At 37.8% G+C, this 72089-nt stretch overlaps 1 protein-coding gene across 1 annotated transcript; it reads left to right on the top strand.

Moving 5' to 3' along the window:
• Positions 1-45220: 45220 nt before the first annotated feature.
• LOC110715254 (ISWI chromatin-remodeling complex ATPase CHR17-like) lies at positions 45221-55840 on the top strand. Its single transcript, XM_021893819.1, has 25 exons — positions 45221-45652; positions 45899-46027; positions 46125-46228; positions 47415-47518; positions 48044-48141; positions 48284-48463; positions 48564-48785; positions 51370-51504; positions 51593-51875; positions 51963-52036; positions 52174-52394; positions 52505-52592; positions 52683-52776; positions 52856-53044; positions 53145-53176; positions 53269-53345; positions 53430-53519; positions 53628-53697; positions 53777-53831; positions 53905-53966; positions 54071-54236; positions 54744-54922; positions 55008-55223; positions 55345-55452; positions 55550-55840. Exons 1-25 carry the CDS (start codon positions 45467-45469, stop codon positions 55565-55567), a joined length of 3180 nt encoding a protein of 1059 aa, XP_021749511.1. The 5' UTR covers positions 45221-45466; the 3' UTR covers positions 55568-55840.
• The last annotated feature ends 16249 nt before the right edge of the window (positions 55841-72089 follow it).

Below are 72089 nucleotides of genomic sequence, written 5' to 3'. Positions count from 1 at the left end.
TCTTAGCTTTCCTCTTACGAGCTATGGGTTTGTCGAAAAGTTGGACTTGTACGAAAAGGTTGTCTTTGATTAACCGTCCTTCCTTTCTTGACCACGCGCTGTAAATTAAACCATTTTGCGTTTTAATTACTTGACTCGAATCAACTTGACTTTACGGTTTATTTTAAGGAGGGAAAAAATAAAAAATTGATGCATATTTTTGGCAAAAATAATGTACATATTTTAGGGAACTAAGTATAGTTTTTTAAATTGGAGGATTAATATCCGACTTACCCCCCTAAAAAAAATGACGGAAAAAACGCGCACGCAAGACTCTCTTAGACATGGTCAAAGTATGTGTATTGGTGTGTGCGTTGAGTGTAAGTGACATGCTTGGACTCATGTGTAAGACCATGGGACTTAGTGCCTAAACTCGATTAACGACTCAAACAAGTACTATTGACAGCAAAACTTAACCGAATTAATTAGCAAACTGATTAACTAGACCCTAGGTGATGACTCGACCAATAATTCGAACTAACGGCCAAACGACAAGACTGGCGTCACACTGTGTAGCTTGGCACCAGACGACAAAGCTGTCGCCAAGCGCCATACTCCATAGTGTGGCGCTACAGCCCAGATTTTGGCGCCAATACTGGAGCTTCAATCTGGGACTGTTTTCGGTGTTATTAATCAACTGGGGTATGTCTAAAGTCGTACTAGGTCAATTCCGATTAAAATATTATACTTTATTTACTAAAATTAATTAATAAATTAATAAATTAGGCAAAGTTCTTTAAGTCATTAATTTATTTAATCTCAACACAAGTCAACAAACGGTTAAGAGAAACATAGAATATATGCACAACAAATAATGCACAATTAGTCAAGTAGACACAATATGATGCAATGAGTTCACAACCTAACCATGGCTCTAGTTCTCTAAAGTTCGGGATATGGTTTAGTCAATAGAGGATCCATGGTTAATTGTCCGGATGCACCGCGCGGAAGCCTAACCGTGAAGGGTTGGCGCGAGTGGATGGGACAACGCGAGTTTTAGAAAAAACTCGCTTCCATGGTTTGGTGAATTCAACATCTCGGATGTACCCTTTGTTGCACATAGCGTTCAATCGGGTAGATGGAGCATGAATTCCCAGAGGGTTATGTCCATATGTAGAACATACATGGGTTTCAGAAAAGTGAGAAAAAAATTCAATCAGGAAGTAGGATCGAGCAAACAATACGAAAAACCGGTCGAAATTAGAACGCATATTTCTGGCTCGGTATGGGGGGAAATTGGCGCCAGCAATCAGAGACTGGCGCCAGTTTTTAACTGTAGCGTCTGGCGCCAATGCTGGCGTCTAGCGCTACGGCTAAAAGTCTGGCGCCAAGCTCTGGCCCCTGGCGCTACTTCCCACATGCCTCAGCGGCTTTCTGTGCTCAATAAAATTTTCCAGTTTTGCGCGGTGTTATTTCGGTCCTAGTTGTGAAAGATATTTCTCAAATTTCCTACGTGTAAAATCCTATGTTTTTAATTCATTACGGATGGTCTTTCCAATGATATCTTTTTTATGCATATGACAATAATGTTAATCAAAATTACGCACATGAAATACTTAGAATGTTTCGAGTCTCATCCACTCATTCTAAATCATTGCCGAAATAAATTTCAGGAATTAAAATAGAAATCCTCCCCAGCGGAGTCGCCAAAAACTGTGGGGAATAAATTTCAAGCGTTAACCCCTAGCTTGAACCACACTGTGATCATACACTTAAGTACGGTGGCGTCCAAAAGGGAAGAAGATAGAGCAAAAGAGTCGCCAACAAGTTTTAGGAACTTGTAAACCGTTCACAAGGTGAAGGTTACACCCCTTAACGATCCAAGAGATCGTCAACTCCATAAGGTCTAGAACCAAATAAGGGTTCGGGGATGAAGGTACAAATCCACTACAAGAAAATAACCTTTTCGTAGCGATTATTTTAATCTTTAGTATCGATTGTAATTGCAACAAAAAGCTTTCCCAACGAATGGTCATTCGATACAATATCCCCCGTTGCCTTAGTCTTTATTAGTGGTTTTCAATATCGCTGGGGTTGGCCTCAATAATCGATACGAAAAACTACATCCAATCGTGGTGATTATTGTAGCAATTACAATCGCTATAAATGATTAACTCATTTTCTTCAAAAAAAAAAAAAAAACATGCGTATGATCTTTACAAGATTCGAACATGCAACCTCAAACTCTTATATTAAATGTTTCACCAATAAGCTATGACATATTTTATGTATTATTTGTCAAACAATATTTATATATCTACTGTTGATAAGGCTTTTCATATCAATTTTTATGATTTAGTGGCGATTGTAAATGATACGATTTCTCAAAATTATATAAATGTGTAAAATAGTGTTGATATGTATTATTATATTTTCCGTATCGATTTTATATGGGAAAACCATGGCGAATGTAAAAAAGATACGACATCCTTAATTATTTCACAAACATACTTGCATATTGTAGCGAATGTACAATCGCTACGAAATAATCGCTACGAAAAGAGATTTTTCTTGTAGTGATCCAACCTAAAAGAGATTGAACTTGCCCTAATAATAGGCCTCTACTTTATTCTGATCGTATTCATGTGCGCTTTCTAATTAACATACAATCAATAGGATTAACCCTAAACCTGTTTATCTATGTCGGTCGAATATTAATGCACAAATAAATCTATTATTGGCGATCACTTGAATTATAATCAAATTAACCCTGACAAGATTATTAATTATCTTATTATGCGTGATTGCAAGTACAAATTCCCTTTAAACATGCATAAAAGGTGTGATCAAGCAATAAAAATAAATAATCAAGCAACATAATAATAAACACAATAATTATAGCAATAATTATAATAACAACAATTATAATCATAATAAAAATAAATTATAATTAAAACAATCATAATAATCGTAATAATAATCATCATAAATAAAATAATCATCATCATCAAAATAATAATAATAATATTCATAATAACAATTATAATCATAATCATGTTCATGTTAATATTAAAGCATAATAATAGCAAGATCCTAGGCATGATACTAACAAGATTAATAACAAATCCTAGCATGTCACTAAGCAATAAAAATCAAATCTTTAGCCCTAACATGATACTAACAATCGTAAATATTAGGAAGAACATAGGAAGCATCGTAACAATCATATTTAATATTAAAGCTACCCTAGATATGATACTAGGAATATCATAATAACAATATAAACATGATTTCTACATCATAACATTAATAAAAACCATTAAAGCAATTACTTTTATGCCTCGTACCTCTTTCTAATAACAAAATACACACGTTAGTAACTTCAAGGAAAATAATAAATAAACAATTAAATTAAATAATTGAAATAGAGATATGGAACCAAACCCTCAGAAATTAAACCTTTCACGTCTAGGGCGAAGGCAACTTCGAATATGGCTAGGTGTTTCTAGATCTTGTGAATGCGGAATTTTGTATGTAAAAAGCAAGTTTAGAAAATAGAAAAAGAGAGATGGAGAGATGGATTAGAGAATGCGAGAATTGATGATTGCGAATGAAAACTGGTTGTAGGTGAATGAAAACGGAGTTTTTAATACGTTGTTTATAGAGAAAATCATCCAAAAAGATAAAATTAACAAAACAGAGCATTGGCGCAACTGAAAAAGAGTTAGCGCCAACGCCAGCTGATTGGCGCCAGCCGCCAGGCGCCAATGCCTGGCGTTTGGCGCTAACACTGTTTTAGACGCGTTTTCTCAAATCAGATAAATTTTTCCGTACAGGAGGATAAAATCGTATCTTTTCCTCAAAAATATTCTTTGATTTTAATTAAAACTCTAGAAAGTCGACAAAAGTCAATTTATCAATGCTAATTGAATTAGGAATGAAAAGAACCTTCTAGAAGATTCTAGAAGACTAAATTCATTCCTAATTGCATTAGGAATGATAAATCATATTAGGCCCTCCCCTAGATCATTGGGCCGCACATAAGGCTCGAACCGGGCCCAGTTTAGTAAATTGGCCATAACTTCCTCAATATTCATCGGAATTGGGCTTATAATATATCGTTGGAAATCTCTTGTCAAGCCCTATCCAACTACACTACTATTGGACCCATATCATGGACCAACCAAACTGGATTGGCTGTTTTCTTAAAATAAGTTTTCAAAAACAGAGAGAAGAGAAAAGAAATTAAAACTATCCGCAACACTAAAATTTCCACACTTTCGCTTCATTCGATTATGATTCGACATGAAAGGTACTCATCACTGGGTTTGGTTTTTGGGGAGACACAAATGGGTGTCTACAAAACCAAATTATTATTCTAAAAAAAACTGAAATATTGTCTCATCAGAACTGGAAATTGTTCTAAAATCATGATAAACTAATCAAAATTTAAAAACTATGAAGCTATCTCTAGCCACTCAAATACTTATAGTTCACCTTCAAGCTCCATTTCGTTGCTAGCTTCACTTGTTTGCAGTCCTGCGCAACATCCCAATGTTAAGCACTGCAACTTGGTATCACATACCTAAGTGAAAGTTAAAATGTTTATAACATAATACCTGAGGTTGATGCTCCATTCTTCTTGAGGAAGTCTAGGTACTTCTGGCAATTTTGCTTCCAATGCCCCTTCTTCTTGCAGTAAAATTAAAGCATTCACTTTCACTTGCAGCTTGGGCTTTGGAGTCGTCTAAGGCTTTTCAGGAGCCTTGGCAACTTGCTTGCCCTTGCTCTTGGAACTAGCCTTTTGCCCCTTCTTCTTGAACCCCTTTCCCTTTTGAATCATAAGAACTTCTTTCTTAGGTTCCTTAAGGATTTGTTTCTCAGCACTAACCAGCATTGCATGCAATTGATTCATAGTCTTTGCAGTGGCAGTCATGTTAAAATTCATGATAAACTGGTTGAAACTTTCTGGTAGTGAATGGAGAATGATGTTTGTTGCCAAATCATCATTATATGCATGGGTGCCCCATTTCTCCATACTTTGAATTAGGCCGATCATTTTGAAAACATGATCATGAACTGTGGCACCCTTCACCATCCTACAATCTAGAATCTCATGATGGAGCTCATACCTTTCAACTCTGGCTTGTTTCTTAAACAAAGCTTTGAGTTCTTGCATGATTGAGTAGGCATCCTGGTCCTCAAAATGCTTTTGAAGACTAGGCTCCATGATAGTAATCATTAAGCAAGTGATAGGTATAACTCTGTCATGAGCTTCCTTGTGCTTCTTGATCTCTGGCGCAGTTGGATTTTCTGGCAGAGGTCCTGGCAATGGGGTGTCAATGACATCCTCTCTACCTTCAGATTTCAGAATAAGCCTTAGCATTCTTTCCGAGTTGGAAAAGTTATACCCTGTCAACCTATCCTTCTCAAGGAATGGTCAAAGATTGTAAACGTTGTTGTCATTATGATTACGGCTACCCATCTATGTCAAAATAAGGCAAAGTTTAATAATTATGTTTAATTAAAATTAAAGTACCATAAACGCATTCATTTGGTAACTTTAAAACACTTTATTCAATAATTAATTGATCCCAATTGAATTTTAAGTGATTCCAAGATCCTTTATTTGTGCAATAATTGACCGGAATGAGGCCCTACCATCAACCATTACATTTTCAAGGTGGGTAAACTCTTTACAGATTACAACTCTTGTAACTCTTGGTTGAATAATTAATCATCACATGTTTAATTATTATCCTTAGCTTCAAGGTTCTAAACCCTTTAGGTAACCTTGTTGAGTATAACCAATTAAAAGTGTAGAACGTGATCTACCCCAACTCCCCATAGATATAATATGACACCTAGCTGAGGCATGACCCATCATAAATATCAAAGGTTTCATCAGGTATTTAATTGGAAAAACTACCTCAATATTACCAGGACCTAGATTTATTATGTTGTGATTATTTAGTGAACTCTAGCGCATCATCAATCAACATAAATAAAATCTAACATGCATAATCTAATAATGCAATAAAATAAAGCATGACATAATATGGCCCCTTAGTCCTAATAAAACTAGAAATGAAAATGCTCCCACTTGATTCATCATGGATCTCCATGCACCTTGCTCCTTTGGGCCTTCACTTCATGGGCTTATTTGGACTAACACTACTTAAATAACTATTCTATTTACTTTAAATAAAAGTTACAAAAATATTTAACTGTACGCAGACCATATTTAGATTACAAAAATACTTCACGATGCGCATTTCGTATTTTAAATCTATGGACCATACTAGTCTATATATAGCAACATAATATCATATATTATAAAAGTGTCATATAATAAATCACTCAACATGCTTGTCTACACTACAACATCGAATGTTCATAATAAAATCAACGCATTTCCTAAAATATCTTATATTTTAATCATAATTAGATAATATCGTATATTATTCATGACCGTTTATAAAATATCATATATTTAATTTAGTCATGAGAAAGAATCAAATCATATTTTAATCTAGAAAGATAAATCATATTTAATATTCCATGATTATCCTAACAAATTTAAGAGATTCTATCTTAATTACTAGCCAATCAAATAATTTTCAAATCAATTATATCCTAATCTAATTATGGGATAATCACATTATTTAAATCAATTATTATCCTTTTGGAATATGCTCAGAATATCCTAATCAATCTTATCCAAAATTTACCACTTTAATTAGGATAATTACCAATTTAACAACTTTAAATATGGATAATATCAAATATAACAACTTATGAATATTTGATTTTATCCTAAAATAAAATATTTTATCCAAATAAAACCGGTTTTATCTTTTAAAATAAAAGATCATATTTTCAAAATATTTTATCTTATCCAAAATATAACACTTGCACGCTGCTGCCCACAGCCACCATCGACCGCCTGCCCTCCCTCCTTCTCGGGCAGCCGCCGTGGCTGCCCCACCTAGCCGCGATTGCCAACCTTAATTAATTTTTTTTTGTGTTTTAAATTTAATTAAAATAACTTTTATCAAAATTAAATTAAATCAGTCCAAAAATTAAAATTAAATCAACATTCAATCTTAAAATTAGGGTTCATCATCAAATTAATCCCAATTTAATTCTAACTTTTAAAATTAAATCGATAATCATACACAAAACACTTTTATGCATAAATTGATCCAATTAAAATTATGAATTTTAAAATAAATCGAATTAAATCAAAATCAAGCACAAAAATCATATTTTAGGGTTAGGATTTTCGAAAGATTCGAAATTAAGGTTAGGGTGTTCGAAAATTTCGAACATATTAGGGCTAAATTTGGTCATCTTCATGGCTATTTTGAGCATAATTAAGTCACATTTAATCGATTCCAAAATTTTAATCACATTAAATATAATAATTGAACCATAATTAAATTAATTTCTCCCTCTTAATTGATTATAAAATTAACATGGACATTAAATAATCATATTATTATGATCAAGCGCGTTCATGCAAGAGGCTAACTGATACCACTGTAGCAGTTTATAGGTACTACGCAGCGGAAATAACACGAATCATATTCATAAAGCACCTAATCCCAAGAATCGCATGCATAACACACAAGACACATAATCATACCTTTGATGCGTGAATTCCACGAAGCTATTCGACAGGCAAATCAGGGAGAGAATAGAGCCCCAAGCGTTGCTTCTCTACTTAGTCCACGAGATTCGAACGAGCCATCCACCAATACTAGAATGGTCGAGTGATTGAGGAAAACTGCGATCACCACCTTTACGGACAACCGACCACCGCACGAACCACCACCACCACGAGACACCACTGGCGCCGAGGAGAAGGAGAGAGCCGTAACAGAGAGGACTTTGAGAGGGGTTGGGTTTCGTGTTTGCTAATTAGGAATTGATCAATCTGATCAGTTAATTGCTTACTTGCAAACCTAGGCACCTAGTCTATTTATAATCCTATTATAATTAGACTAGGGTACGAAGCCCAAAACCCATTCTAATCCTCTACATGGCCGACCACCTAGAGTAATGAGGCCCATGATGGGCCTCGTCCTCTAATTCTCAATCTAGCCCCTTTGTCTGACCTTATTGGATCCGTCTAATTGAGTTTTGGCCTATTTTACTAGTCCAAAGATCGTTAGTACCTCTAGCTATGGTAAAACGACGATCAAAATGTACGAACTTAATTATAACCATAATTTGATCCATTTATATATCTATTAATTGCACACGACAAAGACATAACTCCTTCAGCTACCACATCTTTTGAGGTTGAAAGTTGGATCACCCATAATGCTATTGCAAAATATTGATACAAGCAGCGGCCTATGCAAGGGACAAGGTTAATATGTTGTCAATTAATGAATCATATTATAGAGGTTGAAATCATGACCGGACATTGCAAAGGTACACGAGTATTCATTCTACGCATTCCTTTAAAACAGGCAAAGATGCGAAGTTGCCATTTGAAATGATTGAAAAAGAATTTCCAGTGAAATTGTGCTTTGCCTTGACCATTAATAAATTCTCAAGGTCAAACAATTCCTCATGTTAATGTTTATCTTCCGAAACATGTTTTTAGTCATGGCCAGTTGTATATTTGCACTATCAAGAGGGACTTCCCAACAAACGACCAAGATCTTGGTTACTAATGGCAGCATTCAAGGAAAAGACGGCGTGTTCACTATAAACGTTGTTTAAAATGAAGTTCTTCTACCTCATTTTACCTAGCACTTTGGAAACACGACGGTAATTAATATTATGTTCCACGATATTTTCATTTCAAGTATTATCTTTTGCAATTGTTATATACATTTTATAACTAGATTCTAATATCTTTATAACATGGTGCAGGAAAGACAAATTGTGACAAGCATATTTTACGAACGGAATTATTGCGCCCGGTGTTTCTAATGAATAATGTTTGTAAAGTTAATTTCATGTAGTAATTTCTGTTTTTCCAATCATGTATGTATTGCTACTACTAATTGTAATAATTTCAACCTTTTATTTTATAACATTCACTACAATAATGTTACATACATATTTCTTATATTATGCATGTATGGCGTGCAATATCTTAGCTTATATAAATAGTAAAAAAAGTCAATTATAACACAAAATGGTCAAGTAAAAGTATTCCTAGTACACACTTTTTTTTTTTGAAACATTTTTACTAGCACCAACATTTTTACTAGTACAAACATTTTAAAAACAAAAAAAGTACTAAAAAAATTAGAGGAAGTACAAAATATCCGCATAAAAATTAGCAAATCATATTATGCAAACATCAATCCACGAGAAAGTATTGCCCACTACCAGGTAGGGACTAGGAAAGTCCATACCACCGTTGAAAAAAAAAATTTCGCTAAGTGTTGGAAAAAAGTTATTTCCTATTTTAATACTGTTATTTTATGTTCTAGCCTGTTAAAATAAAATTTAATACTGTTATATGTTTCTTTAATATTGTTTTTGAGGTGTTATTTTGATCTTTTCAGCAGTACTTATATATTAAAAGAATAAGTATTTGTGTTAAAAATTAAGTATTATATTTAAATACAGTTATTATATAAGTGAAATCTGTTATTAAGAAAGACAATACAGTTATTCTAAATAAGAAACTGTTAAGCTGCGTGATTCGTGATTTGGTATCAGAGCCATAACGGTTAAAAGCTAAATTAAGTTATAAATAATTAAGTAAAACTGGAGAATACTAGGCCCTCTACAGAGTGTAAGAAACCTGATTTTAAGCATTATTATCATATTCCTGAAAATACTAATAATTTTGGCCCAGTCCTTAATTATATAGTAGATCAAATTGGCGAATTAAGATCGGAAGTTGATAACATACATGCTCGTTGTATTAATATCGAAAATAAGATATCAATAACCACAACCGATATTAATAAAAAAAGTAAGTGATCTAAACGAACAGGTTAAACAGGTTCAACTTGCTTTAACAAACGAAGTTAGGCATCAACTTGGAAAAGAAGTATCACCTAATAAAGATAAAATCGTCTCATATAAATATAAATATCCTTTTCAAAACCTACATAAAAATAAAAAGTTTACTGTAACACTCCCTAAAAGACCAACTAGTAACCAAGAAAAGAATAAAGAAACTAAACATGAGCCCTCGTCTTCAGGAGAAAACACTAAATGAATTACAAGGCCTATTCGACAAAGAAGAAGACCCTAATAAGCTTAACGAAATCATGAATTTAATTTCTAAAAAAGGGATTGCTTCTGATAATGAAATAAAGGAAAATAATTATGCTACTTTAGAGGAAAATTTATATCAACAAATGGGGTTAATGAAGTTAAATAATCTTGACTTTCTACCCATAGAAGTTGTTCAACGAAAGATCGAAAACAAACTAGGAAAAAGAGTAATGGATAATAATGATGTTGGAGAAGAAATTATTAATGAAAACAATGTTATCCAAAGACCTAGGTACCAAGGAGAAGGAAGTTGCACACGACCAAGATACATACCATGGAAGACTACCCGGTTTAGTGTCAAGGTTATGCCTACTCATATACCTAAACAAGAAGAAGTGACGCTTGAACCCATTAGTCAAACTGGTTATAAACTTAAATTAGACGGTGTAAGAGATAGACAAGATGTTTTTTAGATCAATGGAAGAAGAGTATGAGTAGTGTACTTAATTTAAATACTGAATGGACTTCAGAAAATTTCTTAAATTATATTGAACATAGTCTCTACGGTTGTGTAGAAGATTGGTACGATGGAATAGATGAAGAAGTAAAGACTGCATTAAGAGCTAGTGAATCACCTACAAGAATGTTTAGGCAGTTATGTCAATATATTGAGTTAGAGTTCATTGGTCCTAGAGCCGATCTTAATGAGAAACGAATGGAATATCAAAGAAAGTTAAGTAATTTATCCGTCTGTAATATGAAATATGTTGATGATTATATTATGGAATTTAAAACATATTATTATAAAAATTGTGAAAATGAAACAAATCTTGGAATGTTCTACGACAAATTACCCAGTCCTCTTAATGAAGAGATTAGTGAAAAATATCAAGCATGGAGAGAGAAATTTTTAGCTAGGGATGCCCTAGGTAATATAATTGCTTTCCTTAGAAAGTGGATTGAAAAGAAGTGTAGAGAGGTTGCAGGAACTCAACAAATAAAGAGACAATTTCTCACTTGTTGGGATTTCCCAAATAATTATGGATGCGAAAGAAAATACTATATGATGAGTGGCATTTATGCCACTCTTTTATCCTTTTTCTCTAAGGATTCTCCCCTCATTTGCACTTGTTTGGCCCTTTTTCTAAGAATTTTTACTTAGTTTTTCTTCCTCTTTTCTTTCTCCTTTATCTTCCCTTTTCTTAGTCTTCTCGCTTTGTTTTTATTGTGATTTTCATGCTTATGCTTTGTAGGAACCATCGGGATTTTCAAGAGGAGGAAGCTAAGCTCAAGGGAAGCTAGAGGAAGTATGATTCAGAAGAGGTTCGGCCGAACCTCCTGAAGGTGTGGCCGAACCAAGGTGTGGCCGAACTTGCTCAATGGCTCGACCAAACGTCGAGGTAGGGACAAGATGCAATTTGGCGATTTTGCAGGAGTGGCCGAACCAAAAAAGTTCGACCAGATAAGGATCAGGGAGGCTCGACCAAACCTACCCATGGTTTGGCCGAACCTACCCTGTAGTCCAGCCGAACCTTCCCATTGTTCGGTCGGACCTCTCCTTTTATCAGCTGGCTCTGTACGGACTATATAAGTCCCATCTTAGAACGTTTGGAGAGATTAGATTAACTTAGTTTTAATTTTTCTACATTTTAGCTTAATCTAGAGAGAGAAACACTATTAATCTTCATTGGTAGAGAGAGAAAGTGTGGTTTTCTTCATTGATGAACTTGGATTTTGAAGAAGGAGTTTGTTCAATCCTTTGTAGACCTTCATCTTCAATTAATTAGCAATATCTTACTCTTTCTCTTTACCTTTGTTTTTTATTTTGCTTATTTGCTTTGATTTTTCTTCTTTGCTTATTAATCATGTTGATGCTTATTGATTTGATGATTGATATTGTTTTCAATATGATTTGTGAGTAGTCACCTAGCCAAGGGTGTGCGGATGGTGTAGTTGCTAATTGTTCATGCTTATAATGTTGGGGTTATGTTAATGGTGATTAAAGTCTTTGCATGCTTGATATTCTTTGGTCTTCTTGCAAGTGCACATTGTTAGTTGATCAAAGATGAGTCTTTGCTAACAAGTAACGGAAGTTGACTTAGTTGAGATTCATTACTATCGATAATTCTTTGTTTGCACCTTCTAATATATGGTTCTAGTGTGGAAACATAGAGGCTATGTTAGGAGAAACCAATTAACCCCGGAAGGCGGTTAGATTGGGCCTTACTTCGGTATTCAAGCATGTTTAGTTTTCCATTGATTTGCTACTTTGTTATTGCATGATCAAGCGTCATCTTCACCTACCCATTTCCATTGGTGCCTAGTTATATTAATTTTAACCATTTCGTTCTTAGTTTAATCTCTTAGTTATTCACACTTCTTGTTCCGAGATAGCTTAGACCCTAGGTAATGAATACGGTGCTTAAGCATTTCTCCATGTGGTTCGACCCCTCTATTTACCCTATACTTGTATTAGGTCAGTAGAGCATTATAAATTCATTTGATTTAGGTGTAGTCGCTCAACGACACGATTATTTCCTTGTCAAATTGGCGTCGTTGCCGGGGAGACGGCTTCCATTGCTATTTCATTGCTTGTTTGAGGCTATCTCATCTTTTATTTGTTAGTGTTTGCTACTTTTGTTACTTGTCAGTGCTTATGTTCTTCTTAGCTTTGTTGTATGAACAGAGGACGAACCCGCTCAAGATCTTTGATTCCCATCGATCCAGAGCTAGAGAGGTCTTTGTCCCTACTTCGAAGAGAAGCAAGAGCAAGGAGTAGAAATTCCCACACTCCAACGAGAGGAGTAAGAGACTTAGAAGATACTCCACCCTCTTCACCCTCAAGTGAAGAATTAGATAGCCCTAACTCATCTTCGAGCTCGGATATCAACCCTTTCTCAACCTATAAGTTCGAGAGTGAAGAAGGTTCTAAAATGGGAGAGAATACGCCTTTGAGTCGTCTTAGGGCCCCCGAAGCTTTTAGAGCGCAAAGTGGGATCCTAACTCCTACTACTCAAGCCAACAATTTCGAGATCAAGCCTAATTTGATTGCTTTGATTGAGAGGAAACAATTCTCGGGTGGAAAGTTTGAGAGTCCTCATGAGCACCTAAAAGAGTATGAGAAATATTGTGACACAATAAAGGCCAATGGAGTGACTCAAGAATATATTCGCCTCAAAATGTTTCCATTTTCGCTAATTGGGAGAGGTCTAGAATGGATAGAGAAGGAGGTGCCCCCTAATTCTCTCACAACATGGGACCAAGTGACTACGGCTTTCTTGAGGAGGTTTTATAACCATAGGAAGACCTCCGAGGCTCGGTCTTTGATTTAAGGTTTTCACCAAAAGAGTGGTGAGTCTCTAAGTGCGGCATGGGAACGATACAAAGAGCTTCAACTTCAATGCCCACACCATGGGATACTCAAGTATCAAATCATTCACACTTTCTATGGAGGTCTCACACCTCAAGGAAGGACAATCCTAGACGCCGCGGCCGGTGGTCCAATCATGAACAAAGGAGAGCATGAAGTGGAGTGTATTATAGAGGAGGCCGTAAAGCACTATGATGATTGGTACGAAGGAGAAAGAGATTCTACTTCTAGTAAGGGTGTTTATGCATTGGAGCAAGCCAACGCAATCAACAACCTTTCTACCCAAATCTCCAAAATGACCAAGCAAATGGATGAATTGATGAAAGAAAGGTCTAACCCTCATGGTAATACCTCCCCTTCAACCAAGGGAGGCAATGGTATGGGTACTTCCTCCTCCTCTTCTTACGATACAATGCCCCAAGGATGCATGTTTTTCTCTAATTGTGAAACCTATGATCATGATACCTCTCATTGTGTATATGCTTGTGAAGTTCAACCCCCTTCCCATGAACATGATGATAATATGGAAAATGTCAATGCTATGAATTTTGCTCCTAGAATGGGAAATTTAGGAAACTTGAGGCCAAACTCCAATCAAATGGGGAATTGGAATCAAGGTGGAAACCGTGGTTGGAACCAAAGTGGTGGTGGTTATGATAACCAATACCATGGTGGGGGAGGCCCTTCTAATTTCAATGGAAGAGGCTACTCTAACTAAAGGGGGGTATGGTAATCAAAACCAACAACCTAATTCCCGATACCATGACCATCAAAATCAAAATTTTGGTGACCAAGGTAACATGGGAAATAATCAAAAAAGCAATGTTCCTAACCAAGGCACCGGAGGCAATAGGGGCCAATTTATTTCTAACTATGCCCAAACTAATAGGCCTCCGGGTTTCCATCAACCCCAACTTCCTCCACCTCAACAACCTCTTCAACTTGAAGCCCCTGCAATTGATCCCGTGATGGCTAAATTAGATGCTCTTTTGAAAATGCGTGAGGAGGATCAAAAGAAACATGAAGAGGCCCAAAAACGAACCAATGCTCATATGAAAATGCTTGAGACCCAAATTGCTCAAATTGCATCTAATTCATCCCCTTCTTCTTCTTCTTCTTCTTCTTCTTCTCACATCCCAAGTCAAGGAGTCAACCCAAAACCTTTGTATGCCGTGACAACTAGGAGTGGGAAGGTAGTAGGGAGTGACCCTTTAATTGAGGAAGAACCCCAAGAAGAGGTGGAGTTAGAGAATGAGGGTGAAAAACCCAATGAGCCATTGAGTGTTGAAAAGGAAAAAAATGTTGAGGTGCCCAAGGAAAAAGAAGCCACTCCCTTGCCCCTAAATCGCCAACCTAGAGAGGAGAAGCTACCCTTTCCACAACGATTTGTGAGAGCTAAACTTGATGCCCAATTTGGGAAGTTTTTGGAAGTCATTAAGAATTTGCATATTTCCGTCCCTTTTGTTGATGCTATGAAGCAAATGCCCCACTATTCCAAATTTTTGAAAGACCTTTTGAGTGGGAGAAGGGAGTGTGAGACAGTGAGTTTGACCGCCAATTGTAGCGCAATTCTTTCCAACAAACTTCCTACCAAATTGAAAGATCCGGGTAACTTTTCCATCCCTTGTTCTATCAATGGCATTGAATTTGATAAAGCCTTGTGTGATTTAGGAGCAAGTGTGAGTCTCATGCCCTATTTCGTCTACCAAAAGCTTAGTGTAGGAACCCTCTCCCCCACTAACATTACTCTCCAACTAGCGGACCGTTCCGTTAAGTTCCCCGTGGGAAAAGGTGAGGACATTCCCCTTAGGGTAGGAAAGTTCACATTCCCCGTGGATTTCTATGTGCTAGAGATGGATGAGCATGAGAGGATTTCTATAATTTTGGGTAGGCCATTTCTAGCTACTTCTAGAGCTATCATCGATGTGAAGGAGGGGAAGATATCCTTGAAGATTGACAATGATTCTATTGAGTTTGATTTGAATAATGTCATGCAACAACCCTCCTCAAGTGGTGAATGCTTTAGGGTAGATGTTCTTGATACCGTTCTTAATGAATTTTCTCGCTCCCACTTGCATGCTACTAATGATCCTCTTGAAAGTGTGCTGTTGAATGAATCAAAGATAGGTACTCACAAAGAAGACATACAATTCTATGAGGATTTGCTTGAGGAAAGTAAGAAGGAGTGCAAGGGCGCGAGCATGGAAGAAGAGGCTCCTTACATTCATGACCTCTTTCAAGTTGAAGAAAGAGAAGAGAGCCCCAATGGTAAGGGAGCACCAAAGGTAGACTTGAAACCTCTACCTTTGGGCTTGAGGTATGCATTTCTTGGTCCCGATGATTCTTTCCCCGTGATTGTAAATTCTAACCTAACGGAGGAGCAAACCTCCCTCTTGATCAATGTTTTGAGAAAACACAAGAAAGCTTTGGGTTATACCATTGATGATATCAAAGGTATTAGTCCATCTTTATGTATGCACAAAATTGATCTAGAGGGAGATGCCAAACCCGTTAGGCAAAGGCAAAGAAAGCTTAACCCTTCCATGCAAGAGGTTGTGCGGAAGGAAGTGGCTAAGCTTCTTGATGCGGGAATTATTTACCCAATTGCTCATAGTGATTGGGTATCTCCCGTGCAAGTTGTGCCTAAGAAAGGGGGAATGACGGTAGTGAAAAATGATCATGATCAACTAGTACCCACTAGACTTGTTACCGGTTGGCACATGTGTATTGACTATCGCCAACTTAACACAAGTACATGCAAAGATCATTTTCCACTACCGTTCATTGATCAAATGTTGGAAAGGCTTACAAAGCATTCCTTCTATTGTTTCCTTGATGGTTACTCGGGATTTTTCCAAATCCCGATTGACCCCAAGGATCAAGAGAAGACGACTTTCACATGCCCCTACGGTACTTATGCGTACCACAGGATGCCATTCGGGCTTTGTACAGTAATGCCCCCGCAACATTCCAACGTTGCATGATGTCCATTTTTAGTGATATGATTGAGGATGAGATAGAAGTCTTCATGGATGACTTCTCCGCTGGAGGATCCACCTATGAAGATTGTCTATCTAATTTATCTCGTTGCTTAGAAAGGTGTGAGAGGGCTAACCTCGTGTTGAATTGGGAAAAGTGCCACTTTATGGTGGAAAGTGGGATTGTTCTTGGGCACAAAATTTCCCATGCCGGCATTGAGGTTGATAGAGCCAAGGTTGAGGTCATCGAAAAACTTCCTCCCCCCACCAACGTGAGGGAAGTGAGGTCTTTTCTTGGCCATCCCGGGTTCTATCGGCACTTTATAAAAGATTTTTCAATGATCGCTAAGCCTCTCACATCCCTACTGCAACAAGATAAGGAGTTTGTGTTTGATGATGCTTGTCATAAGTCCTTTTGTAGGTTGAAAGAAGCCCTTTGCACCGCTTCTATTTTCCAAGGTCCGGATTGGTCTCTTCCATTTGAGCTCATATGCGATGCAAGCGACGAGGCCATTGGATCGGTTCTTGGACAACGAAAGGATGGGAAACTTCATGTCATACATTATTGATGTGGATCAAGAGGGAAATTCTTTTGAAGAGCCAATCATATTGGTTTTAAGGCCAATAGGGTTCGAGCTTGGAGTAAAGAATCAAGAATGGCTAACATGCGCAGCCATTGAAGAAGAAGTCAAGGTCCAGTTGGGTTCCGACGACGGCAGCGGCGGCGACGCGCCGATCTGGGTGCCACGCGCCGGCTCCCTAGCTCCGGCCTGAGTCCAGCTACACGGCGGTGGGGCGCGTGTCGATGATGGCGGCGCGTGAGACGGTGGTTCGGCGGCAGTACGAAAAGAAAGATTTTCTATACTTAGTTTTTTCTAGAGTTTTTGCTTGCAAGTTTTTACCTTTCACTTGAAAGGGTTTTTCTTGGTCTAAGCAATTAGGAATCTTCTTAATTTCTGTTATTTTAGTTTAAAATAATTTCTAAGTCAATTAGGAATTGTTTTAAGAAGTTTTAGTTTAATTAGAACTAGTCTTATTACTAGTTTCCTAGTTCCATTAGAATTGGGTTTCCTATTCTATCTAGGATACTTGGGGATCAAGGCTAGGGTTTTTTTTTCCTAGTTCGAATAGACTTAGGAATAGTTAGTTTAGGCTATAAATAAGGGATTTTTCGTGGCTTGGTATACACAACCAAAACCAGAAAATTCAATACAAGTTTATTGTTTGTTTTGCTTAATTGCTTACAAATTCTTTTGCTAGTTTTCAATTCAAGGAGTTGTTTTGATAATTAGAACGTTCAATTCTTAGTTCTAGGAGTAGTCTAAGTTTTGTTCATCAGAGTACTTAGTTCCAGGAGTGGTCTAGGTAATTTGAGAGACGTTGAATTCGTTCCAGGAGTGGTCGTTTTCAAAGTCATATCCGGTTCGTTATTCTTAAGTTGTTCGATTTTCTTAGGAAATTCGAAGGGCTTGTGTTACTTGTGTGATTTTAGATTCTTTATTAAGTTAAGGGGTTTAAATCCACATCAAATTGGTATCAGATTTCAGGGGTTTTTGATCGTTCAACAACTCGTTCATCAAATCGCACTTGTTCTCGGATAACCAGTTTTTCTGTCAACTTCAGAAGGCTCGTTCTCCTTCGTTACAAAGTCTTTTCAGGTGATTCTTTTTTTGATTTTGGGTGAAATTTTGTCTACTTTCTGCCTGTGAAATTTCAGAATTTTTCGCGTTCGTTTGCTATTAAACTGGACTGTTTTCCGCAACTGTGTCAGTTTTGGTCCGATTTAATACTTACTGCTCTTTGTGTGCGATTTTGTTCCAAGTTGTGTTGCGATTTTTGTGGGATATACCTGTGTGGATAAGGGTTCTTTTAAGTCTTTTTTTTTTGTCTTATAATTATGGAGGAAGCTTTGAGCAAACTCATGGATGAATTTGCAAGATTGCAAGATAATACGGAGGCACGTTTTAATGCTTTTTCACAATTATTGCTTGATAAAAAGAAAAAGAAGAAAAAACGGCATGATAGTGATAGTGATGCTTCTAACAGTGATGATGATACCCATTATAATAAAAAGTTCGATGATAAAGGTATCAAGCTTGATGATTTTACGGGTCTAGGAAGCCCCGAAGATTTTCTTGAGTGGGCGAGACAATTAGAGAAAATTTCAGATTATAAGGGTTTTGATGATTCCCAACGATTCAAGATTGCTTATATTAGACTCACTAAGAATGCGGGAATTTGGTTCGATAATTTGAAAGCACGACGTGCTAGAGCAGGAAAAGAAAAAATCAAGACTTGGACGGTTTTGAAAAGGAAGATGCGTTCTAAATATCTTCCACATGATTTCGAACAAATTCTATATGTGAAACTCACTATGTTGACACAAGATACTAAGAGTGTTAATGAATATATTGCTGAATTTGATAAACTAACCTCTCTTTGTGATTTGGAGGAGAAAGAACCATTGCGGATTGCTCGATTCCTTAAGGGTCTTAATCGACCTATTGCTAAGAAGATTGATTTGAGTACTTATGAGTCATTCAATGATGTGTGCAAATTAGCTTTGAAGATTGAAAGTCATTGGCTCGAAGATAAGAAGAGCACAAGTACAAAGAGTTTTGGTACCAAGTCCTCACAAGGGACCGAAACAAGCAAAACTTTCAAACCTTCTAAACCGAGTTCCAACGAGTCTAAGGGAGAAAGCTCAACAAGTGGAGAAAAGAAATTTGTTAAGATATCTAAAGAAGAGTTCGAATCCCGAATTAGGTGTTTCAAATGTCAAGGAAAGGGACATAGGACGGATCAATGTCCTTCCAAGAAAGCTCTCACAATAAGACAATACGAACAACAAGTAGAAGAAGAGAAACACATAGTTTTTGGGTGTGACGAAGAGGAATCCGAAACTAAGGCAACAAGTAGTGAGGAAGAGAACGATGAGATTGATCCCGAAGATGATGAAAAAGTGCTTGTGTTAAGGAAGATCCTCCATGCCGAAGCAATCCCTAACAAATCTCAACGTGAAAACTTATTCCATACTTGTTGCAAAGTAGGAGATAGATCATGCAAGGTGATCATTGATAGTGGTTCATGTACCAATGTGGCGTCCACAGAGATGGTTACTAAGCTCAACCTTCCAACAAGAGTACATGAGAATCCTTACAAGTTGAGTTGGCTTGATGATTCTAAGGGACTTCATGTGAAGAAACAAGCCTTAGTAAGCTTTTCCATTGGCAAATACAAAGAAAAGTTATGGTGTGATATTATTCCTATGAGTGCTTGTCACCTTCTTTTAGGGAGACCTTGGCAATTTGATCGTCAAGTTACACATGATGGTGAGGCAAATACGTATTCGGTCAAAATAGGAAACAAAAGGTTCAAACTCAATCCTCTACCCCCTAATTCAAGCTACGGTCATACCAAAGATAAAGAGAAGCAAGTGCCGAATTTCTTTTTGAATGCTAAGGAACTTGAGAGTGAAGTAGAAAAGGGAGCCACGGTCTTTGCCTTAGTGATAAAAGAGGCGAAATCCACAAGTTCCTCAACAAACATGCACATAGAAGAGTTGCTAGATGAATTTAAGGATGTGTTCCCAGAGGAACTTCCTAAAGGTCTACCTCCTTTGCGTGGAATAGAGCATGCTATTGATCTTATTCCCGGAGCTCCTCTACCTAATAAACCAGCCTATAGGTGCGATCCTACGGCTTCCCAAGAGCTTCAAAGACAAATAGAGGAATTGATTGAAAGAGGCTATGTTCGTGAAAGCATGAGCCCTTGTGCGGTTCCAGCTTTACTAGTTCCAAAGAAAGATGGTACATGGAGAATGTGTATTGATTCAAGAGCGGTCAACAACATTACTATCAAGTATCGATTTCCTATGCCACGACTAGAAGATATGCTTGATGAGTTACATGGTTCTATCATATTTTCCAAGATCGATCTTAGAAGTGGCTACCATCAAATGCGAATTAGAGAAGGAGATGAATGGAAGACTGCTTTCAAAACTAAGCAAGGATTATATGAATGGATGGTCATGCCTTTTGGGCTATGCAATGCGCCAAGTTCATTCATGAGGCTCATGAACGAGGTACTTAGACCCTTCTTAAATAAGTTCATTGTCGTTTACCTTGATGATATATTAGTCTATAGTCGAGATAATATTGAACATATTGATCATCTTAGAAGATTATTTGAAACCTTAAGAGAACAACAACTATATGGCAAACTTGAAAAGTGCTCATTCATGGTTCCAAGTATTTCTTTTCTTGGCTATATTATTTCGGGAATGGGTATTGAAGTGGATCCCGAGAAGGTGGCTGCTATTTCTACTTGGGTGGCACCTAAAAACATTCGTGAAGCACGTAGTTTTCATGGTCTTGCATCGTTCTATAGAAGGTTCATTAGAAATTTTTCTAGTATCATGGCACCTTTCACGGAATTGATGAAGAAAGGGGACTTTGTGTGGACTAATTCGGCGCAACAAGCATTTGAGACAATCAAGGAAAGACTATGCAATACACCGGTTCTAGCTTTGCCTAACTTTGATAAATTGTTTGAAGTTGAATGTGATGCAAGTGGAGCAGGTATAGGTGCGGTTCTAATTCAAGAAGCACGACCTATCTCTTACTTTAGTGAGAAACTAAGTGGTGCAAAGTTGAACTACTCTAACTATGATCGTGAATTTTATGCTATTGTACGTGCTTTGGATCATTGGTCTCATTACTTAAGACCAAAACCTTTTGTGCTACATTCGGATCATGAAGCTTTGAAGTATATTCATGGACAACAAAAGTTGAATTATAGACACGCCAAGTGGGTTGAGTTCCTACAGTCTTTTACGTTTTCTTCAAAGTATAAGGAAGGCAAAGCAAATGTGGTTGCCGATGCACTATCAAGGAGATCTTATTTGCTAGCCATGGTGGATGCTAGGATCATTGGTTTTGACCATATACTTGATTTGTATGCAACCTGTCCGGATTTGGCAAAAGAGTACAAAGACCCTTCACGCAACTTTGTACTTCAAGATGGCTTCTTATTTCAAGGTAACAAACTTTGTATTCCCCAATGTGGTGTGCGTGAATTGCTTATTAGAGAAGTGCATAGTGGTGCAATTGCGGGGCACTTTGGTGTTCACAAAACAGTTGATATGCTTAGAGAATATTTCTATTGGCCAAAGATGATCAAGGATGTTCAAAGTGTGATTTCAAGATGTGCTACTTGTCAAAAGGCAAAGAGTTCTTTTTCAAAGGGCTTATACACACCTCTTCCAGTTCCAGATTGTCCTTGGGATAGTGTTAGCATGGACTTCATTGTTGGGCTACCACGAACTCAAAGAGGGAAGGATGCTATTATGGTTGTAGTTGATAGATTCTCAAAGATGGCTCACTTTGTTCCAATGCACAAGACGGATGATGCGCAACATGTAGCTAATCTATACTTCAAGGAAATTGTTCGACTTCATGGAGTTCCTAGAAGCATAGTTTCGGATAGGGACTCAAAGTTCCTTAGTCACTTTTGGAAGTGTTTGTGGAAACTACTTGGTACAAAGCTCATGTTTAGTACTTCTCATCATCCTCAAACAGATGGTCAAACTGAGGTAACCAATCGAACCTTAGGTACTTTACTTAGAGGGTTGGTTAGTAAGACTCAAAAGGATTGGGATATGAGACTTTGCCATGCGGAGTTTGCTTATAATCGGTCACCTTCATCAACTACACAACAAGCTCCATTTGAAGTTGTTTATGGTATTAATCCATTCTTGCCTATTGATTTGTTGCCATTGAACAAAGAGGACATCCATATTGATGCTAAGAAACGGCTTGAAGTTTTTAAGAGGACATGTGAACAAGTTAAAGTAAGGATTGAGAAGATGAATAACGTCTACAAAGGAAGGTCAAACAAGAAGCGCAAGCAACCTACATTCAAGCCGGGAGATCTTGTTTGGTTACACTTAAGGAAGGAAAGATTTCCAAACAAAAGGAAGAACAAGCTCATGCCTAGAGCTGACGGCCCTTTTGAGGTTTTGGAAGTTTATGGTGATAGTGCTTACAAACTTGATTTACCAAGCGAATATGGTAATGTAAGTGCTACTTTTAATGTTGGTGATTTGACTCCTTACCTAGATGATGTGAATTTGAGGACAAATTCTTTTGAAGAGGGGGAGAATGATGTGGATCAAGAGGGAAATTCTTTTGAAGAGCCAATCATATTGGTTTTAAGGCCAATAGGGTTCGAGCTTGGAGTAAAGAATCAAGAATGGCTAACATGCGCAGCCATTGAAGAAGAAGTCAAGGTCCAGTTGGGTTCCGACGACGGCAGCGGCGGCGACGCGCCGATCTGGGTGCCACGCGCCGGCTCCCTAGCTCCGGCCTGAGTCCAGCTACACGGCGGTGGGGCGCGTGTCGATGATGGCGGCGCGTGAGACGGTGGTTCGGCGGCAGTACGAAAAGAAAGATTTTCTATACTTAGTTTTTTCTAGAGTTTTTGCTTGCAAGTTTTTACCTTTCACTTGAAAGGGTTTTTCTTGGTCTAAGCAATTAGGAATCTTCTTAATTTCTGTTATTTTAGTTTAAAATAATTTCTAAGTCAATTAGGAATTGTTTTAAGAAGTTTTAGTTTAATTAGAACTAGTCTTATTACTAGTTTCCTAGTTCCATTAGAATTGGGTTTCCTATTCTATCTAGGATACTTGGGGATCAAGGCTAGGGTTTTTTTTTCCTAGTTCGAATAGACTTAGGAATAGTTAGTTTAGGCTATAAATAAGGGATTTTTCGTGGCTTGGTATACACAACCAAAACCAGAAAATTCAATACAAGTTTATTGTTTGTTTTGCTTAATTGCTTACAAATTCTTTTGCTAGTTTTCAATTCAAGGAGTTGTTTTGATAATTAGAACGTTCAATTCTTAGTTCTAGGAGTAGTCTAAGTTTTGTTCATCAGAGTACTTAGTTCCAGGAGTGGTCTAGGTAATTTGAGAGACGTTGAATTCGTTCCAGGAGTGGTCGTTTTCAAAGTCATATCCGGTTCGTTATTCTTAAGTTGTTCGATTTTCTTAGGAAATTCGAAGGGCTTGTGTTACTTGTGTGATTTTAGATTCTTTATTAAGTTAAGGGGTTTAAATCCACATCAATTATTTGTCTAAAACTCTCAATGATGCCCAAAGAAACTACACAACTACCAAGAAGGAGTTCCTAGCGGTTATCCATTCATTCGAGAAGTTTAGAACCTACCTCATTGGTTCTAAGACAATTGTGTATACCGACCACTTGGCTCTCAAATATTTGATAGGGAAGAAGGAAGCTAAACCAAGGTTGTTGAGATGGGTTTTAGTCCTCCAAGACTTCGATTATGAGATAAGAGACAAGAAGGGAGCCGAGAATGTGGTAGCGGATCACCTCTCAAGGTTAAGCGGTGCAAGGTTTGAAGATGATGGCTTGCCAATAGAGGACACTCTAAGAGATGATGTGTTATATGTCCTTGAAGTGAAATCAGAGCCGTGGTATGCGGATATTGTGAATTACTTAGCTTGTAGTGCCATACCGCTGGATTTCACTTCGCAAAAACATCGAAAACTCAAGCACGAGGCTAAGAGATACATTTGGGATAATCCCATTTTATTGAAGAGAGGGGTCGATGGTTTGTTGAGGAGATGCGTCCCCAACGACGAGGTTCAAAGTGTTCTCCATATGTGTCACTCTTCTCCTTGTGGTTGGCATATGAGTGCTCAAAAGACCGCCTCAAAGGTCCTTCAATCTATACTCTTTTGTCCTTCTCTATTCAAGGATGCTTGGATATTTGTCAAGACTTGTGATAGATGTCAACGGATGGGGAATATTTCTAGAAGGGATGAAATGCCGCAAAACCCCATCCTTGAGCTTGAAGTTTTTGATGTGTGGGCTATAGACTTCATGGGCCCTTTCATTTCTTCACATGGGAACAAGTATATTTTGGTTGCCGTTGACTACGTATCCAAGTGGGCGGAGGCCGTAGCTTCTCCAACGAATGACTCTAAGGTGGTGGTCAATCTTTTCAAGAAAGTGATCTTTCCAATATTTGGTATTCTAAGAGCAATAATTAGTGACGGGGGATCGCACTTCAAGCACCACACCTTCGTTCGACTACTTGATAAGCATGGGGTGTCTCACAAGCGAGGGCTTGCTTACCACCCTCAAACGAGTGGTCAAGCGGAGGTCACCAATAGAGAGCTTAAGGTGATTTTGGAGAAGACGGTTGCTAGGACGAGGAAGGATTGGTCCACCAAACTCATTGATTCTCTATGGGCGTATAGGACCGCCTTGAAAACTCCAATAGGGACCACTCCCTACAAGCTTGTCTATGGGAAAAATTGTCATTTGCCCGTAGAGATGGAGCATCAAACGCATTGGGCAATCAAGCAAATCAACTTTGATCTCCATAGTGCGGGTGAGCAAAGGCTCCTAGAGCTAAATGAGTTAGAGGAGTTGAGGATGAATGCCTACGATAGCGCAAGCATGTATAAGGCGCGGACTAAGTCTTGGCACGATGCTCAAATTGTCAAGAAGGAATTCGTCAAAGGCCAAAAAGTCCTCCTATTCAACTCCCGCTTGAAGCTTTTCCCGGGCAAACTTAGGTCAAGGTGGAGTGGGCCGTACATTGTCACGGAAGTGTTTCCATATGGAGCCTACGAAATCTCCCAAGACGGCCACTCTCCCTTCAAAGTCAACGGTCACCGTCTCAAGCCCTATTATGAAGGATTCCCAAGTGATGAACCGATTTATGTGACACTTCTTGATGTGCATCGTCAATTCGACCCTCCTTAATCAACTCAAGGAACGTCGAGCTAACGACGTTAACCAAAAGCGCTTCCGGGAGGCAACCCGAGTTTCTAACCCTTTTCTACTTTCTTCCTTTCATGTTGCTTTTATCCTTCTATCTACAATTTTGGATTGTTGGGATTTATGAGTTTTGATTGTGTTGGGATTTTTGATATGCTTTGCATCTAGCATGATTGTATGGTGTTTAGATATGTGTTAAGGACAATTTTTACTTGTGTGATTTTTAAGGGAGTTTGGCCGAACCACTTTATGTTCGGCCACTGCAGCATTTTCAAGGATTTATGGCAACACTCTGCCAAGAATTCAATTTTGCATTCTGGCAGAAGGTTCGACCGAACCTAATGATGGTTCGACCGAACTTATACTGTAGTTCGGCCGAACTGTCCTGGGTTCGGTCACTCCCTCAATTTTTGAAAAATTTCAGCAACATTCTGCCAAAATTTGCAAAAATGAAGTTTCAGCATAGGTTTGACCGAACCCTGGGGAGGTTTGACCGAACATGCTCTGTAGTTCGACCAAACTTTCTCCAGGTTCGGTCACTCCTCTATTTTCGCATATTTGCTGGAACTTCCTACCTGGATTTTAGAAAAAACAAATTTTAGCCATGGTTCGACCGAACCAAAGGTGAGTTCGACCGAACTGTCACTGTGGTTCGACCGAACATACCCTTGGTTCGGCCGAACCATTCTCCATATTTGAAAAAAAATTGTTGCTGCCATAGTTTTTATGTTGCTGGAAATTTCGTGACCCTTCATTCCCATTTTCGTCACCTACCCCTTTCTCCTCCTTCTCACTCTAAACCTCCATTACACCTCCCCTTACAACCTCAAATCTCCATCAAAATCACTCCAATCTTCACCCTTTCTCACTTATTTTCCATCCTCTACTCAATTTCTACAATCTCCACCAAAATTCCTCACAAAAATCCCATCTTTTCATTTTCCCCAATTTCAAGGGTTTGGGTGCTTTGGTGTTTTTGGGTTCTTACTTGCCTCCAATCAATTGTGGTATGGTTTTCCTAGCTTTTGCAAGTTTATTTCTTCAATTTCTCATAGTTTTACCATGTTTTACATATTTAAGTATGAATTGTGGTATTCTTGAAATTTTTAGTAATAACTTGTTTGATTCATGTGGTTCTTTGGATTTACTTGTTGCAATTGATTGGTTGTTGATAGTAAAACATGTTGTTATGATGCTTATGCATGTTTGCCTTGGTTTTATTTTGATCTCAATGTCTTTGCTTAAGAATGTTGATTTCATACTAGGGTGTTCATGTTACCATTTTATGATTGAGAAATTCATGAGTTGGATGTTGTTGGAGATTGTTATTTATTGTTTTGGTTTGTTTTTTATGGTTTGATGAATGGATATCATGAAAATTAGGGGAAATTATGCCAAATTTCACCTAGACTTTGTTAGGACTAATAGGAATGACATAGGAATTCTTATTCAAGCCTTGGTTCAAATGTATTCATACATGCCTTGAATTTGTTCTAATGATATGCTCTTGGTGAATTTGTAGAATCAAAATGTTCGACAAAGGAAAAGGAAAGTCAAAGAGGAAGAGAGTGGGAGAATCTTCAGGACCACAATTCCCACCTCCTCCCGGCATCAATGATCATGGCATTGTTGCTTCGGACGAGCAATTTTGGCCCATCTATGAGTCACTCATCAAGCGTCCAATCCGTTCTACAAGATTCTTTTGCCCCTAAACTTTGAGGAAGCTGGGAATATTGGATGAGGTGGTCAGGTTGGCTCAAAACTTTGGATTGGGTGACTTCATTCACCTCCACGCTTACACTTACGAGCGTGTAACTTTGGAATTCCTTGCCTCTCTTCGCAAGGAAGTTTTTGAGCCGGAAGATGTTGATGAGGATCCTCAACTTATGATTCACTTTAGAATGTTCAACGAGGATCACTCTTTAACGGAAAGTGATCTAAATGAGATATTCTTTTGGCATGCCACCGGACTTGATCACCCATCGGAAATGAACTCCTCTCATCGCATACCTTACAACGAGCAAGAGTGGTGGAGGAGTATCACCAACAAGGATAGGTTTCAAACTAATACCTCAAAGGTCAACAATATCATTCGCATAGCCTTGAGGTATTTTGTACGGCTTCTCCAATATGTCGTGTTCTTCAAAGAAAACCTCGGCTCCATGGAAAAAGATAAGGTTTCTTGCCTATTCTTGGCCGATAACCCTCAACGGCTCAAATTTCAATGCTCTTCCACCTTCATCCAACGGCTCTTGGATACTAGGGATAACCGTCTCGGTGATGAGATCTTTATGGGTGGCATGATTACTATCATTGCTCTTTCTTTGAAGAATGGAGCATACAAAGATCAAATTGAATTGCTCCCACCCGTGCACCAAACCCGAGAAGAGCTCACCGACGAGTTCCCTCCCTATGCTCTTTCCATAAGCGCCCTCCGTCACAGCCGCTTCCTCAACTACACCACTAGCAAGCGCTGATTCATCCTCTTGGTCGATAGGGAGATTGAATGGTGTGTCCTTCCGGACCCCGACCTCACTACGGTGGACCACTCCACTCCTCTCAAATGGAAGATCCCTCAGCAAAACATCCCCAATGAGCTGAGATGAACTAGAGCCCGGGGTGGAGTTCCTCAACCTCCGTCGGTCCTCCATCAGGAGCAAATCATTCCCCCCCTTAGCGGGGGAGGTGAGGCATCTTCTTCTTCTTCCGTTCCTCCTTTTGATTTAAATGCCCTTCGTAGTACCCTCGATGATATCCGTCGAGACAATCAAGCTTCCATTGAACAATGGGGGTACTACGCGAGGGCAAATTATGACAATCTTGTGCAAGCGGGCATTCAAGCGCCCTATGTGAACTACCCTTACCACCCTCCTCAAGAGGGTCCGGTCAATCATTGGGGACCCTATGACCCTCAAAACCCCACCCCCCCCCCTTGCTACGCCTATTGGGAAAGTCCCATCGACCCTAACCAACGCGTTGGCACCCCACCATACGACCCCTATCGTCCGGGTGGGTGTGATCCGGCTTATGACCCGGCATCCACATCCACCCCCGCTCCTTTTGATGGTGGTTGGGGTGCCCAAGGGTGGCCCTATGACCACTTTAACCAACCCTTCCACCCTTTCATGGACACTCCCGGGTTTGATCCTGATAACCCCCCTCAACCTCGGGGGCGAGGAGATGATAAGCAGTGATCAGGGTTCTTTTCCCTCCCCCACCGATCTTCTCACTTGTAACTTTTGCTCGGGACGAGCAAAAGAATAGTGTGGGGGAGGATGTCCTTTTGGTTGGTTGAAGTGTACATAGGAAGGTAGAGTAGTAGGGTAGTTTCTTGCACATAAGGAGGATAGTGAGGATAGTGGCCTTGTGGTATTGATGTGGCGTTGTGATGGTGGTGATGATGTTGGTAATGTTGTGATGGTGATGTGATGAGATGGTGATGTTGTGATGATATTGATGTGGTGATGTGATGGTGATGATGATGATGTTTTATGATTATTTTTGCTGATTTCTGATGATTTTCTTTGATGATTCCTGAGTTTTTGTAGGTGGAGATGCTCCCGAGAGAAAAGTCCAAAATTCCTGAAAATCCAAATCCCCTTAATCCAAACTTTGTAGATAGTTTTTTTTTTTTTCTTTTTTTTGTTTATTTCTTTAGTCTTTTTCTTTGTTTTCTAACCTTTTCTTGTTTTGTTGTAGTTTCTTTTGTTTGGCTCACCTTTATTGAAGCTTGAAGCAAAGATGAAGGACGTTAAGGAGCAACACTAGCTCCCTTGGTGAGATTGGATATATTACCTTGTCTTATATTTCAAGCGGCATACAGTGAGACCTTTCCTCTCTTTCTTTTTCTTTTTCTTTTTCTTTTTCTTTGAGTTCTTAGTTTAGGTCTAGTTTAGGAAGAGTTGAATGGTTCGAGGTTGATTGATTTTGGTTCCAAGGAACCTGGGATCGTTGATGTTGATATCAACGATCACTTGTATGTCGATTGGGATTTATTTGATTTACATGCCTCGATTATGAACCTTTTTAATTTCTTCCTCCTGTTTGTGTGTTTTTCTTGTTCTCTTTTGTGTAACAAGCATGACTATGGCAAGTTGAAATATTTTTGATGTGGATTTGCTCATTCATTTGGATTTGAGAATTTGTGTGCCTTTTTGATGACATGACTTTGAATGCTTACCTTCCTAGTTGATGAGGGTTTACACGGTTTAAGAATGCTTAAGGTTGAATTAGACACATTATAAGCTAAGGTAGCCCGGTTTAGAACTTTTGAGGACGTTTGAACCCCCTAGTTCACGGGAAAGTGGTAAGATGGTGTTGCTCTCCGTAGTGAATAGGATTCCCTTGGTTGGTATTTGCTTATTTTTATCCCATGTGAGCGTCATTTGTTCTAGCCTTCATCATTCTTGTAAGCGGCTTTTCGGATCCTTAACTATACATGTCTTAATCTTTGTGTTGGTATTTAGCTCCCGAGATCGTGACTAAACAACTTTAAAGGAGGAAGAGGGCATTTCTTATCATTTTTCTTTGTTTTCTTTGTGTTTTGTTACAAATTTGGTTTTCGTTTTTACATCCACCCACTTGCTAACCAATTTGGGCCTCATTCCCCTTCTTGATCTACCATATTACAAACCTATCGGCCTATGTTCTACCAACCCTTGTAGTTAGTGAAGCATTGGCTTTTGAGGTTCGAATTTGAGAGTGTTGGTTTTAGGGCAAGAAAGTTGTGAATATTGGTTCAAGTGAGATTTTGAAAGTTGTTCATGAAAGAAAATATTTGCAAAAAGTTTGTGAGGAAGGATGCAACGTATGAAGACCAAAAAAAAAGAAAAAAGAAAAAAAAAAAAAAAGAAAAAGAATATAAAAAAAAAGAGTTGAAAAAAGGAAAAGAAAGAGAAATTGATGAGAGAAATGAAGTAATGTTGTGAAATTTTGTATTGAAGGTTGCAATTTGAATTTAGGTTCAATTCTTAGGTTGTTCTTGAGAGATGGCCACTCTTTTGCTTCGCTTAGGATTTTCCACCAAAATTTTCAAATTAATTCCCAACCTTAACCCCTAGCCATGACATTACAACCCGAGTTAAGACCCTTGGACTTGGAGCGGTCAAAGAACGGTGGAGGGAGATAGATTTCAACCCTATGGAGAGAGTGTGCATAATTGAGATGTCTAGATAACCTTATGATTCCACATAAAATTTCTTTTTCCGGTTCCCTCGAGGAATCATGAGGAGCTAACTTGGGGATGATTTGAAGCTAGTGGAGAGAACGCGGACCGTCTTGGTTGGGGCTAGGGCAGAGGATGAAATCATTAGTTCTCTACACTTAGCTTAGGTTTGTTCCCTTCAACCATGAGCATCTTAGAACGTGTTCCCCCTCTTTGAGTTGAGAAAAGTAAGCATTCTTTGATTCATGTCCCTATGTTAGAGTCCATTTGGAGCATTTCCCATCGTGAAGATTGATTGATTTTCTTAACCCTTGTCATATTATGTTTGTTGTGTGTGTTTGTCTTTTTGTTTTAGTATTCCTTGCTTGAGGACAAGCAAAAGGAAAGTGTGGGGGATTTCGATGAGTGGCATTTATGCCACTCTTTTATCCTTTTTCTCTAAGGATTCTCCCCTCATTTGCACTTGTTTGGCCCTTTTTCTAAGCATTTTTACTTAGTTTTGCTTCCTCTTTTCTTTCTCCTTTATCTTCCCTTTTCTTAGTCTTCTCGCTTTGTTTTTATTGTGATTTTCATGCTTATGCTTTGTAGGAACCATCGGGATTTTCAAGAGGAGGAAGCTAAGCTCAAGGGAAGCTGGAGGAAGTATGATTCAGAAGAGGTTCGGCCGAACCTCCTGAAGGTGTGGCCGAACCAAGGTGTGGCCGAACCTGCTCAATGGCTCGGCCGAACGTCGAGGCAGGGACAAGATGCAATTTGGCGATTTTGCAGGAGTGGCCGAACAAACCTACCCATGGTTCGGCCGAACCTACCCTGTAGTCCAGCCGAACCTTCCCATTGTTCGGTCGGACCTCTCCTTTTATCAGCTGGCTCTGTACGGACTATATAAGTCCCATCTTAGAACGTTTGGAGAGATTAGATTAACTTAGTTTTAATTTTTCTACATTTTAGCTTAATCTAGAGAGAGAAACACTATTAATCTTCATTGGTAGAGAGAGAAAGTGTGGTTTTCTTCATTGATGAACTTGGATTTTGAAGAAGGAGTTTGTTCAATCCTTTGTAGACCTTCATCTTCAATTAATGAGCAATATCTTACTCTTTCTCTTTACCTTTGTTTTTTATTTTGCTTATTTGCTTTGATTTTTCTTCTTTGCTTATTAATCATGTTGATGCTTATTGATTTGATGATTGATATTGTTTTCAATATGATTTGTGAGTAGTCACCTAGCCAAGGGTGTGCGGATGGTGTAGTTGCTAATTGTTCATGCTTATAATGTTGGGGTTATGTTAATGGTGATTAAAGTCTTTGCATGCTTGATATTCTTTGGTCTTCTTGCAAGTGCACATTGTTAGTTGATCAAAGATGAGTCTTTGCTAACAAGTAACGGAAGTTGACTTAGTTGAGATTCATTACTATCGATAATTCTTTGTTTGCACCTTCTAATATATGGTTCTAGTGTGGAAACATAGAGGCTATGTTAGGAGAAACCAATTAACCCCGGAAGGCGGTTAGATTGGGCCTTACTTCGGTATTCAAGCATGTTTAGTTTTCCATTGATTTGCTACTTTGTTATTGCATGATCAAGCGTCATCTTCACCTACCCATTTCCCTTGGTGCCTAGTTATATTAATTTTAACCATTTCGTTCTTAGTTTAATCTCTTAGTTATTCACACTTCTTGTTCCGAGATAGCTTAGACCCTAGGTAATGAATACGGTGCTTAAGCATTTCTCCATGTGGTTCGACCCCTCTATTTACCCTATACTTGTATTAGGTCAGTAGAGCATTATAAATTCATTTGATTTAGGTGTAGTCGCTCAACGACACGATTATTTCCTTTTCACTATAATAAAAGAAAGAGTTATAAGAAAAATAAATTTGACCGATCAAGAGGAGAAACCTATAAGAAGAAGTATATTATAAACATAAATATAGAAAGCCAAGTAGGTTTTTCAGAAAGGCAACATATTGTCCTGAGAAAAAAAAAACATGCAAGTGTTGGTCTTGTGGAGAACTAGGACATTATGCTAATGAATGTAAGAAAGCTAATCATAAACTAATGGAAGCCTTAGGAAGTTGGGATTACATAGAAATACCAGAAGACAAGGCTTTAGAATTGGCTTTAAATAACAATAAGGGAATAGTAGAGATCATAGAAGAGGAAAATGAGTATAATGAAGAACCTGAAGTTAATGATGAGTTTGAAGATGAAAATTATGAAGAAATAAATAAAATGATGGAAGGAGAAGAATTAGAAAATTCAGAATCAGATGACAATGAGGAAGATAAAAGCAAAATGAAAATAGGTCAACTAAAAAGAGCTGAGTATTCATTTGAAGATAATGACCTAGATCAAGTAAACAAAGAAAGCTGGAATTTTCCCCAAATTACTAAAGATAAAATATTTAAAACTTCTTTCTTTAAGACTAGAACTAAATATGTATGTGAAGAAATGGAAAGAAGTATAGTAATCAAAGATTGTGAGCAAAAAGCAGCCGAAATTAATATCATAAACTGGAAAAGTATTAAAAAACATAAAGAAAAGGGAAATTATAGCTATATTTGTATTGGTGCAGTACAAGTATACATAACTCCTTTGCAAGATTTTGGCAAGGATGTTAAATACTTGAGTTTTATTTGTGATATTAGACATAAAGAATTTTATGATCAAATAATTAGTGGTATCACATGTAACTTAAGTCAAGGAACGGTAAGCTATATATGTGAACCTAGATATTATGTGAGCTTAGAGGATTCCTTTGCGTCAAAGTTCTTAGCTATCAAGCTATTAACAGAAGGAGTGAAAATGCATAAAGGAACACGACCCATACAATTAAGATGGAAGGTGGTTTATAAGTTGGTAAATACTATAGACTCATCTTTTAAGAAACAAATAGTCGATGCTCAAAAATATGAGCAAGGAGGAGGTCCTAAGAAGAAAATTACACCTATAAAGGTAAATCCTAATGAAATTGAAATTGAAAAAACTTGGGAAGAATTATTTATGAACCCTGCAGTTAGTAATAGTAAGATGTTAATTGATGAATCAGGACTACTTCATATTGGAATGAATACAAAGCCTAAATTACAGAGAAATCTGAGTTTTAGAACACCAAGTCTAAGTAGACAAAATTCAACAATAATAAAAATGAAAAAACAAGGTGATGAAAAGACAGAAGAGGATGAAGAAGAAATATTAGTTCTACTAAAGAAACTAAATGAAAAATATGAAAGCAAAAAAGCCTTAAAACAACCGGCAAGGCATAGCATTGATATGGGATCATGTTCTAATTTCGAGTTAAATGAAGATCCAAATAATCCTATTGATAAAAGGAAGGTAATTGGATATAAAACCAAAACTGTAAGTGAACCAGTATATGAGGATGAAGTAAATATGCAAATGGAAGCTTGTAATGAAATAGCCAGTACTAATCCTAATAGCATTTATATTCCAATTGATATATGCATTGAGATTACAATAAATATAGATTATGTGCATATATTGATAGTGGTTGTTCTACATGTTTCGGAAAGCAATCATTATTTCCAAAATTCTTGTAGGAAAAGGCCAAAAATCCTATGTAAGTTAGAATTGCTAATAATAGTGTCATGATGCATACAAAGATAATTGAAGATTTAAAAATAGAAATTGGAGGAGTTCAATGTGTTATTCCCATTTTATGGGCAACTAATCAACCTAGTCATGATATGATAATAGGAAATAATTTTCAAAGATTATACTCCCCATGCACTCAAACTATTGATCAAATAATCTTTACTATTAATGGTCATTCTGTTCCCATACAGAAAATAACAAAGGCATATACTCATCAGACAATGGAATTTACCCGCAGCCAACGTGGTGATAGGGTTACTCCTACACAACGAGAGGTTGCACTTAGAATTTTTGAGTGTGATTCATCATTAATATATCAGATTAATAAGCAACAAGAAAAACTATGCGAAAAATTATACTCAACAAATCCTTTAGAACATTGGGAAAAGGATAAAACATTTGCTAAGATAACTTTAACAAATCCCAATAAGATTATTAGAGTGAGACAAATGGTTTATACCTACCAAGATATTCAGGAGTTTGATGAACAAATAAAAGAATTGCTTAATAAAAAGCTAATTAAGAATAGCAAAAGTCCTCATAATAGTCCAGCATTCATGGTAAGAAATCATGCATAAGAAAAAAGAGGTAAAGCTAGAATGGTTATTAATTATAAACAGCTAAATGATAATACTGTTTTTGATGGCTATTATATTCCTAATAAAATTGTGTTATTTAATAGAATACAAGGAGCCACATGGTTTTCTAAAATGGATTGTAAGAGTGGCTACTGGCAAATTAAAATGGAAGAAGAAAGCATTCCTTTAACTGCATTTAGTGCCCCTCAAGGGCATTATGAATGGCTAGTAATGCCTTTTGGATTAAAAAATGCTCCACAAATATTTCAGAGAAGAATGGATGATATTTTTAGAGAACTTAATCATTGTTGTTTGGTCTATATAGATAATATTCTAATATTCTCAAAAGATTTAGAACAACATAAGAATGATCTTAAAGCAGTAACTCAAAAATGTGCAGAGCATGGTATAATCCTTGGAAAGGATAAATGTGTTTATGTTAAACAAGAAATTGAGTTTCTTGGATTAGAAATTAAGCAGGACAAATAATATTGCAAAAACATATTTTAGAAAAGATTGAAAAATTTCCTGATAAAATTGAAGAAAGAAAGCAACTAGAAAGGTTTCTAGGATGTTTAACCTATGCTTCTGATTTTATAGAAAATCTTGCTTTATTAAGGAAGCCATTACAGAAAAAACTCAAGAAAGAAATAACTTGAAACTGGAAGGAAAGTGATTCCAAAATTGTTCAAGATTTAAAAGCTATGTGTAAAGACCTTCCTGTACTAACACTACCTACTAGTGAAGATGATTTAATCCTTGAAACAGATGCTAGTAATGAGCACTGGAGTGTTGTGTTAAAAATAAAAGAAGGAGAAAGACTTTGTAGATATAGCAGTGGAAGTTTTAACAAAGCTGAGTTAAACTATCCTACAATGCAAAAGGAAATCCTTGCAGTTATTAGAGGGATCGAGAAGTTTTTAATCTTCTTAGCCCCTAAACAGTTCTTAATAAGAACGGATTGCAAAGGCATACTCATTTTTGTTAAAAAGAATTTGTCTAATATGCAAGCGCAAGGGAGACTCCTGCGTTGGCAATTATGGCTTAACCAATTCTCTTTTACTGTTGAACATATACAGGGAACAAAGAATTCTTTGGCAGACAGCTTGACCAGAGAATTAGCTAATGTCGTCCAAGAAGCTCAAGACTACACAAAAACCTCCTGCATACCAACTTCAAAAGATGGATGTAGAGAGGAAAACTCTCATTGATGAGACCGAGAAGGCAATGGAGCGGGTTTCACCCTCCAGTTGGGCCTTAATGCAAGGCTTGATCATATCAGCAAAACAACATTCGTGAGATGGTTTAATTAAGGGTTGTCATCAGGCAGTCCAAAGGATATTGATGTTCGAGATAACAATTATGTTATTTCAGCTCATTCCTGATGTACGAGACACAATATTAAACAAAATAAGAGATAATGATTTTAGAAATGGTACGAGTTGGTGGCTACAAGGTCCAGTAAATTCTTTGATCTTCGAGATCTATGGGGAGAAAGAGTAGAGTTTCCCAAAAAATCTAAAGTTGCATCATTGCGAATCTACCCATATCCTCTTAATAAAAATGCTCCATTCATTAGTATACATTACAAGGTGACGAGGGTTAAATCGGTCGCTACAATCTAACTCTCAATCAAACAATACTTATACGAACACCCTATAACCAAGTACAATGGCAAATAAAGGTTTGGTCCACGAGGAACGAGAGTAATTGCAAATCAATCTTAAACCTAAGCTAGTTCGAAATCAATGGAAAATGGTGTTCTAAAATACTACTAATAAGATGGAATAAATCAATAAACTAAGACACTAGGGAGAACGGGAATCCGCCTAACCATTGGTAACTAAGCAACAAGGAATCACAGAGACAAACGGGATATGCAAAGACTATAAGTGTGATCAATATCATGTGATAGGAAGACAACGGGTAATACTAAGCTTGGATTTCTCATGCACTTAACATTACTCGATACATAATCAAACCACATTCAATAATGAAATACTCAATTCACAATCTCTTGTTCAAATCAAGAATATCATGCAATCAAATTCAAGATTCTAGGTTAGCTACTCCTATTATAATGAATTAACATGCAATCGCATATAATCAATTTAATCACAATCCGTTTATCAAAATCAATCCTCAATTACATAGATTACCTAGGCCGGGTTTCATCCCGAAACCCTATCTAGGAGACTACTCACACATATTCATAATCAAAGCAATAATGAATTCCAAAAGCATAATAGATATAAACATGAATTCTAATTAAGGAATAATAAAGCTTGATTAATAAACAAGAATGAATAATACCAATTGTATTGATGCGAATCAATGGAAAAGTTCAGAATTTTGATATCCGTCGTCAATGAATAATACAAAGAATCTTCGCAAATCTTGCTTCAAATCAATCCAAGAAAACTAAAATCTCTAGAAATATCTCTAAGAAAACTAATGAATCTCTAATACTAAGAACGTTCTCCAATAACTCTCTACAAAGGCTCTCAAAACTATCTCTAAAAAACTGTCTCTAAAAACTCTCTGAGGAATCCTCTTAAAGTTGGGCCTTATATACGTCTTCTAATGCGGAGAAGTCAAGCGCGCAGTTAACCCTGGATCAGCACGGCCGTGCTGTATTTGGCACGGCCGTGCTAGCTTGTCAGTAAGTAAACCGGATTTCTTCTTCAAATTGGCACGGCCGTGCTATATATGGCACGGCCGTGCAGCTTCCTGGCACGGTCGTGCTAAAAATGACACGGCCGTGCTGAATATGCTCTAGCACGGGGCTCGTACTGAAGCTGACACGGGCAAGGGCAACATCTGGCACGGCCGTGCTAATGGCCTGCACGGCCGTGCGGGTGCGTGGATACTGACACGGCCGTGCTATTGGCTTGCACGGCCGTGCTGCCTTGCCTGGGGTTGCTTGCTTATAGGCCAGCACGGGTGTGCCTATGGTAACACGGCCGTGCTGCCTGTGCTATGTAGTCAATGCACGGCACTTGAACTTCCTTAACTCCTCGGACTCTGGTCAAGGCTAGCTCGGTTACGCATCAAGGGCTCGGGATCCGATTAAACTCGGTTGATATTACCTGAAAACACATCAAAAACAAACCGAAAACCCGTGAAGCACGTAATATGGGGAACGTAAGCATAACAAGGTAATAATCGGCCAAAGCGGCCCCAAATACATCCAAAATCATCCTAAAATATGCTCTAAAGCGCGCCCTAAAGTGCGCTTGTCACAAGGCTTGGGATTATGGAATGGTACATGATTTCTATGAATTCCCTACTCCGAATGACTCTTTCTTTCCAAGACTTACAAAGTTCCAGCAGTACGCATTCAACAAGGTTCGAAAATATTGTGATGACAAAAAAGACGAATTTCGGTTAAGCATAAAGGTACAATGTGCTAATATCGAAGTTAAAGAAGGAAAAGTTAGTCCCCCGCATTACTTAATAGTATTTGGGGAAGTGAGGTATTGCAAAGATCCCATACTAATTCGTCAGAAGACGGTTAGAAATCCAACTGAATCAAGAGCATTGGGATTTTTCTACATTTCACAATATCTTAACGATTTTATTAAAGGAAAGAAATTCCTCTTGTCATATTTCGTGTTGGTAACACAACAATTGTGGCGCCTAACGAGATGAAAGAATATTTAGTATATGGCATAAACAATACCGAGTCAATCTACAAATATTTAGAAGATATGAAAGAGGAAAGTTTCTGTCATTTGAAGGCTATGAGTATCTGTTTGAAGCATTCATGAGTCGGGATGAAGAGTGTAGGCGTCGTTTGAAGTGCGCCTATGTTAAAAGCATGTTATGAATATGCTTGGAACTCATGGGAAGTGGGAATTGACATTACGATTAGGGACAACGATTAGGGACAAATAAAGTAGGGAGCCGCCAACAAGTTTTTAAGGAACTTGTAAACCGTTCACGGATCATAAAAGGCAACCACGAATAAGGGACAACGAAGGCAACAACGATTGACCCGTGAAGGTTACACCCCATTCATGATCCATGAGATTACTAACTCCATATGGTTTGGAACCACGAAAGGAGGATCGGGGATGATGGTACGAAGTGAGTCATGGAGTCACATTCGCCCGTATTGGCCTCTACTCGATTCTTATAGTGAAAAGTGATTCCTGCGATCTCAAAGGCATACAAACAAAGATTCAATTTGCTCCAAACTATTATTAAGCTAAATTGGTTGAATATTAATACAACACATTATTCTAAAATATTGTGATCACTTGATTAAATAACAAGATTAAAAAGGAACCTAAACCGGTTGTCCAAATTATCTTATTAGGCATGATTTTCAATTACATATTACCTTTAAACATGCAATATGGTGATCAAAATAATAGTAGAATAAACATTAATATTGGAAGCAATTTAACAATAATAGCGTTAGTCAAATCAAATAATAATAATAATAACAACCCTAATCATGATACTAGCAATAAGAAAATAAAATAAGAGTAATTAATTTAATTAATTACTTACATTCAACACGTTCCTGTAAATTGCTAAATCATGAATAAACTGTTAGTAACTTCAATAAAAAAAATATAAAGTAAATAGAAATTAAATTAAATAAAGAGTAGAGTTGATTTGGTCCAAACCCTCAAACAGTTCTACCTTTCACGCCTTGGCTTAAGGACAGAACCACGAGTAAAGTATGGACTCCTTGGAGTACTTGAAGAAGGAATTTTGAAATAAGAAGGGTAGGCTAGTGTTTGGGCTAAAGCATAGAAGAGAGAAAAATAGAGAATTAATTGGTGCCCCCGTACATCATAAATGAGGGGGTATTTATAGAGAACATGTGCTGAGGGAGCACACGGAACCCTAAAATGATAAAAACCCTAAAAAAGTATCTCGCGACACAGCAAAATGTACCGTGACACGGGAAGTCCCACCGTCAGACGGGAAACATTCCCGTGACACGGTGCATTTTTAGTGTGACGCGGGAAATTTTCAGTAAACGGGGAAGAAAACGCGTTAAGGGTTTACGTGGAAAAGACACGGAATTTCCCGTGTCATTGCAGATTTCCCGTGTCACGGGAAATCCCACCACCAGACGGGAATGATTCCCGTGACACGGTGGGTACTAGCCGTGGCGCGGGAATTCCCAGCCCGCTTTTCCGTCTAAATACATTTTTAACCCTAATTTCATTCGGCATTTTAAGTGTCGATTGATAATTTCGGGCCTTTTCTGACTTATTATTATTTGGGCTAAAATAAGAAAATAATTAAATAAAATAAATAAAAGGTTTGGGCTAAAAATTAAATAATAAATTTGGGCTGAAATTAAAACTTTGTTTTTACCAAACATCAAGACTAATCCATGGACTGTTCAAAAATATGAATTTAATCAAATACGATTTTTTAAGCACTCTCGGGATTAAATACTGAACCCGGCCAATAGTGGCGGTGAAAGGTTGTTCATCATCGGGTTTGGTTTTGCGGAGACATTTTTAGGTGTCTACAGAAGCCCCCACTTTGATTGGGTTTGTAGAAACGTCAGTTTTGAAAATGATAGTCAAAGTAGTCGATAGGGACGGAGAATGATTTAAGACGTTCTGCGATCCTAAATCACTCTATATACACCGATACCTGTAGAAAAATGTTAATTCCACAGATAAAATAGTAAAAGGATAGAATGCTTATCTAGCACCAGTGTATCGGTGACAAACGAGCTTGGTAGCTTCCTATGCTTGAAGGAATCCACCGGATGACGTCTGTTGAAACGCTTTCCATGCCTCAGGAAAGCTGACTGATGAATTTGGTAGCTTTCTAAGCCTGAAGAAATCTACCAGATGATACTTTCCATGCTTGAGGAAAGTCGATATATGATTTTGGCGTTTTTCTATGCTTGAAGAAATCCACCGATAATGCTTTCCATGCTTGAGGAAAGCCGACTAAGAAATTTGGCGGTTTTCTATGCTTGAAGAAATCCACCGGATAATACTTTCCATGCTTGAGGAAAGTCGACATATGATGAGATTGCAAGTCTCTGTGTATCGAGAACCTTGCGTCATGAAATGATGGTGGTTCGATTGTCCCCGAACGTGGGCTGTAGATGGTCCGCTTGTCCTCGAACGTGGGCTGTAGTTGGTTCGCTTGTCCCCGAACGTGGGCTGTAGATGGTCCGCTTGTCCCCGGACGTGGGTTGGTTGTAAATGGTCCGCTTGTCCCCGGACGTGGGATGTAGATGGTCCGCTTGTCCCCGGACGTGGGCTGTAGATGGTCCGCTTGTCCCCGAACGTGGGCTGTAGATGGCCCGCTTGTCCCCGGACGTGGGCTAGTTGTAAATGGTCCGCTTGTCCCCGGACGTGGGATGTAAATGGTCCGCTTGTCCCCGGACGTGGGATGTAAATGGTCCGCTTGTCCCCGGACGTGGGTTGTAAATGGTCCGCTTGTCCCCGGATGTGGGATGTAATTGAGACCTACAAATTAAAATTTTCCAGGGGACTCGTATAGACTATGATTGACTTGACCAACTGACTTGACCAAGTTTGACTTGACACGACATGTCATGACATGAGTATGACTTGTGATTGTGTGTGTATGTTTGAGTGTGTGTGTGTGCAGACACAAACAACTGAAAATGCAAAAGCAAAAATTTTCCGTCAATTTTTGTCATGAATGGAGGGTACCGACTTTCTCCCGAAAAAGAAAGACATGAAATTTTATTTTCGAACTTCCCTCGATAAAAAATTTGAAAAAGTTTTTGAACTTCCCCAAAATAAAATAATGAAAAAGGGAAGAAGTTTTGAACTTCCTCCTCGAGCAAGACGAAATGAATTGTATGGATCCAATTGCTTGTCCTGAAAATAATGTATGCATGATGCATGTTCTTAAGCCAGGAGGCTAAGGACAATTACATCATGTGACACGATAGATGAATGAACTTAAGTCTTGGAGCTAAGCATCATTTATGGTGTAAAGAAACGATCTTGAACGTCACTTAGGTCTGGAAGCTAAGCACGTATACAAATGAAGTGATTATTGCATAATGAACGTTGCTTAGGTCAAGGAGGAAAGCACAATATGCTGTGTATGATTAAAAATCATTGATATATAAATGTTTCTCAGCACATTATGCGATGCACGAAACAATGAATATTGCTCAGGTCAGGAAGCTAAACAAGTATACAACGTTTCTTCTAATGAATGTTATCTTGAAAGATGATGAAGCATGCGCGGTAAGGAAATAAGATTTCATGATAAAGGGTTCATAAAGGGAAGGATGATATGGATATGGATGTGTGAGTGAAGTGTGTGAATGTGATACTAAGGCTGGTTGCAAGGGTTATGGCGATGGAAAGAGATGTGAGAAGAGTCAAAGATGATGACTCTTTAGGCTAAGTAGGCTAAATGATGTGGGTTCAAGCCCCCAAGTCTAGATCTAAATGGGTAGGGGTAAGCATTGGATATTCTTTGACTCGATCATGCATGGATATGAATATGAATGTGGTCGCATCTCGATGTGAGGTTGCCTACGTATCCGTTAGGAATCAGGCCGAACGTAGCTCTAAACAAACTTTGCACAAGTGTATGTACACCTCAAAGAGGTCTTTCAAGGGTTGTAATGTGGTTAAGCTGGTGGTTTAAGGAAGAACGGGGTAAAAGGCTCAAGATTCGAGAGAAGCCCCCAAGATGTGTAATTGTGTATTTGAAAATTTGGACTTTGCAAGTTTATTTTCAACTTTTTTTTTGTTTTGAATTTCTTTTTTGTTTTTTTTTATTCTTTTGAATCAATGTAGACAATCTCAGATCATGCGGTCCATCACTCACTTAGCATTCATGTTTCTCAACCACGGTACCAAACACTCGATGAGAGACGCAATTTGAGACGTGTTCATATCAAAGACATTGGAACACTTGCCTTTAGACATTGTTTTATTGTTGCTTTGCTGCTTTTTTTTTGTTACATGCTTTTTGAATGTTATACAATTACACATCTTCCAATCCTAGGGTTAAGTGAATGTGGGTTGAAGAAATGAAGGCCAAACGTTAGACGAGGCTCAAAATGGTTGATGAAGAAATGGAATGTGATTGAACGGTTATCAGGGAATGACATGGTTGCAAAGGTGCCTCAAGTAATTGGTGTACCTTGGGTTTAGTTCGGTAATTGATTTTTTTATTGAGAATGAATGAATGAATGAAAAATTCTATGATCGAGATGTAAAGGAAAATTGCTCATTTTATTAATGGAAAAGGTGAACGAAACACATGAAACATATAAAAATTCAAAATGGAAAACCTATGCTAGACATGAATGGGGAATGGAGATGAATGATAAAGAAAGAAATCATGAAATCTTGCACGAAGGATCTGCTGTGCGCCTTGTGTTCATTACTTTTTGCCGCCTGGAGGGACAGGAAGTTTGTTTGCATCCACCAAGTCTTGAATGACGTCCTTCAAATTCCAACATTGCTCCGTAGTGTGGCCCCTTCCTTGATGGTACTTGCAATGGGCATTGGGATTCCATTTGGCTCTGGAAATGGCCCAATAGGTGTGATCAAGCCTTGACTGTAAAGGCGATCAAAGGTCGCATCATAAGTCATTCCTAAAGGAGTGTAAGTTCTTTTCTTCTTGGGCAATGGAGTATCAAGAGCTAACACTTCATTGAGATCAACTTGGCTTATATTGTTGGTAGTATTTTCGTGCTTAGAAGACGAAGAAGAAGGATGGTCGTTCTTCTTGTTTTTCCAAGTGTTATTATTGTTACTACCAACAATCTTTATTAGCTCATCCTCGATATTGATGCCGATGTCGTATACAGCTTCGAAAGTGTTCAGTGGAAGAAATTTGAGATGTTCCCTATATTTATGAGTCAGATTTTGAATAAAGAGGCGAACCATCTCTCTTTCTTTGGGGGGATCTACCAAGAGTGAAGTTGTTTCCCTCCACCTGTTCAGGTAAGCGGTGAAGCCTTCATTCTCTTGTAACGATTCCCGCCAGACGGGAATGATTCCCGTGACACGGTGGGTACCAGCCGTGGCGCGGGAATTCCCAGCCCGCTTTTCCGTCTAAACACATTTTTAACCCTAATTTCATTCGGCATTTTAAGTGCCGATTGATAATTTCGGGCCTTTTTCGACTTATTATTATTTGGGCTAAAATAAGAAAATAATAAAATAAAATAAATAAAAGGTTTGAGCTAAAAATTAAATAATAAATTTGGGCTGAAATTAAAACTATGCTTTTACCAAACATCAAGACTAATCCATGGACTGTTCAAAAATATGAATTTAATCAAATACGATTTTTTAAGCACTCTCGGGATTAAATACTGAACCCGACCAATAGTGGCGGTGAAAGGTTGTTCATCATCGGGTTTGGTTTTGGGGAGACATTTTTAGGTGTCTACAAAGAGTATGCAGCCAAATGTGTCGCAGACCTGTGCAGAGAGAATCCTATTTACGAAGACAGTAAAGATAGTGAGGGAGGCCTACAAGAAATGATGATGGATGAAATTATGAATGCATGAGCCCACACCAGCAATAATTCAAGGCATCTTTACTGTAGCCACGTTTTATTAATTGTTTCTGTCTTAAAGTATCTTTGTAAAAAAGCAATGGTGTAGAATTGTTTGCTGAGTCAGGATAAGGATCCTATGTAAGTTTGCTTCCCTATATAAAGGGACTTAGGTCAAGAAGTGAAGGCAGAGTTGGAAGAGTTAGCTAGAGAATTGCTCTGAAAGCATTAGAGAGTCCTTTAGAGAAAAATACTCACCTTAAGAGACAGATTGGTTCTCCATCTCTCTTAAAGTACAGAGAACTCTAGTTCAGCTTATGTCTATTTAAGCTTTCAGTTTGTGTGTTTGTTGTAATATATGAGTGTTGTAATCTTTTCAAATTAAATAAAGTTTCGTTCAAGAAGGGAACGTTATCCCCTTGAACCTTATATATCAAATGAGTTATCTGTCTATTTAGTTCCATCATAAACACAATAAGGATTGTCTAATTAGAGATTACAGTCTAAGGTAGGAAACGAATCAGATCTGTGCTGAGCCTGATCTAAGGAAGACAAGGTTGGGGTTAGCTACCTTGATAAAGCCGGAAGCTCATAACGCCGGAGGTTCCATTGTCGACTAAGTTCAGGTATTGGTCAAAACTCTCTAGTTAAATAACTATTATTGCGAAGCATGGTGGGCTTTTAAACTGTTAAAATAATTTATTTTGATGTATAAGTAGTAGAGTTGTGATAACTAGTACCGTTAAAAGTCATTTAAAGTAATTATCAGATCGAATTATAGTAAAAATCAGTGTATTATTAAAAACTGTTATTTTAAATTAAGGTACTGTTATTAATTTATCAAATACTGTTATTAAGTCATTAAGTACTGTTACTTATTCTAAATAAAAGATACCAAAAAAAAAAAAAATCTGACGTCACTTGATATTGGACAGGGTAGCCTATACCGGGTAGCGGTATATCATCCCCCATCAATCCACAAGGCGGGAAGACATGTTTTCACGGATAAATGGCGGGAATTTTTTCACTGTCTACGTTTCTTTATTTTCAATACAATAAAAATACTACGTAAATAAATAAGTCCTAAAATATTCCTACTCTTTTCTCACTCATCATTTTTGTCATTTTATAAACCACAAAAAAAAAAAAAAAAAAAAAAAAAACTCATACTAGTACTTGTTTAGCAGGTCTACTTGTTTCTTTCTCGCTTTCCCTAATTCGCTCTTCCAATTCAAAACCCTCGGTCTCGGAGCAGTCAAAAAGTACCGAGCCTTTCTTCAATGGCGAAACCCTCCAAACAGCGCTCTTCCTCTTACGATGCTTCCAATTCGTCGGAAGAAGAACAAGTTAACGACCAGATCGATGAAGATGACGATGAAGAGCTCGAGGCTGTTGCCAGACCCGTCGATTCCGACGAAGATGAACCCGAGGATGACGTTCCCGCCGCCGACGATGAGGAATTTGAGGTTTCTTTTTTCTCTCTTGTCATTTCCAGGGTTTTCAATTTGTTTTTTTAGATCTATCACATTTGTTTTTGTTTTTGTGTTATTTAGGGTTAAGTATGAATTTCAAATTTAGGTTTTTTTTTATGATTTTTTGTTTGTGTTACTTCATGTTGTGTTGTGTGATGGTATTTTTGTTGATTATTTCGTGCGTGTATTCTTGGTTTTCTTACATGTTTCGATTTTTGGTGGCTTGAATAAATGTGGTAGGATGTAAACGCTGGTAATACCGAACTTTCGAAGCGCGAAAGGGCGAGGTTGAAAGAAATGCAGAAGTTAAAGAAGCAGAAGATCCAGGAAATTTTGGACAAACAGAATGCTGCTGTTGATGCTGATATGGTGCGTTTGATTTCTACTAATTGTGTCGTATTTTCCAGCTTTGGTCATATTTATTGTTATTAAGTAATCACTTTTATTTTTATGATCTTGTTGGTAGAATAACAAAGGCAAGGGGCGGTTGAAGTATCTTCTACAGCAAACGGAGATATTTGCCCATTTTGCCAAGGGTGAACATTCTGCCTCCCAGAAGGTTAAGGGAAGGTATGGTTAATCTTATTCATTGTACGCCTAGTACACCTAATTTTTCGCTGTTGTGTATATAATTGGGTCCAAAATTATGTAGAAGGGACGCTATGGTTATTTATTGTATGCCTTGTATACATTATTTTGTCGCTGTTTCGATATATGGTTAAGTTGCTTGCCTTTTTGAGTATGTGGAGATAATCATGAGTGGATTATGAGTATATAGAAATGTATGATCCTCTTCGTGTTGATACATAATCTGGTAAAAATATTGAAAAATACCGGGCGAATCCAATGTGGTTTATAATCTTGTGGAGGTGATTTATAATGTCGTGGAGGGTTGCTTACTTAGAAAATGGTGGTCATATAGTATAGGGCGGTAAATGGGAGAACTATGCTTATCAAGTTACCTATAAGGTAATTATGCTTAAAAACAGGTAATTGTGCTCATAATTTGCTTACTTTATTTATTAAATTTTGGGTGAATTGCCCCTAAACAGTGCTTCCTATTGCATCAAGTATTGAACTTGGAAGGGTAAAGACAATGGCTTAGTTTCTTATGCGAATTTTAGAGTCCATATTATACTTTGTTTAGGTCACCTTAATGAGTTTCTGGGCATAAATGGGAAATGCATGCTCAATAAAGTAAAAGGTAAGTCTGTTTCAACGGAAGGGTACTTGTGCTCCTCAAGATTTGCATTATCATTTGGGCAAAGGGAATTGATAAATTACCCAATATAGATCCATATAGAGTGTTTCTTGAAGTACTGACATGGAAGGGTAAAGGCAAATGTTGCTTGATTTGTCATGAGCATTTCATTGCATACATAATGAAAGTGGTTGTTACCTTTATGTGAGTTTCTGAGCAATAACGGTAGAAATATTCTTACTATGAGCTAAAAGGTAAGTGTGCATAAACGAAAAGGGTAACTGTGCTCCTCAACATTATCTTTGTTATTTGGTCAATTTAGGATAGGGGAATAAGTGAATTGCTCCTTCTTGTACAGAACCTTGATGGGTAACGGCAATTAGGAAAGTGTTTACTTGCTTGATTTGAAGTCCATATTGTACTGTGATTACGTCACCTTAATTTGAGTTTTGAGCAGCATTTGTTTAATTTTTTTTTTCCCCTTTTTATGTGGTGTATGGGATTTTCTAATTTTATCAATCTGCCTCTTTACGTGTTTTTGTATGCTAATTTTAGGGGTCGCCATGCATCTAAAGTTACTGAAGAAGAGGAAGATGAGGAGTATCTTAAGGAGGAAGAAACTGGACCTTCCAATACAAGGCTGGTCACTCAGCCTTCATGTGAGTTCTGCTCTCCTTGGTCAATTACTTAACTCTTAAGATTTAATGTAACTTGGCTTCACCGGGAACTTCCATTTTAAGTGCTTTGTGGCAAGGTTCATGTATTAAACCTATGGAGTTGTTTATAGTGAATGCCTATTCAGTTTTCTCTTGTAGCATCTGATTTAGTTTTTTCATTGGAGCATCTTTTGGTTAAGAAACTATTTATTTGTTTTAGTTTTAGCCTAAACAAGAGATATGTTGAATGGGAATTCACTAATATTATAACATATGGAGATTGTTATAGTTTTAGCCTTTTGTTTCATTATATGTTTACAATTTTGCAAATCACTTTTTCAAAACAACATATGGAGTATGTAATGGCAGGAGTTTGGTATAGGAATAACTGTATGTGCTTGCATATGACTTTTTTTTTCCTCATATAAGCAAGCTGTTCTCACTTGAACCCTTTCTTCATGTATGTATGCACATTTTGTACTCATTTATTTATCCTGATTTTGTTTTTTTTTTTTCTTCCTTTTTCAGGTATTCAAGGGAAGATGAGGGACTACCAGCTTGCTGGATTGAATTGGCTCATCCGTCTGTATGAAAATGGTATAAATGGAATCCTTGCTGATGAAATGGTAAGCAATAAACTTGTACCCCCTTAATGTTTGAATTTGTGTAGCATTGTTTTCTCTTTTATTTCAATTAGCTTTATTATTCTGAGAGTTATATTGCTGCTATGATTAATTTGCTGTCTGTATGTCTTCTTCCTAATAATAGGGTCTTGGTAAAACCTTACAAACTATCTCCTTGTTGGGCTATCTTCATGAATTCAGAGGAATTACTGGGCCTCACATGGTTGTTGCTCCGAAATCAACCCTTGGAAACTGGATGAATGAAATAAAACGATTTTGTCCAATTTTGCGTGCTGTGAAATTTCTTGGAAATCCTGATGAAAGGGTAAGCCTGGATTTTCTGTTTATGGATTTTTTATGCTGTTCTTGTCACATTTGATGTTCACTGATGATTTACTGCTGTGTGTTTTTGATTATATTCACAGAGACATATACGTGAGGATTTGTTGGTTGCTGGAAAGTTTGACGTCTGTGTCACTAGTTTTGAAATGGCAATTAAAGAGAAGACCACTTTACGCCGATTTAGTTGGCGATATATTATCATTGATGAAGCACATCGAATCAAAAATGAAAATTCTTTGCTTTCAAAAACAATGAGACTCTTTAGTACTAATTATCGTTTACTCATCACTGGAACTCCACTTCAGGTAATCTTTTGGGTCTCTGCATTGTTTGGGTGTTGTGCAAATCTAAGATGATGTAGATTGTGATAGTTGTGAAGAGTGAAGTTGACAGTGTCCCTTTATATTGTATTTCAAGCACTCTGTGTGCTGTTTGCTAGTGTTCCTAAGCTTTGATTTGAGTCAAATGATAAAGTTCCGTTGAGAGTTGAGACCAATTGGAAGTACAGAATATAAAGTTTGCCCTGACAGTCCATTTGAAATTTAAATTGAATACCTCTGTTTCAATAAAACAGGCTGCATTTTCCAAGTTTATTTCAGTTATGTAAAGATGTTATTGTAGGTTTTTTTTAATAAGAAATGTGGTATTTTTTTTTTTTTTTTTTTTAAAATTATGGCCAAAAACTCAAATCTGATTAAGTTTTATAATAATTCTGGCCCATTTGACTTTTTACGGTCTCCAAAACATGTCTTAACTCTTAAAACATTTTTACCATTTTCATACGTGTAAAAATTATAAAAACTTGACATTAATCAAATAAACAACAAAACAAATCCAACAAGATCCCACATGATTATATTATCTCTTATAGATTAACAATATTTTATGGTCTAAGATTTTTAAGTTAGATGCAAATTTTTGCAATGGGGTTAAAAACAAAGGGAGGGAGGGTGGGAGTATTATTTAAGCAAGGTTTACTTTTTACAGAATCTTTGTACTAGGTTTTACTCCTGTTGTGTGTTAAGACTTGTTATTTCGAGGCTCATTAGCTATGATAGAAAAAGACAGCCAATACATACTTAACTATGTGTATGATTTGGTGGATCTCTCACTTATGTGTCTGGTTTTGTAATACAGAATCAAGTTTCTTAGAGTTCATATGGCATCGCCGTGGTTTTCTGTCTTTTGGTTTTTTGTTTTTCGAACTCATGTGATATACTACCTCCTTTTTTATTTAGTTGACATGTTTTGACTTTAGCATTATTCACACACCTCTCTTTGACCGTGTTTTGTGCTTTATACGTAATGAAAAATATAATCATGTGGGATCTTGTTAGATTTGTCACGTTATACACTTTCAAAATATCAACTTTTCATAGTTTTTGCTTATCAATAATTAAAGATAGGAAAAATTGATTCTAATAATCCCACCTTTAGCCGGTTCGTCGTTAATAATCCCACCTTTAGATTATTATTTAATAATCCCACCTTTATAGCGGATCTTCTTCTATTGGTCCCTCATGACCGGTAACCTGAACAACGGGTAAACTTTTTTTTTTAAAAAATTTGAGTGACACATGTCACTAAATTATTGGTAAAAAAATGGTGTAAAAAAAAACCTAATTTTTTTTTTTTAAAACCAAGCCAGCCCCAACGAACACCTTAAGGTCCCTAACCCCGACCTCCGGCAGCCCCTCCTCCACCGCTGAACCCCCATCCCCACCACCTGAACCTCGTTCCCACCTTTCCCTGACAAAAACTGGCTCGATTCCAACCCTCACCCATGAAAACCGTCGAAGCCCTTAATTTCAAGGAATTTAAAAAAAAAAAACAATGAATTTATTTCAAGAGATGGCTTGAGGTTGAATTTGGGTAAGAGTTTCAGGGATTTCCGGTGGTATACGGCGGTTTAGGGGATTGTCGGCGAGTAGAGGGGGTTTCGGCGGTTGGGTGGGACTTTAGGGTGGTGGCTGTGGTGGTTTTGGGGGATGGGATTCGGGTTAGGAGATGATTTGGGGGGTTGATTTTGGTCGGTGGTGGCTGTGGTGGTTTCGGTAATGGGGGGTTCCGACTGGCCATTTTCAGGGGTTTGGGTGGCAGCCGGCTGGTTTTTGTGGGGCTGAGGTAAGGTTAGGTGGGTGGAGCCGAGGAGGTGGCTGGTGGGTTTTTTTTCTTTTTATTTCAGTTTTGTTTTTTATTTTTTCTGTTTTGTTTTTTATTTTTTCAGTTTTTTTTTTAGGTTTTATTTTTCAACCAATTAAAACACGACACATGGCATATTAACCTGTAAAAACCGGTTATCAACTGGTTAGGGACCAACAGGAGAAGATCCCCTATAAAGGTGGGATTATTAAATAATAATCTAAAGGTGGGATTATTATCAGCGAACCGAACAAAGGTGGGATTATTAGAATCAATTTTTCCTTAAAGATATTAATGATTGAATAAGTGCATTGGCAAACGTGACTAAAGAAACGTGTCAACTAAAAAGAAACGGAGGAAGTATGTCATAAAATGATACAAAAATTAGACAAACTTATTAAAATCTTGATAATTTTGAAAACTGACAACAGAAAATTGAAAACACCTTTAGGTTCTTGCTTTTTAGTTTTTTGTTTTTTAAAAAAAGAAAACTGAAAACAAAAAACAATGCCAAATAAGCCCTTAATTTTTTAATTTTGCTAAATTTGAATAATTTTTATTTAACTGGTTGGTTGAAAATTGTTTTTGTGAATTTTTTGTTGATATTTATATTGTTTGCAATCTTTTATTTTTGATGTTCAGTGAATGAGATCTTATCTATGTCTTATTTGTTGATAATTTGACCTGATGCACCTTGTTCCAAGTAGTCTAAATACTAATATTATGCAATATTCTTCTGAACTGCAGAACAATCTCCATGAATTGTGGTCACTTCTCAACTTCTTATTGCCAGAGATTTTTAGCTCCGCAGAAACATTTGACGAGTGGTTTCAGATTTCCGGGGAGAATGATCAGCAGGAGGTCGTTCAACAACTCCATAAGGTAAGTCAAAGGTTAGAAGAGTATCTGTATATCATTTTATTTTCTCTTTACTTCTGTTGCCTAACATATGTAGTTCTGCATTCTATAGGTTCTCCGGCCCTTTCTTCTTCGGAGGCTGAAGTCAGATGTTGAGAAAGGTTTACCTCCAAAAAAGGAAACGATTCTTAAAGTGGGCATGTCTCAAATGCAAAAACAGTACTACAGAGCATTGCTGCAGAAGGATCTTGAAGTTGTTAATGCTGGTGGAGAGCGCAAACGGCTTCTTAACATTGCAATGCAGCTACGTAAATGCTGTAATCACCCATATTTATTCCAAGGTGCCGAACCTGGTCCTCCATACACCACAGGAGATCATTTGGTTACCAATGCTGGTAATTCTCAGTGAATAATGATACTGTGATTTGCTCCTTTTATGTGGCATTGTTGACTGATGAATCTTCATATTCTATTTATTGCAGGCAAAATGGTATTGCTTGATAAGTTGCTTCCAAAGCTGAAGGAGCGTGGCTCTAGGGTTTTAATATTTTCACAGGTATATTTTTTAAAACCTAGGTCTTTGCTTTTGTAAATTACTGTTTCTAGTCTTTTGTTGCCTGCTCTATGATTCCATGATTTTTGTTGAGATTTTGGTATGTCATCTAACTGTTTATGCTCGGCAACCAACATCAGATGACAAGGCTACTGGACATTTTAGAAGACTATCTCATGTATCGTGGACACCAATATTGTCGGATTGATGGTAATACCGGTGGAGATGATCGAGATGCTTCCATTGAAGCTTTTAACAAGCCAGGAAGTGAAAAGTTCGTTTTCTTACTCTCAACACGGGCTGGAGGTCTTGGTATCAATCTTGCTACCGCAGATATAGTCATTCTGTATGACAGTGACTGGTGAGAACTCTTGTGTAAATCAATGAAACCTTTCCCCTCTTTTTTGCTTGTTGATGGTGTTGTGAGTTTACTTGCTTGCCGTCTTTGTTGATACTTGCAACACATTTCAGGAATCCACAAGTTGATTTGCAAGCACAGGATAGAGCTCATAGGATTGGTCAAAAGAAAGAGGTTCAAGTGTTTCGTTTTTGCACAGAGGTTTGTTCATTTTCTGTACTTATATCTAGGTTAAGCATTCTTCATTGATAATTATCAAGATATGAACTTGCTTTGATATTTTGTGAACAGTATACCATTGAGGAAAAAGTCATTGAAAGAGCTTATAAGAAACTTGCGCTTGATGCTTTGGTTATTCAACAAGGACGACTAGCTGAGCAAAAAAGTAAGATGTTTTGTATTGAGGTACATAATAATTTCTTGTGTTTAATGACTTGTTGACTTATACTTGTGGATTTGTGCAGCTGTTAACAAGGATGAGCTGCTCCAAATGGTGAGATTTGGTGCTGAAATGGTTTTTAGCTCTGGGGACAGCACAATTACAGATGAAGATATAGACCGAATTATTGCGAAGGGAGAAGAGGCAACTGCTGAGCTGGATGCAAAAATGAAAAAATTCACAGAGGATGCCATTAAATTTAAGATGGACGACAGTATGTGGTTTACTTGAATCTGGTATTTTAAGAATAGCCTGCATCTTTTTTGTTTATTAAGCAAGCTGGACTGATTTATGTATCCTTTGCTTCTTCACAGCGGCTGATCTATATGATTTTGAGGATGAGAAGGTAGGAATACTATTTGTGTCTTGTGCTCAATCTTTCAACTTGAGCTAGAGGTTATAAGCTAATTCTGTTCCTTTTTTTTACTGCTCTTAAAGGATGAAACCAAGGTGGACTTCAAGAAACTCGTGAGTGATAACTGGATTGAACCACCAAAACGAGAGAGAAAGCGGAAGTACGTATTTGCATTTTGACAGCAGCTTTTGATATTTGTTCCCTGTGCCTAATCTTGTTTTTCACATTCCTGTGGCTTGTACAGCTATTCAGAATCAGAATATTTTAAGCAAACTATGCGCCAAAGTGGTCCTGCTAGGCCTAAGGAGCCTCGTATACCTCGCATGCCTCAGTTGTATGGCTTATCTTAAATTGTTTGCATCTTATTTTCTAATTTCTCCTGGTCATTTTTTTAGTGGTTGGAGTCAATAGTCAACTTATTTATGTTTCTACTCAATTTTAGGCATGACTTCCAGTTTTTCAACACTCAGAGGCTTAATGAACTCTATGAGAAGGAAGTGCGCCATCAAATGGTGGGTTGTCTTATTATATGTACTCCTTTTTATATATCAAGCATTTAAGCATGAATTAACTTATGTTCTATCTGTTCAGCAAGCACATCAAAAAAATCAGATAAAAGATTCCATAGAAGTGGATGAGCCAGATGGTATGTTATTTCTGCGTTTAAATCTGTTCAAATCCGTTTCATTTTCTGTTGCTGATGAAGTTTTTGACTACAGAAATGACGGATCCCCCCCTGACTGCTGAAGAACAAGAAGAAAAGGAGCGTTTGTTGGAAGAGGTAATCCTGATTTCACAGCCCCCTCTTTCCAGATTTTATGAGAACACAGAAAGCCTTTTTTGTATCATTAGTCAATGATTTATTAAATGGTTTGTTTGCTGCAGGGCTTCTCTACATGGGCTAGAAGAGATTTTAATACTTTCATAAGGGCTTGTGAGAAGTATGGTAGGACTGACATAAAAAGCATTGCTGCGGAGATGGAAGGGAAAACATTCGAGGAAGTTGAAAGATATGCTAAAGTTTTCAAAGAGAGATATAAGGAGTTAAATGGTGATTCCACTTCTACCTTCTCTAATCTTCTTATAACATCTAGTTCCTGCTGAATTCTATGTGAAATCTAAAGTGTCTGCTGTGGTCATAGATATAGGCTGTTCTGTGATATTTAGTCAGCCTTATCTTTGCATCTTTCCTGGGTTTGACTTGGATGAATTGACTAATGATTTTCCACTTTATTTATTTATTTATTTATTTATTTATTTATTTATTTATATATATACTTTCTCCATTTTCTTTTACTTGCAACACTTTCCTAAAAAAGAAATGTCACAATACTTGCAACACACTATAAAAGGAAAGTTATTTTAGGGAAAAACTATATTATTTTCCTTATTTAAAGCACATGATCCACTAAATTACACTATTTTAAAGTTTATTATATCATGCAAACTCCACCTTTCTTAATTACCGCGCTAAAGGGTGTGTTGCATCTAAAAGAAAACGGAGGAAGTATGTATTAACAGCATAACTCTTCTGTGCTGATTTGGTTCCATTTATTAGATTATGACAGGATCATTAAGAATATTGAACGGGGGGAAGCTAGAATATCCAGGAAAGATGAGATTATGAAAGCAATTGGGAAGAAGCTGGATCGCTACAAGAATCCATGGTTGGAACTGAAGATCCAGTATGGTCAGAACAAAGGGAAGCTGTACAATGAAGAATGTGATCGCTTCATGGTAAAAATTCTCTTTTTCTTTGTTTTCGTGCCATGAGGTTTTTATACATTTCATGCCCACCTGACATCATTGAAAATCTGGATAGATTTGCATGGTTCACAAACTCGGATATGGGAATTGGGATGAATTGAAGGCTGCTTTCCGAACATCTCCATTGTTCCGGTTTGATTGGTTTGTTAAATCCCGCACCACTCAAGAACTTGCTAGGAGATGCGACACCCTAATTCGTCTGGTTGAGAGAGAGAACCAGGAGTATGATGAGAGGGAGAGGCAAGCACGTAAAGAGAAAAAGCTTGCGAAGGTTCGTTGAGTTCTAATTGTTGAATCTTCTCTGCTGACTGCTTATCCTGCTTTCCACCCTTTATTTGCTTGATTACATATTTTGATCTTTATTTAATGTCATTTGTTCTTTACTCTTGCAGACTGCTACACCCTCTAAACGAGGTACAGCTCGTCAGCAAGCTGAAAGCCCCACATCTTCCTTGAAGAAAAGGAAACAGCTAACAATGGATGATTATGCTGCTGCGGCTGTATGTTTCTATAATTAAGACATGGCCTTTTTGATTTATCAGTTTTCAGAGGATACTTACCGACTGTGAGCTGATGTGCTTTAAATTATTTGTGCAGGGGAAGAGGAGAAAATAGTGGCATTTTTTTAACCGTGCAAAGCCTATGTTTTGCCACCAATTATTTTGGCTATTGTCTTGTCAGAGCACATTATATTTGCTCTGGCTCTGATGTAGTAATGAAGCTACCCTTTTTTAGGTTGGTTTTGTAGCTTAGGGGGTGGTTCTTTCTTTAGGGCTTATGGTTACATTGTATAGTTAATAGTTTTGAGAAACCGTCCTTGATGTAACGCTTAAGTGATGAAATGTTTATCAGATTTCTTTTACTAAAGTTCTAACTGCATTAAATTTCCATTAGTCTTCATGTGATGTTTTATATATCTATGATTAGTCTTTAGACTGTTCTCAACTACTTGTATCCAGGGCACTAGAACCAGGCAAAGAAGGGACATGATAGATCATATCCAAGTTAGACTCTCGAGTATAATACGTATTTCTCTCTGGTCGTGAGATTTGAGTGTGCTCAAGAATTGTGTGCTATGTGGGGAGGAGGTAGAAACTATATCAATCAATCGAGAGCTTGTTATATACATCCCCCCAGTGAACTGTTCAGCGTTCACACATGAGTAGTATGTTCTTATTAGATAATTGTTTTTTATTTAATTATCAAATGAAGAGTAAAGACTAATCTTGATTTAGTTGGGTGTACGATACATCCGGGTGTATATAACAAATTGTACAATTAGGGGAGTGCAGTGTATCAAAGAGTGGAGCGCAAGACTTTTAGGGGTAAAATTCATTTAGTTACAACCTCTCAACGGAATGAGGTTGCTGGATCCGAAACACGGTCTCTTGCTTACTAAAAGGGAAAAAAGGCTACATCATGGCAAGAAAGATTTTTGCAGCTACAATCTGGGCAATTTGGTGTCGTACAAATGACATCAATTTTGAAGTCATGAGTGTTTGTTAGGTCACAAAAGAAACTGAAGCTATGCACGTCGATAGATGGTGGACATCCAATAATTCTTAGCTGGACTATGACTTATTAAATGAACATTTAGTAAAAAATTTAAACACATAAAAAAATTATGAACATTTAGTAATAATAATAAAAATGAACAATTAATGCCAAAAAGTGATTAACTGAATACGTAAAAAAATAAAATAAAATACATTGTTATCATATAATCATAGAATTGCTGAACCACGACCTATAAAATAAGCATCTAGTAAAAAATATGAACATTTAGTGATACATCTAAGCACCGTTCCAAAAAAAAAGGTAATAAATATGAATATGTAAATAGCTTAAGTGATTAGGGCTGCTCTCCAGGCTCTAGGTAATCCATGAATTGATTCTCATCACTCGTTCTTGTGCCTCTCTACAAAAAAAAAAAAAGGGTAAAGTTGAACATGTACAAATATGAACACATACTCACATAGTATATTAGAATGAGCATGTAGATTAAAAGTGAGCATGATTATCTATATTCATATAAGTTCAATTTCAACATATAAGAAGTATAATTATTAACGAAAAATTTAGATAAAATAAATCGTTTAAATTATCTTCATTATAAATAGTTGTATGATCATATATAATAGGAAAAATTGCCCGAAATAATCCTACCATTGGGGCGTCCGCTAAATATAATCCTACATTTGCATTGTTTTTAAATAATCCCACCTTTATCCTCAATCCGTTCAAAATGGTCCCAAGTAACCTGCAATCGGTTGAATAAGTTTTTATTTTTATTTATTTATTTATTTATTAAGTTTAATTTAAATGTGCCACTACGTGATTGGTCAAAAAATAAGTTTTAATTTAAATTTTTTTCAAAGATGATTATCAGAGTAATTAACATTAAGTAATTCTTTTAATAAATGATTAAAAATTCAAACAAACACCACCAGCCCAATCCACCTCTACGCTACCACCATCGACCCAGACCAAAGCCTTCGTCGCTCTCAGATCTGCGTCGATCGCCGCTCCTCCCCTTACCCCCTTCCGTCGTCTTTAAACTGACGGTGAAGCCAAAACATTTCCTGGTAACTATGGTGATGCCGAAATTGATGGTGAAGCCCGAATTTGATGTTGATGGCCAAAATTGATTCTTTGGAAGGGGATAGGGGCCGGAATAGGACGAGGGAAGGGGTTTGGGTTGAAATCCATGTGGGAGGGGATTGAATCAAAAATTGGGCTGAGGGAAAGGGGAGGGGCCAGAAAAGGAACATGGGAAGGGGAAGATGCCGGAAAACGTGGTGGGGAACAGGAGGAGGCCGAAAATGGGATGGCGGAAGATAAGTGGTTGTCGGCGCAACAACCTCCCAGCGGTGGCGACAGGGGCTGCAGGCTTGGTGTTTTTTTTTCATTTTTTTTTTACTTTTAAATTTTTTGATTTAACTTTTTTTATTTGACCAATCACAAGCCGCCATGTGTCAAGTAACTTGGTATAACAAGTTAAATGACCGGTTGGGTCCATTTTGAGCGGATTGAGTATAAAGGTCGGATTATTTAAAAATAATCCAAAGGTGGATTATTTTAGGTGGACACCCCAAAGGTGGGATTATTCTGGGAAATTTTCCTACATAATAATGTACTAAATGTTCATTTTATAAGTACTACATGTTCATTATTTTAAGGATATTTTGACATTTGGTACCTTAAATGACTTTTGGTACCCATCTAAAATTTTATTTTATTTTGGTTCCTATCCAAGTTACAAAATATAGATTTTGGTACCACTTAACAAAAATTGTTAGGGTTCCGTTAAGTAAGGCCCATCATCTAATTAATTAATGATTTAATTTATTAAAAAGAAGAATTTTTTTTTTAAAAAATCCAAACCAGTGCCACCCTCACCTTTCCTCGTCAGCCACTCTTCCCCTTCCCCGTGCCAGCTACTGGTGCCCAACGTTCCCTCAGTGCCGGCGAATGGATGAGTGTCATTTATGGCACTTATTTGACTTCATTTTGGATAATTCTTAGTTGTTTTTATAGCTATTTTTATGTTGTTTTCTCTAGTTTTAGCCTTAATTTCTTTAGTTAGTTCATTCTTAGTTGTTTTCTCCTTCTCTCTTGCATTTTCTTAGTTTATAGTGCTTTTCCTCTTTTATTTGTTTGTTTTTATTTGTTCTCAAAAGAGAGGTGGTATCCAAAGCTCTCCATGGCTTTTACTCGGGTTTTATGATGCTCAAGTGTTGACTGTTGATTTGGGGTATTTAATACCACCAAGTGGACCAGTGAGAGAGAGAGACACATGTCATTCTGAGAGGCGCCCAAATGGACGACACGTGTCACTCAGATATGCCCCCTGGGAATGGCAGCCTTCAAGGCCCAAATCCCAAGGGGCGCCGCAAAACGGCGCTGCCCTATTCCCTAGGTCATCAAACCCTAGGGTAGGGCACATTTTCCTAGGACCCTATTAATAGGGAGATTCCCCCAATTATTGGGGCACCTTGAACTTTGAAACTTTCACACCTGGAACTTTAAGTCTTAATCATGAAGGCATTTATTACTCTCTAAAACAAAGCTTGGAATCCGGGCAGATAACTTACTTTCCGCACGTTTTACTCCGATTCCGTACTAACTTAATCTTCGGAGGCAGACCTCCGACCATTCGGAGCTCCGTTTGTTTTGCAGGTACAAGCGCCCTTGTCGAATCCAGTCTTCGAGTTGGAACTCTCCCAAGGGACATAAAAACACCTGAAACATTTGGCACCATCTATGGGGAGAGTACCTCTAAGATGGCTTCACAAGATCAACCTGTGCCGCCTCTAGAGACCAATCGGCCTCCGGAAGAGGTGTTGGTCCAGTCGGATCATGATTCTAGTGACGATGGAGACATCGAAACCTATGTGGCCCAGGATGGGTCCCTGATCTCTAAGCGCATTCGTCATAAAGTTAGGCGGGAGCACAACACTAACAAGGCGGGTCCAAGCAGGCCCCTTGGACAGTCAAATAAGCCCTCAGGGCAGCCGACTGATCCATCTCAGGCGGTAGGATTAGCTCCAGTCACCCGAGATGAGCTCACAAAATTCATGAGTAGCTTCAAGGGTGAAATTAAAGATTTGATCACCAAGCGATCGAGTGCTCCGAGAAAGGAACAGTCGGCCAAGAAACCAGCTCAGCTTGGAAAGCAGAAGTCGATTAGCTAGGTACCGTCAGCTGACTCCTCACCTTGCTCCAAAGGACAAGGCTCGACCCCAGATCTACCTCTCAAGAATTTGTTTCCCAGAAACGGTGGCCAGAAAAGCCATCCGGCATGTACAACCGGATGGTAGCAAGAAATCATTCTTTGATGCTCGACAGTACATCGAGGAGAAGAAGACCCAGCATATGTCAGAGTCGGCATCCACGTCGACTTATCATGATAGCTTTCAGAATACCTTTGTGAGGAATTCTCAATCTGTACGTGGGACCTCGTCAAACGGCTCCCTCGTCCAGTGGGGACCCCATGTAATCAACTCGACGTAGTATATGGAACAACCATTATATAGGTCGCCTGCTTTGCCCTACATCTAGCCTGCCTTCTTTGGAGGCCAGGCGGCATATAACTACCAGCCTATGGACTGACAGCTTCGATAACAAAACCTTCGGTAAAAAAACCTTCGGTAACAACCCTCAGCGTTTTCACGGGAAATAGCCGAGGCCGAACAGCCGGCCAAGGTTAAAAATGTGTTGGTTGGGACCTATGATGGTACCGCCAACCTAGAAGACCACCTTCTGGCATACACCCACCTCATGTACTTACAGGGGTTGGATGATGCCGCCTGGTGTTGGTGCTTTCCAGCCACCCTGAAGGGCATAGCCCAACAGTGGTTCGGTAACCTACCGGCTGGTTGCATTAATATCTTCAAGACGGTTGTATTCTTGTTTGCTTCTAACTTCTCTATGAACATCCCTGCAAAGAAAACGAGCCTTAAGCTAGGCCATGTGCAGCAAGGAGATAGAGAAGGGCTGCGATTATACGTCAAGCGGTTCATTTTGATGAGAATCCAGATCCAAGGATTGTATGACAAAGTGGCTTAAACAGACTTTTACAAAGGTTTGAAGGACAGGCCGACTTTCAAGTTCGAACTCGTCCGCAAGAAAATTTTCACCCTCCAAGGAGCCCTGATGGAGGCGGAAGCCTACATACAGGCGACCGAGCTCTGCTCCTCAAATAAGCAGTCGGACTCAAAGAAGTCTGACCAGCAGAAGGAAAGTCGGCCTGCTCAGCCGTCTCTAAAACCAGAAGAGAGCAAAAAGAAAAAAGAGATTTAGGCGGTTGATAACTCCGACCAGCCGACCCAGAAGAAAAAGAAAGAGTTGAAGCCGTACGTTCCAAGGTACGAATTCCAAAAGGACAGCTATTCCATCCACATGGAGATAAAGGATCGGCTGACTATGGAGAAGCCGACTCTTATGAAAGGCTCCGCTGAAAATCGGAACAAAAACAAACATTGCCATTACCATGAGGATGTCGGCCATGACACAAACGACTGCTACAGCCTCAAGCGGACGCTTGACCGTCTGGATGACAAAGGAGCGCTGAATTCCTATGTGAAGTCCAAAGTGACTTCCAAGGCGAATTCGGGGCAATCTAGCAAAAAGACCCCCAGCTTGCTGGTAGTTCCAAAACCGATGAGGATCCAGTCTTCACAATAATAGGAGGATTTTCCTGAGGTGGCCCGACCATGCAGGGTACTGTAGACACCTAAAAATGTCTCCCCAAAACCAAACCCGATGATGAACAACCATTCACCGCCATTATTGGTCGGGTTGAGTATTTAATCTCGGAGTTCTTAAATCCATATTCAATCCCAATACCTTCCATAAAACAACCCAATTCCTAGCCCATTTCCCCAAACCATAACTTATTTTCCTCTTTTCGTGCCTTTAAACCCAAAATAATTCATTTCGTGTCCTTTAAAATCATTCATTTCATGTCCTTCTTATAAAAATATTTAATCCAGTTTATTTTGGTCCATAATCAGGGTCCAATGATTTAATAATTGGATGGGTATTGAAAAGAGCTTTCCAACGATATATTATAAGCCCAAATCCGAGTCATAACAAATAAGTTATGACCAAAATATTAAACTCAGCCCAAACCGAACCTAAGCCCACCTTACCTACGACCCAATGATATGTGGAGGATCCAAATTATTTAATCCCATTCCTAAACCAATTAGGATTAATTAAAAAATTCTATAAGTTTTTAAAAGATCTTAATTATGCTTTTTGAAAAGATAAGATTAAAGAGTTTGAAATTGAATAAAACTTTTCTTTTTGAAAATCCTATTTCTATCCGAATTAAGTGACGTTCAAAGATAGGCAGATAATATTTTTGTACCTCACAGTTTTATCCAAATTTTATATGGTTGGATAGCCTTTGAAATTATCTTTCCAATGATATATTATAATATCAATTCCGAGCTATAACGGAAAAGATAAGAATTAAATATCAAACTCTATCCAAAGCTGACACTGTCTCACTATTTCGGCCATATTTTTTATTCTACATAATATTTTAATCTGATTTCAATTGTCTTAAAAATTATATTTCAAGAGCTTTTCGACGACATATTATTTATCTTATTCCAATTTCTGGATCAAAAGATATGATAAAAACACAAACCGCAAAAACTACAGTATATCGAGTTTTATTCCGATTTAATTCGGATGTTATCTTGTTTTCTTCGACCCTTCTTTTTTCTCTATAAATAGAGGTCACATCTCCCATTTTTCAATCATCAACAAGGTTGATCACAAAATCATTCTCTTCTCCCTCTTTAGCCTAAACACTAGCCACCCTATTCTCTCAAAATACTTCCCCTAAGCACTCCAAGGAGTCCATACTTGACCCGAGGTTCCGTCCTTAAACCAAGGCGTGAAAGGTATAAATAACTGTGGGTTTGGACCAAATCAAACCTATATTTATTTAATTTAATTTTCATTTTCTTTATATATTTTTTTTTGTTGAAGTTACTAACAGTTTATTCATGATGTAGCAATTTAAAGGAACGCGCGTTATGTGAGTAATTAATTAATTTAATTACTCTTATTTTATTTTTATATTGCTAGTATCATGATTAGGTTATTTTATTGTTCGATTTGATTAACGCTATTATTGTTATATTTCTTCCAATATTAATGTTTATTCTATTATTATTTATTGATCACCATATTGCATGTTAAAGGGAATATGTAATTGAAAATCACGCCTAAAAAGATAATTTGGACGACCGGTTTAGGTTCCTTTTTAATCTTCTTATTTAATCAAGTGACCACAAATATTTTAGAATTATATGTTGCATTAATATTCAACCAATTTAGCATAATGATAGTTTGGAGCGAATTGAATCTCTATTCGTATGCCTTTGAGATCGCTGGAATACTTTTCACTATAAGAATCGAGTAGAGGCCAATACGGGCGAATGTGACTCCATGACTCACTTCGTACCATCATCCTGGATCCTACTTTTGTGGTTCCAAACCATATGGAGTTAGTAATCTCATGGATTATGAATGAGGTGTAACCTTCACGGGTCAATCGTTGTTGCCTATCGTTGTTGCCTATCGTTGTCCCTTATCGTGGTTGCCTTTTATGATCTGTGAACGGTTTACAAGTTCCTTAAAAACTTGTTGGCGGCTCCCTACTTTCCTTGTCCCTAATCGTATACGTCATTTCCCACTTTCTAAGAGTTCCAAGCATATTCACACATGCTTTAACGTAGGCGCACATCGAACGACGCCTACAATTTGGCGACTCCACTAGGGAGGATTCTTAGTTATTTATCGATTTGAGTGATCGGTATTTAATTAAGATGAGTGAGCCCGCCCGTTAGCATGCACCCTCAAGGGAGCCTTCCTTGCTAACGCGTCCAAACTCTTAACCATGGTACCCCTTTGACACCCAAAAGCTATACCATAGTCGAACATAGAACTCGACTTTAGGTTGCGAACTTGATTGCATCATGCGTGACGATATGCTTACATGTGCATTTTTTTATTGAATTTTTTCAATTATTTTTTTTCTCTTATCAAACCCTTTTTTTTTATTAGAGTCGAGTCATTGATTTTTTTTTTAAATTTTTGAGTCACCTGGATTTTTATTCCCGTATACTGTACAAGAGTTAACTTGTTTTGGTCATATCCGGAGTTCTAGAAAGAGTTAAGTGTCGTGAAAACTATGGATCTGTAGGCCTGTGTTTTATCTTTAATTTGGAGATGGTTTAGTCCTAATCAAAGTCACAGATAAAAAGTTATAACCGATATACTACAACATGTCCAGTTTAGTTGTCTTTTTAGCGTCAACTTTTTTTTTTTTAATTTTTAATTTTTTCTTTATATCTTTTCTCGTCAAGCTAGTATTATCCAAGTCCTTTAATCTGTGTCAACTCGTACAACATAGGATTATCGATTTTTATTTTTATTTCTTTTTTTTATACCCATGAGTCCTAACTCTTCTAGAATTCTAGTCCTCTTCCTAGTTTCTTGTGATTTTTTGTGCTAACCTTAACATGTGTTCCTTGTATTTCATTGTGGTTGATCTTATTTATGACTAATGATTTCCAATGGACCCTTTTCACCTAGTAAATATCATAAACATTAAAATTTTACAAAATTAATCAAGTTAGTTTGTCTTTTAGTCTTCCGTGCTATTTAGTCATTGGGTCCTTTGCTTTTCACAACGTCCTCATGTCTAGCCATGCGATCATACCACGAATCTTAATAAACTCACCTAATATCACATGATGAATTATCGCACACACTTTTTCTTCGAGTAATGCACTATATTGTTTATGATCGTTGTAGACACCTAAAAATGTCTCCCCAAAAACCCGATAATGAACACCTTTCACCGCCATTATTGGTCGGGTTGAGTATTTAATAATTTTAGTGATTAAATCCATGTTCTATCCAATATGTTTCATGAAGCAATCCAATTTCTAGCTCATTTCCCTAAACCATAACCCATTTTCCTCTTTTCGTGTCCACATCGCAAAACCGAGATAAAATGATTTTATGGCTATGCAATTTTGATCCAAGTATTATTTTTTTGGATAGGCCTTTAAATAATCTTTCCAACCATATATCATAAACCCAATTTCGAGCTATAACGAAAAAGATATGAGCAAAACACTAAACTCGGCCTAAAACCGACACCCTTCCACTAAAACGGCCATATCATAAAATTTAAAAAATTATTTTGACCTGATTCTAATTGGGTTTAAAAGAAGACTTGATAAAATTTCCAATGATATATTATATGCCTTATTCCAAGTTATGGATCAAAAGTTATGATTATTTTAAAAACGGGTAAAATACTGAAATTACCGCGCAGCAGCTAAAATGCCGCGACGCGGCAAATGCTGACGTGTCACGGGATTTTGCACCGTGTCATGGTGTAATTTCCCGTGTCACAATGCCCATTCCGTGACACAGGGATATTCTGTGTAATTTCCGCGTACTTTTTACACCGTGACACGGCATACTGCACTGTGCCACGGTGGACAATGCCGTGTCACGACATGTCTTCCCGTGTCACGGTGCACATCCCGTGACACGGGATTGATCCGTGTTTTCTCCGCGTAATCCTAAACGTGTTTTCACTTCCCGTAACCTAATTATTTCCCGCGTCACTCAGTTTTCCCCCGTGTCACGGGATTTTCGTGTCACGATGCTCTTTGCCGTGACACGGTGTTATTTTTTAGGGTTTTTATCTTTTTAGTGTTCCGCGTGTTCCCTCTGCTCATTTTCCCTATAATTAGGACCCCCCTTTATGTAGTTCGGGGCACCAATAATCATTCTCTCTCACCTTACACCAAAAATCATTCTCTTCTCCCTCTTTAACCTAATTTCTAGCCTCCTTATTCTTCCATAATAATTCCCCTAAGCGCTCCAAGAAGTCCATACTTGACCCGAGGCTCTGTCCTTAAACCAAGGCGTGAAAGGTATAAATAACTGAGGGTTTGGACCAAATCAACTCTAATTTTATTTAATTTATTAATTTTTATTTACTTTATATTTTTTTTATTGAAGTTACTAACAGTTTATTCATGATGTAGCAATTTAAAGGAACGTGCGGAATGTGAGCAATAAATTAATTTAATTACTCTTATTTTATTTTAATATTGCTAGTATCATGATTAGGGTTATTTTATATTTGATTTGACTAACGCTATTATTGTTAAATTGCTTCCAATATTGATGTTTATTCTATTATATTTTTTATGATCCCCATTTTGCATGTTTAAAAGGAATATGTAATTGAAAATCATGCCTAATAAGATAATTGGACAACCGATTTAGGATCCTTTTTAATCTTATTGTTTAATCAAGTGATCACAAATATTTTAGAATTATATGTTGCATTAATATTCAACCAATTTATCTTAATAAGAGTTTGGAGCAAATTGAATATTTTGTTTGTATGCCTTTAAGATCGCAGGAATCACTTTTCACTATAAGAATCGAGTAGAGGCCAAAACGGACGAATGTGACTCCATGACTCACTTCGTACCATCATCCCCGATCCTCCTTTCGTGGTTCCGAACCATATGGAGTTAGTAATATCATGGATTATGAAAGGGGTGTAACCTTCACGGGTCAATCGTTGTTGCCTATCGTTGTCCCTTATCGTGGTTGCCTTTTTATGATCCGTGAACGGTTTACAAGTTCCTTAAAAACTTGTTGGCGGCTCCCTATTTTCCTTGTCCCTAATCGTATTATGTCAATTCCCACTTCCTATGAGTGCCAAGCATATTCACACATGTTTTAACGTAGGCGCACTACGAGCGACGCCTACAATTTGGCGACTCCACTGGGGAGGATTCTTGGTTATTTATCGATTTGAGTGATCGGTATTTAATTAATATGAGTGGATGAGACTTGAAATATTCTTGAAAAATATTCTTGTGATTTATTTGGCATTGTTGCATAAGCATAGACGTTTTAACGTCGCATTTAGGTCTATCCCGTAGGAAAAATTGAATAACTTGATTGCGTACGAAGGAAAAAAGGGCACCAGTCAGATTGTCTGACTGTCGTGCGACGGCAGAATCTGTCGTGTCATGGTGCTGTACACCATCTGACGGTGTGCAGCACCGTGGCACGGTGCTCTCTGCCGTGTCACGGCAGTCCTAAAATTAGTCCAGTGGTTGTTTTATCTTCTCTCAGTCAACTTCCTTCGATTTTTCTGAAAAAACGTGTGTGTTCTACATGCGTCTTAGCCACGGGGGATTTAAGCTCTATCAACCCAAAAACGCCTATGGCAATAAGGGTTCATCCGAGTTATTAAATCCACCCAAACCATGGAGTTGAGTTCGATTTCATCACGAACTCCCGGAGCCGCCCGTTGGCATACACCCTCAAGGGAGGTTGCCTTGCTGACACGTCCAAACTCTTAACCATGGTACCCTATTGACACCAAATAAACCTGACCATAGTTGAACAAAGAACTTGACCTTAGGTTGCGAACTATTCTTTGCATCATTGTGCCTACGTGTTTTATGTGTGTATATTTGGTCGTTTTGATCCTAACCTTAACGATCTTTCTTTCTCTATGGTGGATTATTTTATGACTAACGATTGCCAATGGACCGTACTCACATAGTAATTAGAGCCAAATAAAAAAAGGAATTCCCGTGCCATGTCAGCATCCACCATGGCACGGGAAAGTTCACCGTGTCACGACAGTTTCCACCGTGGCACGGTGGATTTTTTTTTAAAAAAACCCTGGAAAGCTCACCGTGTCATGGCAGTTTCCACCGTGGCACGGTGGATTTCCAAAAAAGTAAAAAAAAAACCTGGAAATGGTCACCGCGTCACGACAACTTGTGCCGTGACACGGTACAATTTTCCGTGTCATGGTGCCTAGGAAATAAGTCCAGTCAGTTTTTTTTAGTCTTCCGTGTTAATTTGGTCCTCGCGTCAGTCATTTTGGTTACTGTTCACATGTCTAGCCATACGGTCATACCACGAGTCTTATAACATCACTTAATCACTCACGAGTCAAGTATAGTCCACACACTTTCTTTATTTTTTTTTGACTCGAGTCATACACCATGTCGTTTATGATCGTATACTAGGTTCATGCACCCCCGTTTCCGTCATAATAAAAGATGAGTGGATCGGAGTTATTCTCACCTATTTTCAAATGACTTTTTTTTTCCCATCTTGAGCAAAGTGTCAAACAATTAAGTGCGGTTTTTTTATTTCACAGCACTTGGTCAAGGAGCAGGGGTAGATTGGTACAATTCGAGTCATTACTACATCAACCTCTTAAACCTAAGAGTCGTTTAAAGAGAACTTTGCCATCTCCACGTCACTCATCACCTTCAAACTACTTTCAGTTTGTCCCAATGGCCACTAAGGAAGATATTGAGAAAATTAACAAGTCCATTGAGACAATGTCTAACATGTTACAAGCACTCACTACCATAGTCAACAAAGTAGAGCAAAATAACATTACTGCGGCTGCACTGGATAAGATTAAAGAACCATTGAGCAGGATTTATGAGGTTTTCACCTATGTGGAACGACCTCCCACTCCTTTGGATGTGAAGGACATAATCCCTGAAAAGTTCTCCACTGCTGATATTCCAAAGTTCAAGCCTACTGACAATCCAATATTCCATTTAAAGGCGTTCTCTACAACCATGGCTCTTAAGGGATTGGACGTAACACTCTTCCCTACGGTGTTCCCTTTCTCCTTATAACATGCTTGCCAACAATAGTTTTATTCCCTAGATTCCAAATGTACTACGACTTGGCATGATGTCACAGACAGTTTCATGAACCGTTACAAGTGTAACATTCAAAGTAAAACTTCTGAACGTAAACTCTCCATTCTCAAACAGAAAGAGAATGAAGGCTTCAATGCTTATCTGACAGGTGGAGGGAAACTGCTTCACTTTTGGTAGATCCTCCCAAAGAAAAAGAGATGATTTGCCTTTTCATCCAAAATTTGACTCACAAATACAAGCAACATCTCAAATTTCTTCCTTTGAACACTTTTGAAGTTGTATATGACATTGGCATCAATATCGAGGATGATCTAATAAAGACTGCTGGCAGTAACAATAATAATTCTTGGAAAAAAAAGAAGAACGACCATCCTTTTTCTTTGTCTTCTAAGCACGAAAATACTACCAACAATATAAGCCAAGTTAATCTCAATGAAGTGTTAGCTCTTGATGCTCCATTGCCCAAGAAGAAAAGAACTTACACTTCTTTAGGAATGACTTATGATGCGGCCTTTGATCGCCTTTACAGTCAAGGCTTGATCACACCTATTGGGCCATTTCAAAACCTGAAGAAAGGAGCGCCAAATGGAATCCCAATGCCCATTGCAAGTACCATCAAGGAAGGGGCCACACTACAGAGCAATGTTGGAATTTGAAGGACGTCATTCAAGACTTGATGGATGCAAACAAACTTCATGTCCCTCCAGGCGGCAAGAAGTAATGAACACAAGGAGCAAAATAAATCCTTTGTGCAAGATTTCAGGATTTTTTTTATCATTCATCTCCGTTCCCCCATTCATGTCTAGCATAGGTTTCCCATTTTGAGTTTTTATATGTGTTTCGTTAACCTTTTCCATTAATAAAATAAGCAAATTTCCTTTAAATCTCGATTATAGCATTCACTCATTCTAAAAAAAAATATATCAATTACCGAACTAAACCCAAGGTACACCAATGACTTGAGGCACCTTTGCAACCCTGTCATTCCCTGTTAACCGTTCAATCACATTCCGTTTCTTCATCAACCATTTTGAGCCTCGTCTAACGTTTGGCCTTCATTTTTTCAACCCACATTCTCTTAAGCCTGGGATTGGAAGATGTGTAATTGTATCACGTTCAAAAAGCAGGTAAAAAAAAAAAGGCAGCAAAGCAACAATAAAACAATGTCTAAGGGCAAGTGTTCCAATGTCTTTGATATGAACACGTCTCAAATTGCGTCTCTCATCGAGTGCTTGGTACCGTGCCTAAGAAACATGAATGCTAAGTGAGTGATGGACCGTATGATCTGAGATTGCCCACATTGATCCAAAAGAATGAAAAAAGCAAAAAAAAGAAGAAAAAATGAAAATAAACTTGCAAAATTGAAAACAAAAAAAATATATGAAAAATAAAACTTGCAAAGTCTAATACACAATTGTATATCTTGGGGGCTTCTCTCGGGTCTTGAGCCTTTTACCCCTTTCTCCCTTAAACCTTTAGCTTAACCACCTTACAACCCTTGAAAGACCTTTTTGGGGTGTACACACACTTGTGCAAAGTTCGGTTAGAGCTACATTCGTCCTGATTCCTAACGGATACGTAGGCAACCTCACATTGAGGTGTGGCCACATTCATATTCATTTCTATGCATGATCGAGTCAAAGAATATCTAATGTTTATCTCTATATCCCTACCCATTTAGAGCCAGACTTGGGGGCTTGAACCACATCACATTAGCTTACCCAACCTAAAGAGTCATCATCTTTGACTCTTCACACATATATTTCCATCACCATAACCTTTGCAGCCAGCCTTACTATCACATTCACACACTTTACTCACACATACATAGCCATATCATCTTTCCCTTAGGAACCCCTTATCGCGAAATCTTGTTTCCCTACTGTGCATGCTTCATCATCTTTCAAGACAACATTCATTAAAAGAAACATTGTATACTTGCTTAGCTTCTTGACCTGAGCAATGTTCATTGTTTCATGCATCGCATAATGTGCTGAGCAACATTTATATGTCAATGATTTGTAATCATACGAAGCACATCGTTCTTAGCTCCTTGACCTAAGCAACTTTCATTATGCAATAATCACTTCATCTATATATGTGCTTAGCTTCAAGACCTAAGTGACGTTCAAGATCGTTTCTTTACACCATATATGATGCTTGGCTCCATGACCTAAGTTCATTCATCTATCGCGTCATATGATGTAATTGTCCTTAGCCTCCTAGCCTAAGAACATGCAACATGCATACATTATACTCAAGACGAGCAGTTCAATATGACAAGAAGAAAATCCATGTGATTCATTTCGTCTTGCTCAACAAGGAAGTTCAAAGCTTCTTCCTTTTTTATCATGACTTTTATTTTGGGGAAGTTTGAAAACAAAACCTCATTTTTCACGTCTTTCTCTTTCGGGAGAAAGTCGGTACCCTCCACTCATGACAAAAATGACGGAAAATTTTTGCTTTTGCATTTTTAATTGCTTGTGTCAGTGCACACACTCACTCAAGACATACACAATCACAAGTCATACACATGTCATGTCATGTCATGTCAAGTCAAACTTGGTCAAGTCAGTTGGTCAAGTCAATCATAGTCTATAAGAGTCCCCTGACAAATTTTATTTTCCAGGTCTCAATTACAGCCCACGTCCGCGGACAAGCGAACATCTACAGCCCACATCCGGGGACAAGCGGACCATTTACAACCAGCCCACGTCCGGGAACAAGCAGACTATTTACAGCCCATGTCCGGAGAAAAATGGACCATTTACAACTAGCCCACGTCCGGGGACAAGCGGACCATCTACAACCCACGTCCGGGGACAAGCGGACCATTTACAGCCCACGTCCGGGGACAAGCGGACCATCTACAGCCCACGTTTGGGGACAAGTGAACCAACTACAACCCACGTTCAGGGACAATCGAACCACCATCATTTCACGGCGCAAGGTTCTCGATACATAGAGAATTGCAATCTCATCATCTGTCCACTTTCCTCAAGCATGGAAAGTATTATCCGGTGGATTTCTTCAAGCATAGAAAACCGCCAAATTCATATGTCGGTTTTCCTCAAGCATGGAAAGTATCATCTGGTAGATTTCTTCAAGCATAGAAAGCTACCAAACTCGTCAGTCAACTTTCCTCAAGCATGGAAATTATTTCAACAGAACGTCATTCGGTGGATTCCTTCAAGCATAGGAAGCTACCAAGCTCATTTGCCACCGATACACTGGTGTTAGATAAGCATTCTATCCCTTTACTCTTTTATCTATAGAACTAACATTTTTCTGCAGGTATCGACGTACACAGAGTGATTTAGGATTGCAGAAAGTCTTAAATCATTCTCCGTCCCTATCGACTACTTTGACTATCGTTTTCGAAACTAACATTTCTACAAACTCATTCAAAGTGGGGGCTTCTGTAGACACCTAAAAATGTCTCCCTAAAACCAAACCCGGTGATGAACACCTTTCACCGCCATTATTGGTCGGGTTTAGTATTTAATCCTTGGAGTGATTAAATCCATTTTCTATCCACTATATATATTTCACGAACCAATCCAATTTCTAGCTCATTTCTCCAAACCATAACCTATTTTCCACTTTTCGTGTCCACATCGCAAAACCGAGAGAAACTGATTTTATGGATATAAAATTTTGATCCAATTATTATTTTTTTTATATAGGCCTTTAAATAATCTTTCCAACCATATATCATAAGCCCAATTCCGAGCTATAACGAAAAAGATATGAGCAAAACACTAAACTCGGCCTAAAACCGACACCCTTCAATTAAAACGGCCATATCTTAAAATCCACAAATCATTTTGACCTGATTATAATCGGGTTAAAAAGTATACTTGATA

The sequence above is a fragment of the Chenopodium quinoa genome, unplaced genomic scaffold (genome assembly GCF_001683475.1).
Source record: "Chenopodium quinoa cultivar QQ74 unplaced genomic scaffold, ASM168347v1, whole genome shotgun sequence".
Taxonomy (NCBI): Eukaryota; Viridiplantae; Streptophyta; class Magnoliopsida; order Caryophyllales; family Amaranthaceae; genus Chenopodium; species Chenopodium quinoa.
Note: the sequence above shows the minus strand (reverse complement) of the source record. Positions and strands in the feature narration are given on the sequence as shown.

Excerpts from the sequence above, each read along its gene's own strand:
- LOC110715254 (XM_021893819.1), top strand. The coding sequence starts at position 45,467 with ATGGCGAAACCCTCCAAACAGCGCTCTTCCTCTTACGATGCTTCCAAT. Across the intron at positions 52,395-52,504 it reads ATTCTGTATGACAGTGACTG|GAATCCACAAGTTGATTTGC; the intron begins GTGAGAACTCTT and ends AACACATTTCAG. Across the intron at positions 53,177-53,268 it reads ATGATTTTGAGGATGAGAAG|GATGAAACCAAGGTGGACTT; the intron begins GTAGGAATACTA and ends CTGCTCTTAAAG.